Consider the following 61,036-nt stretch of genomic DNA (forward strand, 5'->3'; position numbering starts at 1 on the left):
AATTCAAAGCCAATAGGCATGTGCAAAAGCGAGCAGGTGGTTGAAACTAAGTATGGGATGCCCGCACAAAGGATCATACCTAGGAGAAGTCTGAGTATCTTGTGAGATGTTAATGCTTCGGCCTTTGGCCTACCAGGGAGTCTCTTTTACCCTCTTGTTATTCTCAGTGTGCATTGAGGACATTGTAGAATTTTAAGTGTGGGGTGAGGAGATTGTTTAGATAATTTTTCGTGCTATCCTAGGTTAGTTGTAGTATTCTTTCTTAGTGTAGTAGTTTTATGTGAAGAAAAAAAATATTTGAAAAAAAAAAGTGGAAAAAAATAGAAAATCTGGACTTTTCCCAACGATGGATCGCCTAAACAGTTTTCTTGAGGGATTGAAGTCTAAACAAAAAAAATTGAAAAATAGAAACACACAAAAACATGTCTTTTTTTGTAGCAATAATCCCCCGTGATTTTTCTTTGTGCATTGGTTCTTTTTCATGGGATGTAGTTTGAACCGGGTAGTAGTAGTTTTTTTCTTTTATTTTTTTTATTTTTAGAGTAGATTAGAACTTAGAAAAAATGGAGGAAGAAAGATGAGATTTCTAGGCGCCTTTGACTAATTTGATAGTAGCATATTAGGTTTTGGCATGTGTAGTATCTTCCCTATGATTTGAAATTATTGATGATGCCTTGCTTGATTGGATTTCATGTCTTGTGACGCCTACGTCTCATTTATTTGACCATTGTTCACTTTGTGCTTAATGCTTAATATCTTGCGGTTCTGTGAATACTTGCATTAGTTTGAGAGTCGGAATGAGACCGTCCTTAGTGAGTTATATGCCATGTGTGAAATGAGGTTTGTGTAGTCCATGTATTGTACTTGTGTCTAGAACTTGCCCGATATGTGAGTCGAAGCAAAATTTTAGGTGATGCTCAATTTGAAAAAATTATTTTAGGCTTTCTTTGATCTTTTTGAGCTTACTACTTATCACAAAATAAAAACTATCCCTAATGAACCATTTTAAGCCTATAGACCTTTAATTGACACCCACGTTACGAGCCTATACCCTTTTGTTCTTAATTGACATTTATTTTGATCTTTTTGCCTCTTAAAGCACTTTAACTGTAAATTCTAGATTGCATATAAGTTTGAGTAGAGCAAGATCTTACCTTGGGGGGGGGGATTTACAGTTAGGATAGGAATATACTTAATCACCTTGCTTGGTTACTATATAGGAATTATAAATGTGTTCTTGTTAATCCTAATTCAATAGGAGTATAGGCGGTAGGTTAGCTTGAATAGACGATTTGTACTTCGTGAGAAGGCTACGAGCAATATTAACCCTGTCAACCAATAAACCAGATAAATTAATTAGACAATTTAAGTGAAAAACTCAACGGGGTTGTTAGCTAACCATAGCTCTAGAATATTCACTCACATTGAATTCGTCTCTATAATTTGCCAACTTATTTTCTTTAATCTCTTAATTTGTTACTCTAGATTAATTTTAGTTAAATATTCATACTTTAGGATTCGTTTCAATAGATTAATTGTTTGGTTTAATTTAGTTGATAGTTAATCACAAATCCTTGTGAGTACGATATCTGGAATTACAATCCTATATTACTTGTCGACCATATATACTTGCGTGTGCGTTTGGGAACAACAATAATCTTTCACGTATGAATTTAAAATTTGAATTTTATGAATTTTTACAATGATCTCAAGTTAACATGGAACCTGTAGCTAACAATATAAATCTACCCGTGTCCACAATTAATTTCATCCTATCTTTTCTTTTCTTTTTAATGTTTCTTGGATTTCACTAGGTCAACAAAAACCTTAATTACAATTGATTTAGAAAGTGATTAGTGAGACACAAAGGTCAATAATCAGTCATATATAAACTCTACTCAAACCGTTATCCACGTAAGCGACCACATTGATAAGTTGTCTACATATATAAAATTCATTTTTATATAATTGGTCATCATATTATAGCCTATCCAATTATTTAGATGTCATTCAATTATTGTTGAACTCTTTTCAGATCGCTCTTATACTTTTATCTCATAACTGCTTCGCTTTAAATAAGTTTTTATATATCATTTTCTTTGGATCTATGCTTGATATTTAATATTTTTTTCCTTGAATCAGAAAAGCAAATATAAAAAACAAAATAGTAGGCCATATGCCACATGTGTCATATGAGTAGATAATCCACGTGGGTAACCTGCCATGTCAGAATATAGAAAAGAAACTATATGAGCCAATCATATCAAGATTGCACGAGAATATAAGGTACCACGAGAAATCCAGAATTTAAGTCAACAAATAGGAATCATAGTGTTTTCACTAATTTTAATGAAGAAGTATACATTTCTATGAAAGTTTATACTTTAAATTATATGTATATGTGTGTGTTTATGATCATAAGAAGTGAGTTATAATAAATTGATGACTAAAAAGGGCGACATTTTAATAAATTATCTGAATTTTAAAATATAGATGTCCAAAAATTGGTTCAAATCAAACCAAAAATTAGCTTATTTTTTATTTTTCTTCTTCCCATGTTCATAAAAAAGAGTGTATTTACGCTCTTTGCCCCATCAGCGTCTTGAGGGTCGAGGCTATCAAATTGCTAATTTTAGAAGGTGATTAGGAAAATTTAGGTTATACTTAATAAAAATCGTCAAGTTCAAGGGGTTGATCCATTCTATCAAAATAATATATTCTTTTATCGCTATCAAAAGGCTTACTAGCACGACTATCCAAATTCACGGAGAATAGGTTAAAGCGAGATTTAGAGCACAGAAAAACGTAAAATCATTAATCCATTCACCTTACAAACCCGGGAAAATAAAAAGGCAAAACCAATGGGAGAAAAAAGCACAACTAATCTAGAAATCGAAGGAGCTCAACTTCTTAGTTGTATAGCGTGACTAAAAATGAGACTCGACCCACAAGAAGAGCAGTAAACAGAGAGAGATTGTGAATGAAAAGAGTAAGAAAAATGTCATCTCATGACTGAAACTGGTACTTTCCGAAGGGCGGTTAAAAATCTATTATAGAATAGCTATTTTTTTTCATAAGCAAATGTACTTGGTACTTTGGTATGTAGAGAATACTTTTAGCTCTTTTTACGACTATGCTCCTATCCCATCCGCTACTCTAGCTAATTGCCCACTTTTTTCAAGTCTGATTTAATTTCTATGTTATTTATGGCCGAAAGAAAAAGGTATGATCACAAAAATTATGTGAATATTCAATAGATGTATTCTTAAATGATCGAGACTAACTGACTTCCTCAATATAACTTAACTTCGTCAAATACGAGTACTGAATAAGTATAAATAACCTTGGTTGTTTATTGACCAACGAAAAGCATGGGAGCTAAACGATCAATCCTTATAATTTTACCTGATTTGATAGGTTGATTATTAATTAGATGCTTGTTTGGTAAAATACCTTCAATTACCTCTAAGCAACCTAATGCGATAAAAGTTATCTATAAATATGTAAAAGTTAAACTTTTTTTAAAAAAAACAAAAGAATAAGGCAATTCTCTAATATCTTTTGTCACGATCCAATTCTATTATAGGTCGTGATGGCGCCCAACACCGTTGTTAGGCAACACTGAACAACTAGTGGTTTACCGTTTAAATAAATTTTTAAATTGTAACATTTCCTTATTTGTTAAAAAGATTTAGAAATTTGCGGGTGTAACATAAATAAGCGGAAGCCATAAGTACTAATCAAAATCATGTAAGCAAACCCAAAATCATAAGTCTACTAGTGAGTGTGCCAAGACCTGGTATCACAAGTGTGTGGTGTTACAAGTGTGTGGGCAATCTAATAGAATATACAAAAGAATACTGCTAGTCTATTGTCTGAGAGGAAATAGATAGAAAAGTAAAACATAAGAAAGACTCCAGCTGCTGTAGAACGGCTCGGAAGGTAGCTCACCGTGAAGTCTCGAAGTGGGGATCAACTACGCGTGTTGGACGGGTAACTAGATGCACCTGCCTGAGATCTCATACAATTAAGTACAGAAGTGTAGTATAAGTACATAAATAACATGTACCCAGTAAGTATCCAGTCTAACCTCGAAGAAGTAGTGACGAGGGATCGACATAGACACTTACTATGGGCTAACAATAATATAATTAAAGAGTTATGTTAAGCATAGATATCATGAATAATACTGGAAGCTCAATAACAGAAAGTGGTAGAAAGTGGTAAGTTCTTCTTTCACAATTATGATTTCAACTTCAGTCATATCATTTAACAGCTTATATTTCAAGGCATTTACGCAGTATAAATCATGGAGAGTTCCAAATAATTATCATGTGCAAATTATGTCGAGGTTGTATGACCCGATCCGACATAATATTTAAACTGTGCACTACCGAAGGGTCGAACGTCGCGAATCATAGATGTATCTATTTACTACCGAGGTGTTCGGCCCGATCCACAAATGACAATTATTTTTAAGGAAACACAAATTTCTCATTTACAATCAAGTATCTCATACAAACCTTCAAGTAAGTTAATTTAACCTTATACAATTCTTTTTATCAATTTCTAACATGATTTAAGAGATTATATTAGCAAGTAAGGACGCAAACATTTCAATATAGCATGATACATGTCCTAAACTACCCAGACAATAGCATAAGAGTAGCCACGTACGGACTCTCGTCACCTCGTACGTACGTAGCCCCCACAACTAGGTACAAACATTTATTTAATTCACCTATGGGTTAATTCACTCTTACAAGGTTAGAAAGAAGACCTACCTCGTCTCAAAGCCTACCTCCTAATTCAAGAATGCGCTCAAACCTCCAAATTCGATGCCAAATGACTTGAAACTAGTCAAACATTACATAAACTAATCAATTTATGCTCAAAAGTTCATATCTCCACTATTAAAGTGATTACCCACCCCAAACTGCAAGATTCCTAAAATTCACCCTCGGGCCCGCGTGCTCGGATTCCAGAAATTTTCGAAGAAAGTTGTTACCCATAGCCTTACGAACATAAATATATAATTTTTACTAAGTTCCATAACCAATTTCGTGATCAAATCTCATTTTTATCAAAAACCTAGGTTTTCATCTAAACCCTTGATTTTCATAAATTTTTACATGTTAATCTATCCATAATCTATGTAGTTAACTCATGTTGTGTAGAAATTACTTGCCTCAAAGTGCTAGGTGAAACCCTCTTCCAAAAGCTCCAAAAATCGCCTAAGAGATGAAGTGAAATGAAACAAATGGCCTAAGTCCCGCATTAAAAAAGCTGGACACAGCCCTCTGATGTCGCATTTGCGACACCAAGTTCGCAAATGCGAGGGTCGCAAATGCGAAGCCTGGGCTTTAACTGCTGTGGTCGCAAATGCAACTTCTGTCGGGATCGCAAATGCGGCGTAAGTGTCGCAAATGCGAACACTGCCTGGGTCGGGTTCCTTCGCAATTGCGAATCGCTCCTCGCATTTGCGAAAAATCTCTCACATTTGGGAACAATCTCTCGCATTTGCAAGACCTGCAATTATTGCCAAGAACACCAGAAATCTGGTGTGTTTTCAACCCCTTTCACGCGTCCGAAACTCACCCGAGCCCTTGGGGCTCCACACCAAATACTCACACAAGTCTAACAACATCATACAAACTTGCTCGCGCGATCGGAACACCGAAATAATATCAAAAACCACGAATTGGACGCCAAAACGCATGAATTTGCTCATGAAGTCTAAAAACTTCTAAAACACTTCCGCGCGTCTGATTCCTATCAAATCAATTAGGAATGACGCCAAACTTTGCGTGCAAGTCTTGAATGATATTACGAACCTACTCCAACTTCCAGAACTGAAATCCGAACCCGATATCAAAAAGTCCACCATCGGTCAAATTTTTTAAAAACTTCAAGTTCTAACTTTCGCCAAATGACTCTGAAACGACCTACGGACCTTCGAATCCACTTCTGGACGTGCTCCTAAGTCAAGAATCACCATACGGAGCTATTCCCAAGCTCGGAATCTCAAACGGACGCTTAGAATGTAAAAATCCATTTTAACCCAAACTTATGGAATTTGCTCAAATTGCCAACTTTCACTATTAGGCGGCGAAACGCCCCTGGGTCATCCAAAACCCAATACGAACATATACCTAAGTTCGAAATCATCATACGAACCTATTGAAATCGTCAAATCCCGATTTCGAGGTCGTTTACTCAAAATGTTGACCGAAGTCAAACTTGGTCTTTTAAGCCATCCTTAAGGAACTAAGTGTTCCGATTTCAATCCAAACTCTTCCAAATTCCGAACTACCCATCCCTGCAAGTCATAAATCAATAAAAATAAATACTGAAGGTTTTATTTAGGAGAACGGGGTTCTAAAAAGCAAAACGATTGAATGGGTCGTTACATCTTTAGTCCAACTCTCAAGCCCTCGTTACAGTTGAATATCAAACCTTACCTGGGCAATTACTAGAATCACAACTGATATTACATGTATGCGATTCCTCCTCCTTTCGACATCAATAATAATAAATTTATATTCTTGAAATCTTAGATAAGCTTTCGCATTTCCTTAAGAAGCTCATCAATCTCATATACGTATGATATATGAAACATGACGTTAGAAGAGTAATATGTGTCTTACCAAAAAAATTCTCTATTCTTAAAGTTGGAATTCAAAGTTTTCGATATAAAGGAGATAAATTCTAAGGATTCCACCAATTCCCTCGGAAAAATGTAAAAATATTCATGCAGCCAACTTAAATAATTGGTCACATAGTTCAACTTTCAAGCTGGAGAAAGTGGATTTAACCACATTACCGTCCTAATGAAAATTTATTCGCACCTCTGTCTGTATTAATTATATTAATTTTTATAATTGAGTATTTTAATAAAATAAAAATATCTATATATTATTAAAAGGAGAGGAAACAATCCTCTCCTTAAGTCAAGTGGCAGCCTTAAAATTAGCCACATGTAACGTATTAACTAATTAACTGTAACTAATAACTAATTCAGCCATATGGCATAACTAGGAAAAGCGACATACAATATTTTTCTTAAAATAATAAATACAAAATATTAGAAATTTTACTATATAATACTTAAAAATATTATTAATAAATTTAAATAATTTAATAATTTCGAGTATTGACTATATATTATTAAAAGGAGATGAAAAAACCCTCTCATTAAGCCAAGTTGCAGCCTTAAAACTAGCCACGTATAATATATTAACTAATTAACTGTAACTAATAACTAATTCATCCATATGACATAACTAGGAAAAGCCACATATAACTTTTTTCTTAATTAATTAATAATAAATAACTAAATTAAAATCTATATATTATTAAAAAAAGGAGGGAAAAACCCACTCCCTAAGCCAAGTAGCAGCCTTAAAATTAGTCACATATAACATATTAACTAATTAAATATAACTAATGAATGATTCAGCCATATGGCATAACTAGGAAAAGCCACTTATAACTTTTTTCTTAATTAATTAATAATAAATAATTAAATCAAAATATTAGAAATTTTACTACATAATACTTAAAAATATTATTAATAAATTTAAACAATTTTATAATTTTGAGTATTAACTATCTATATCTTTTATATATTATTAAAAGAAGAGAAAAATTCCCTCTCCTTAAGCCAAGTGGCAGTCTTAAAATTAGCCACATGTAACATATTAACTAATTAACTGTAACTAATAACTAATTCAGCTATATAGCATAACTAGTAAAAGTCAAATATAACTTTTTTTAAAATTAATGAATAATAAATAACTAAATCAAAATATTAGAAATTTTATTATATAATATTTAAAAATACTATTAATAAATAACAATTTAATAATTTTGAGTATTAACTATATATTATTAAATAACATGAAAAAATCATCTCCTTAAGCTAAGTGGCAGCGTTAAAATTAGCCACATGTAACATATTAAATAATTAATTGTAACTAATAACTAATTCAGTCATATGGCATAACTTGGAAAAGCCACATATAACTTTTTTTTACTTAATTAATAATAAATAACTAAATAAAAATATTAAATTTTTTATTATATAATATTAAAAAATATTATTAATAAATTTAAACAATTTAAGAATTTTGAGTATTCATTTAAAATAATATAAATACTTATATAAATGATAATAATATTAAAAGTTAATGAAGGCCACATGGAAACATGAAATACTATTTAGGTAACGTAATAGCAATAAATAAAAATTCAAAAATATTTAATATTAGAAATAGAACGGAAAGATGATTTGAACTTGAGATTAGATTAAATTATCGTAAAAACACTCAAACTATGGATAGGACCACAAAGTTAATGTTTTACTAGATAAATAAATGTCACGACCCGGAATCCTACCATCGGGACCGTGATAGCGCCTAACATCACACTTGCTAGGCAAGCCAACATCAAAGTTTTATTAGTCAATTCCTTTACATTTCAGTGATTTTACAAATAGCAAGCTAAACAAGTCGAAAAGAATGCGGAAGTAAATAAATAATCACTTTGATTATATATTATTACTACCCAGAATTCGATGTCACAATTTGATGCCAACAGGACTACCTTGGGTCTCCAAGCAAGTGAATCCTACAGCCAACCTCTCGATCAGCCCGAACCTGCTCCAAAATCTGCACAGAGAGTGCAGAATGCAGTATCAGTACAACCGATCCCATGTACTGGTTAGTGCCGAGCCTAACCTCGCGAAGTAGTGACGAGGCTACGGCGGGGCAATCATAATATAACCTACATACTGTATGTGAACACCTAATTTTCTGTATATAATAAAAGCACAAAGAAAGACACGATAAAATAGAACAGTAACTTGCAAGAAATGAATACAGTTCCCGAAGCATGACATCAGTGTTCAACTACTACCAATCCCTAAGCGCAATTTAAGACTACTGTACAGCTAACATAGTCAAGAAAAAGTATAAACATATAGGTTTTTGTGGCGTGCAACCTGATCCCACCGTACATCTCATATTTCTTCCTTATTTTCTCTTATTAACATGAACAACAGAATATAAGTAAAAGTGTTGCGGCATGTAACCCGATCCCACCATATCACAATAATCACAATCAGAGTTCACCCTTATTTCACCACAATCCACCCTTATTACACATGTTGCGTCGTGCAACCCGATCCCACCGTACATATTATTTCACCCTTGTCCCTCCTCAATATATCATCCTTATTCCACCTGTTGCGGCGCGCAACCCGATCCCACCATATCAGTATCAGTTATTCAGCAAGTACAGAAATTTCACAATTCAAGTCACATAACCCTTCACAAGGCTTAACTTCAAACAAAACAATTGGAAAACTTATACACTATGAGACTTTGCACAAGTAATACTAATCAGCGAGACTAATCTAGAATATGCCTTGAAAGTACCGATAACCAGCTTAAGCAAATAATAGGAGACAATGAAGTTGCTAAATAACTAATGCTTTCAACAAAGAGAAACAATATCTATCAAGTAACAACTAAGCATGGGAATACAAGTAAAGCATGTAACAGTTAGGCAGGGGAAAAAAGACAATATAAGAGGAACGAAAAAGAAATAGGCAAAAACAGATAAATTGGCGGCACATAAGTAATCGTCACTTCACATGTACGCCGCTCATATGGATTTCATATTGCAAATAAGTCAAGGGTTCCTAATCCCTCCTGTTAAAGTTAGACACAACACTTACCTCGCTCTGCGGGCCACTCAATGCTCAATTACCGCTTTTTCTCTAGTATCCACCTCCAAACCACTCGTATCTAGCCACAATTAACTCAATAACATCAATTATTGCTAAAGGAATCAACTACAATGCATAAATTTAGATTTCTCAAACTTTCCCCCAAAAAGTCAAAAACCGACCCCGGGCCGGCTTTGGTCAAAAGCCGGATTTTGGACCAAAATCCATTTACTCATTCACCCTCGAGCCCGGATACATAATTGGTTTTGAAATCCGACCTTAATTTGAGGTCTAAATTACGAATTGGCAAACCCCCCCCCCCCAATTGTTCCTAAATCCATAGTTTTCTACCATAAAAGAACAATGATTAGGGCTAGGAATTCAATGAGTGATGTTAGAAATGGAAGAAAATGAGTTAAAGAGTACAAACCTATGAATTGGTATTGAGTTTTCCCTTCAAAATCGTGCCTAGGCCGAGCTCTAATGGAGAGTTTATGAAAAATGGGTAAAATCCCGTTTTTGAAATGTCTTAAAATCTGGGCGTCAGGCCTTCTTCGCATTCGTGAAGGGCGTGCCACGGTCGCGAAGCAGCGGCTCAAATAGCTTATATGTTTGCGAGATACCCTCCGCGTTCGCGAAGGCTTATACCCACCAGCCTACACGTTCGCAAGACCTGTGTCACGTTCGTGAAGAGTATTTATCAGTTTCCCCTCCCCCAGGTCTCATACCTACGCGTTCGCGAGAGGCTGGACGCGTTCGCGAAGGGTAATACCCCCACTGCTCCGCGTTCGTAACCCAGCTTTCACGTTCACAAAGAAGAAACTCATCCTGCCCCCAGTTTACTCTTCACGTTCGCGAGAGCTCCTTCGCAAACGCGAAGAAGAAAACACTTGATGACAGTTGAAGCCAAAAACCAGATTTTTCCTAAGTCCAAAACATCCCGTAGCCTATCTGAAATTCACTCGAGCCCTTGGGGCTCCAAACCAAATATGCACACAAGTCTTAAAACTTCATACGAACTTGCTCGCGCAATCAAATCGCTAAAATAATAATACCTAGAACTACGAATTAAGCACCAAATCGAATGAAATTTTCAAGAAAGCTTTAAAACTCCTAACTTCACAATCTGTTGTCTGAATCACGTCAAACCAATCTCGTTTTTCACCAAATTTTACAGATAAGTTATAAATATTATATTGGACCTGTACCGGGTTATGAAACTAAAATACGGACCCGATATCAACAAGGTCTAACATCAATCAATTCTTTAAAACTATTAGATTTTCAAACTTTTAATTTTCAACAAAAATGCATAACTCGAGCTAGGGACCTAGGAATTCGATTCCAGGCATACGCCCAGGTCCCATATTTTATTACGGACCTATCAGGACCGTCAAAATATGGGTTCGGGTCCGTTTACTCAAAACGTTGACCAAAGTCAACAAAAATTAACTTTTAAGGCAAAAATTCTTATTTTCATCAACTGCAACATAAAAACTTTTCAGAAACATGCCCGGACTGCGCACGCAAATCGAAAAGGGTAAAAATAAGATTTTTAAGGCTTAAGAGCACAGAATCGAGTTCTAAAACATAAGATGGTCTTTTGGGTCATCACAATAAAAATAACAATGGGATAACATATTAAAAATTTAAAATACAAAATAAATGTCTCATGTAGGTAATTTAGTAATTAAAATAAAATTTAAATTTGTATCCTGAAACTAAAAGAGAAAGAAAATTTCATTGCACGTGATATAAAAATAACTATAAGAAAATACAATAGATTTAAAATATAATAATTAAAAAACTTATTTATTAATGTTCTAAACTAATTCAAAGTTATAACTCAAACTAAAATGTGATATTTTGATTATATAATAAAATATTGATATAAAAACTAATTAAAATTTCATAATAGGGGTGAAAATATATAAAGAGAAAAATGAGGTAGTGCGAGAATATTTATACTTTGAATTAATTTATGGATAAATATATTAAATAATACTGAAATTTTTTATTGATAGATTTAAATAATGAAAGAACTCTGAGTAAGAGGATAAAAGTATTAAATTACATTAAACTTTAGTAATAAAAAATTTATATTTATATATCATTATCAAAAGGGTAATAAGAAATATATTAAATAAATTGGTAAGCTAATAAAAGATCCCATAAAATTATAACAATATTAAGTCATGAATAATGCAGCAATTATAAGCAAATATTACATAGAGATTTTTTTTGGGTGGAAATGTAGAAGGATACGACTTACTCGACTTTGAGGTAAAACATAAAATGATAAATAAATTTTTTGTTAAAACATTATGTTCAAACATGATATATTACAACGTGATATGTTTAATATTCTTTAATATTGACCACAGAATAAAATGCAAGTACTAAGATCAGTAATTGCTACAGATATAAAAGGGAAAACATGTTATCTAGTACAAAATATGAGAAACGGTTTCATGCCCTTCTTCTTAATTGATATCTAATATTATATATAATTTTTATGTAGAAGGTTCGAACGTTTAAATTTTGACGTAATTTGCATATAATCCAAATTATAACTTAATATTTGTTCGTGGATCTCGCGGGTACACATATTAGTATAATTAACCATGATTAATTCAGATTCTTCCACACATATTAGTATAACTATTTATACCATGCATCTAGGATGTTGGTAAGTTTTTACAGCACTACCCTTGGCCAAGGGTGGTAGACATTGACGAGTCTGAAACCTAAATAATAGTATTTTGGACTCAAAATACCTTTATACAGTTAAAAAAAGTTATATTTCTAACTAAAATCCATTAATGTAAAATATAGTATAATACTGCATTTTAATTAATAATTCGTTTTTTATAGGAAAAAGCATTATAATACTACGTTTTAGGAAAATGTAGTATTATACTGCGTTTTCCTATTAAATTATAAACTTCTTCTTCTTCCCCACGACAGAACACCACTGATTCAAAATTAAACACCTCCCCCCTACTTCTAGCGGTCCCCTCCTCATTTTAAAAAAAATTCGATTAGGCCCCACCCGTCGCTGTGACGACCCGGCCAGTCATCTCATGAGTTACCACTCCGTTTTCTCCATTTCTGCTTCTTTATGCTTTGTTTATCCGTGTTATATGGTATCGGATCGGTCGAATCGAGTTCGGAAAGGATTTGGTAAGGTTTGAGACACTTAGTCTCATTAGAGTGAGTTTAAGTTAGAAAAGTCAACTGGATGATGACTTATATATTAGAGGGCTCGGATGTGAGTTCTAATGGTTCGGTTAGCTTCGAGAGGTGATTTGGGACTTAGGAGTGCGATCGGAATAAGTTTTGGAGGTTCGGAGTAGATTTAGGTTTGAATTGGCGAAATCGGATTTTGGGCGATTTCCGATTGATAGGTGAGATTTTGATATAGGAGTCGGAGTAGAATTCCGAGAGTTGCAGTAGTTCCGTTGTGTCATTTGGGATGTGTGTGCGAAATTTAAGGTCATTCGGAGGTGGTTTGGTTGGGTTTTTGATCAAAAGTGGAATTCGGAAGATTTTGGAAACTTAGGCTTGAATCCGATGTGTTTTGGTTGATTTGATGTTGTTTGAGGTATTTTAAAGATTGGTACAAGTTTAAGTGAGTTTTTGGGATATGTTGGTGCCTTTGGTTGAGGTCCCGAGGGCCTCGGGTGAGTTTCGAGTGGTTAAACGGATGAAATTGCATATTGAGGTGTTGCAATTTTGCTTCAGGTCTTTTGCAGACCTTTTTTTCTATGCGATCACGTATAAAGTATTGTGATCACGTAGGCTTAATTGAGGGCTGAGTCAGAGTTGCCTTACGCGATTGCGTGGAGTAGGTTGCGATCGCGTAGGTCTGTGTGGTGTATCTTCGCGTTCGCGTGAGCCTAGTTGTGATCACATAGGTTTGAGTGCTAAGGCTTCGCAATCACATGTTGTTTTGTGCGATATCATAAGGTTAAATGGGGGAGTCAGCATTTTGTGCTTCACGATCGCATGGCTTTATCCACGATCGCAGTGAAGGAAGTTTAATAGCTGAGCAGAGCGTTTTAAAAGCTCATTTCCGCGAATTTGAGGCTAAGTTCCTCCATTGTTGGTCAATTTTGAAGCTTTTTGAAGAGGACTGAAGGGGGATTCAATGGGAATAGCTTGGAGGTAAGAATTTTGGACTTAAAACTAGATTCTGATGTGAAATCTACCTAATAAATCATGGAATCTAAGCCTAAAATTGAGGAATTAGGGCTTGAGATTAAGAGACTTTAAAATGAGAATTTGAGGGGCCATTTGGACTCCGATTTCGATGTTCTTGGTATATATGGACTCGTGGGAGGATAAGGATTCCGTTGATGTGATTTTATCGAGTTTCGAGACGCGGGCCGGGGGGGTCAGGTTTGGCCAATTTCAGGATTTTTGATATTATTTGATTGTTTTCGCTTGGGTTTCGTTCCCTTGGCATATTTTGATGTCGTGATTCTGATTTTGGATAGATTCGATGCGAGTGGAGGCCGATTCGAGGGGCAAAGGCATCGCGGAGTAGTATTTTCACCGGTTTGAGGTAAATAACCATTGTAAATCTGGAATTGAGAGTAAAAACCCTGGTATTTGACTTGTTTTGATAAATGCGGTGACGCACATGCTAGGTGACGAGCGTGTGGGCGTGCACCGATAGGGATTGTGACTTGGTCCATCCCATAGCGACTATTGAGCCACGTATTTGCTTTGAAACCTTATGATATTCCGTACTTTATTCATTTATACTGTATTATGGGTTGTATGCCATGTTTGGGGCCTTGTGCCGACCTGTTGAGACCCTTAAGAGCATTTTTACTGTTTTCCCTCACTTTACTTGTTGAAAGCATATCTTCAGTCATGTTTTACCTGTTTAAATGTTTAAAACTGGTTTTATCACTCCACTTCTAATTGTGAGGACTGTTTGGGCTGAGTTCCCTAATTTCTATTGTTGTGCCCGAGAGGCTGTGAGGTTAATGACTGAGTGAGGTTGAGAACCTAATAGTGAGGATATTATATGTACATATTATATATCAAGTTGCATGCCGCAGCGATACTTATATAGATCGGGTTGCACGTCGCAACAATATATATACTGGATCGGGCTGCACGTCACAGCGATATATATATATTGGATCGGGCTGCGTGTCACAGCGATATGACGTTTGGGCTGTAGGAGCCCCTCCGGAGTCTGTACACCCCCAGTGAGCGTAGTCGACTATAAACTACGGATTGGGCTGCACGCCGCAGCGGTTACTATGATTCCTATTACTATGAGATATTAATGAGCCTTAGTGCTAAGAGTGAGTATTGAGTGATGAGAGTTGAGTCACGAGTGACTGAGAGGCTGCCCGAGAGGCCATATTCTGAGTGATATCTTGCCCGAGGGGCCCAGTTATGATATTTTTACTGATTTCACTCTTCTTTTAAAATAAGCCTCTATTGGAAAAATTGCTAAGTATATGATTTCAAGTGTTTAAACTGAAATTTGAGGATTCTACGACGAAACTGGTTTTAAACTATGAAGTTGACCTGTTATCCTGTTGTTTATTCAGTTATATGATTTTTAACTGCTCGTCACTGCTTTCAGACTTATTTACTTTAGTTACTTACTGAGTTGGCGTACTCACGTTACTCCCTGCACCTTATATGCAGATCCAGGTGCCCGAGCGGTAGAGTGAGGGTCCTCAGCATTGTCAGAGTTTGCCGGAGACTGCAAGGTAGCTGCATGGCATCCGTAGCCCCGCTTTCTTCCTTTTATCCTTGTTTTCTTGCATTTTAGACTTGTTATGTATTAGACAGTCAGATTTGTATATTTAGAGACTCTAGACTCGTGACACCAGATGTTTGGGTTGAGTTGGTTTAATATTTTATTGATTTTGCACATTTTTAGTTGTCTTAAACATTTCTTATGAAAAATTGGGATTTAAATCCGTGTTAAAAATGGTTTTATAAAAGAAATTTATTATGGTTAATGGTTTTGGGTTGGCTTGCCTAGTAATGTGATAGGCACCATCACGACCGGACATTTGGGGTCGTGACAAGTTGGTATCAGAATTCAGAGCCTAGGTTACATAGGTCTCGTGAGTCATGAGCCGGTTTAGTAGATTCTCGCGGATCGGTACAGAGACGTCTGTATTTATCCTCGATAGGCTGCAGAACCTTTAGGAAAAACTTCAAATTCTTGAAATTCTTGTCATGCGAATTTGTTGATCCGAGTACTAAATTTCTGATATTCCATTCTCTCACAAATGTTGAGGACACGTGCTACCGGGCAGGATGGACGACTGCTAGTACCACCAGTTGGGGCCACCAGAGGCTGAGGACTCGATCGAGGCTGTGGTAGGGTCAGAGCAACTAGGGCAGCACCTGCAGATCCACTAGCTGCCCCAGTTCAGGATCAGGTCCTAGTTGTGGATGCTAGAGCAGCACCGGCTCAGGCACCAGCTGTGGCCATTGTGATTACAGGCCTTCAGGAGGCTTTAGCTCAGATCTTATCAATGTGTACCAGTTTGGCTTAGGCAGTTTCAATTACTATGGCCGCAACTACTTCTTAGGACAGGGGAGGCACCCAGACTCCCGTTGCTCGCACACCTGAGCAGGTTGTGCAGGGACTCCAGACACCCGGGGCAATTCTAGCCAAACTGGTTGCACCAGCTCAGGAGTTTGTGGTACCAGTTATGCCGGACGACGAGCGACATCGACTAGAGAGGTTTGATAGACTCAAGCCTCTGACTTTTAGCGGTGCAGAGGGCGAGGATGCCCAGAGTTTCTTAGATAAGTGTCAGAGGATGCTTCATACAACGGGGATTCTAGAGACCAGTGGTGTAGCTTTTACCACTTTTCAGTTTTCTGGGGCTGCCTTCACTTGGTGGGAGGCGTATGAGAGACGTAGGCCTGTTGGTGCAGCGCCCCTTACTTGGCAGCAGTTGTCTATTCTCTTTTTGGAGAAGTATGTGCCACAGTCTCACCGAGAGGAGCTGCGCAGGCAGTTCGAGCAGTTGTGTCAAGGAGAGATGATTGTGATACAGTATGAGATGCGGTTCTCTGAGTTAGCTCATTATGCGATCTGGTTTGTTCCGATAGATAGAGAGAGGATTATGAGGTTTGTTGATGGTCTCACATATCAGCTTTGGATTATCAAGACTAGGGAGAGGGTGACAAGTGCTACTTTCGAGGAGGTTGTGGATATTGCCCGTGATATTGAGTTTGTTCGTCGCCAGGAGCGAGAGGAGAGGGAGTCCAAGAGGCCTCGGGGATCTGGTAGCTTTAGTAGTGCTCCTTCGAGGGGTCAGTTCCAGCAGGGCAGAGGCCACCCATTTACATAGGCTCATTCAGCTTGCCCAGGTTGTTGTGGGGCATCATCGGGTCATGGTTCTCACAGTTCTCATCAGGGCCACTCATCACTCAGTGCCTTACAGCCCAGAGTTCGTCCCGTGCTCCATTAGTATAGGGTTCTTCCATGCCAGGTCCTTCTACTGGTCATTCCGGTGCCAGGGGTTCCCTTCAATCCTCATCTCCAACATCGGGGAGTTGTTATGAGTGTGGAGAGTTTGGGCATATGAGGAGGCAGTGTCCTTGTCTTCATGATGGTCAGTTTCAGCAGAGGGGTTAGCTCTCGACTTCTGCTTCGGTTACTTCACCACCCACCCAACCAGTTAAGGGTGGAGATCAGTAAGCTAGGGGTGGCCCTAGAGGGGGAGGTCGATCAGGTGGTGGTCAGGCTCGTTTCTATGCCCTCCCAAGTAGACCCTATGCTATTGCTTCAAATACTGCTATTACAGGTATTGTTTCAGTCTGCCACAAAGATGCCTTTGTATTATTTGATCGCGGTTCCACCTTTTCTTATGTGTCATCATATTTTGCCCATTATCTGGATACGCCTCGTGAGTCTCTTATTTCACCTGTTCATATATCTACTCCAGTGGGCAATACTGTTGTTGTAGACCGTGTGTACCGGTCGTGTGTGGTGACTATTGGGGTCTGGGGACCCGAGTGGATCTTTTATTATTGTGTATGGTGGATTTCGATATCATTTTGGGTATGGACTGATTACCTCCGTGTCGTGCTATTCTGGACTATCATGCCAAGACAGTCACACTAGCTATACCGGGTGTGCCACAGATCTAGTGGCGAGGTGTGACTGATTATGTTTCCAGTAGAGTGATCTCATTCTTGAAAGGCCAGTGTATGGTTGGGAAGGGTTGTCTTTCGTATCTAGCCTTTGTGAGGGTTGTTAGTGCTGAGACTCCCAGTATTGATTTTGTTCCAGTTGTGAGGGATTTTCCCGATGTGTTTCTTGTAGACTTGTCGGGCATGCCACCGGACATGGATATTGATTTTGGTATTAACCTGGTGCCGAGCACTTAGTCCATTTCTATACCGTATCGTATGGAACCAGCGAGTTGAAGAAATTAAAAGAACAGCTTCAGGAACTCCTCGATAAGGGGGTCATTTAGCCTAGTGTGTCACATTGGGGTGCGTCGGTTTTATTTGTGAAAAAGAAGGATGGCACTATGAGGATGTGCATTGATTATAGGTAGTTGAACAAGGTAACAATTAAGAACAAGTATCCTTTGCCTCGCATTGATGATTTATTCAACCAGCTTCAGGGAGTGAGAGTGTTCTCCAAGATTGATCTCTGTTCAGGTTATCACCAGTTGAAGATCAGGGACTCGGATATTCTTAAGACAATTTCAGGACCCGATATGGTCATTATGAGTTCTTGGTGAAGTCTTTTGGGCTGACCAATGCCCCAGCAATGTTCATGCATTTGATGAACAGCGTGTTCCGGCCTTATCTTGATTCGTTTGTCATAGTCTTCATTGATGATATTCTAGTGTATTCACGAAGTTAGGATGAGCACGCGGAGCATTTGAGAGTTGTGTTGCAGAGATTGAGAGAGGAGAAGCTTTATGCAAAATTCTCCAAGTGTGAGTTTTGGCCCAGTTCAGTGGCTTTCTTAGGGCACATGGTGTCTAGCGAGGGTATTCAGGTTGATCCGAAGAAGATAGAGGCGGTTCAGAGCTAGCCCAGACCGTCCTCAGCCATAGAGATTCGCAGCTTTCTTGGTTTGGTAGGCTATTATCACCGGTTTGTTCAGTGATTCTCATCTATCGCATCACCCTTGACCAAGTTGACTTAGAAGGGTTCTTCATTTGTATGGTCGGACGAGTGTGAGGAGAGCTTTCAGAAGCTCAAGACAGCTTTGACCACAGCTCTAGTGTTAGTTTTTCCATCAGCTTCAGGTTCATATACCATGTATTGTGATGCTTCGAGAGTTGGTATTGGTTGTGTTTTGATGCAGGAGGGTAAAGTTATTGCTTATGCTTCTCATCAGTTGAAGCCCCAGAGAAGAACTACCCCGTTCATGATTTGGAGTTGGTTGCCATAGTTCACGCGTTGAAGATTTGGAGGCACTACTTATATGGTGTGTCTTGAGAGGTGTTTACTGATCATCGTAGCCTCCAGCACTTGTTCAAATAGAAGGATCTCAATTTGAGGCAGCGGAGATGGTTGGAGTTGCTTAAGGATTATGATATTACTATATTGTACCATTCAGAAAAGGCCACCGTGCTGACCGATGCTTTGAGCCTAAATACGGTGAGTATGGGGAGTTTGGCATATATTCCAGTAGGGGAGAGACCTCTTGCAGTTGATGTTCAGGACTTAGCCAATCGGTTCGTGAGATTAGATGTTTTGGAGCCCAGTCGGGTATTGGCTTGCATGGTTTCTCGGTCTTTCTTATATGATCGCATCAGAGAGCATTGGTATGATGATCTGCATTTTCTTGTCCTGAAGGACAGAGTTCAGTATGATGATTCCAGAGATGTGACCATTGGTGATGATGGGGTGTTGAGGATGTTGGGTCGGATATGTGTGCCCAATATGGATGGGCTTCGGGAGTTAATTTTGGAGGAGGCCCATAGCTCGCGGTATTCCATTCATCCGGGTGCTGTGAAGATGTATTAGGATCTGAGACAGCATAATTGGTGGAGAAGAATGAAGAAAGACATTGTAGGATTTGTAGCTCGGTGTCTCAATTGTCAGTAGGTTAAATTTGAGCATCAAAGACCGGGTGGCTTGCTTCAGCAGATGGATATTCCCGGGTGGAAGTGGGAGAGGATCACTATGGACTTTGTTGTTGGACTTCCACGAACTTTGAGGAAGTTTGATGCTATTTGGGTGATTGTGGATCGGCTGACCAAGTCTGCGTATTTCATTCCGGTGTGTACTACCTATTCTTCAGAGCGGTTGGCAGAGATCTATATCCGGGAGATTGTTCGTTTGCATGGTGTCCCAGTTTCCATCATATCAGATCAGGGCACTTAGTTTACTTCGCAGTTTTAGAGGTCTGTGCAGCGAGCGTTGGGTACTCAGGTTGAGTTGAGCACAACTTTTCACCCTTAGATGAACGGATAGTCCGAGTGCACTATTCAGATATTGGAGGACATGTTGCGTGCTTGTGTCATTGATTTCGGAGGGTCATGGGATCAGTTTTTACCGCTTGCAGAGTTTGCTTATAACAACAGCTACCAGTCGAGTATTCAAATGGCTCCATATGAGGCTTTGTATGGGAGGCGGTGTAGATCTCTAGTTGGTTAGTTCGAGCCCGGTGAGGCTAGGCTATTGGGAATAGACTTGGTGCAGGATGCTTTAGAAAAGGTGAAGGTAATTCAGGAGAGGCTTCGTACAGTGCAGTCAAGGCAGAAGAGCTATGCTGACAAGAAGGTTCGGGATGTGTCCTACATGGTTGGCGAGAAGGTTCTGTTGAAGGTTTCACCCATAAAGGGTGTTATGAGATTTGGGAAGAAAGAGAAATTGAGTCCTCGGTTCATTGGGCCTTTTAAGGTGCTTCAGAGGATTGGGAAGGTGGCTTATGAGCTTGCTCTGCCACCCAGCTTATCGAGTGTTCATCTGGTATTTTATGTTTCTATGCTCCGAAAGTATATTGGGGATCCGTCTCATGTTTTGGATTTCAGCACGGTTCAGTTGGATGATGATTTGACTTATGATGTGGAGTCAGTAGCTATTTTGGGTCGTCAGCTTCGAAAGTTGAGGTAGGATATAGCTTCAGTGAAAGTGTAGTGGGGAAGTCGGCCCGTGGAGGAAGCTACCTAGGAGACCGAGCGGGAAAGAGCAGATATCCTCACCTGTTTGAGGCTTCAGGTATGTTTCTTGACTCGTTCGAGGACAAACGTTTGTTTAAGTTGGGGAGGATGTGACGACCCGGCCAGTCGTCTCATGAGTTACCGCTCTGTTTCCCCCATTTGTGCTTCTTTATGCTTTGTTTATCCGTATTATGTGGTATCGGGTCGGTCGGATGGAGTTCAGAAAGTATTTGGTAAGGTTTGAGACACTTAGTCTCTTTAGAGTGAGTTTAAGTTGGAAAAGTCAACCGGATATTGACTTATATGTTAGAGGGCTCGAATGTGAGTTCCAATGGTTCGGTTAGCTTTGGGAGGTGATTTGGGACTTAGGAGCGCGATCGGAATGAGTTTTGGAGGTACAGAATAGATTTAGGCTTGAATTGGCGAAGTCGGATTTTTGGCGATTTCTGGTTAATAGGTGAGATTTTGATATATGGGCCGGAATGGAATTTCTAGAGTTGCAGTAGTTCCGTTGTGTCATTTGGGATGTGTGTGCAAAATTTCAGGTTATTCAGAGGTGGTTTGGTTGGGTTTTTGATTAAAAGCGGAATTCGGAAGATTTTGGAAACTTAGGATTGAATCCGATGTGTTTTGGTTGATTTAATGTTGTTTGAGGTATTTTAAAGATTGGTAAAAGTTTGAATAAGGTTTTGTAATATGTTGGTGCCTTTGGTTGAGGTCCCGAGGGCCTCGGGTGAGTTTCGGGTGGTTAAACGGATGAAATTGCATATTGAGGTGTTGCAGATTTTGCTTCAGGTCTGTTGCAGACCTTTTTTTCTATGCGATCACGTATAAAGGATTGTGATCATGTAGGCTTAATTGAGGGCTGAGGCAGAGTTGCCTTACGCGATCACGTGGTGTAGGTTGCGATCACATAGGTCTGTATGGTGTATCTTCGCGTTCGCGTAAGCCTAGTTGCGATCACATAGGTTTAAGTGCTAAGGCTTCGCGATCGCGTGTTGTTTTGTGCGATCGCATAAGGTTAAATGGGGGAGTCAGCATTTTGTGCTTCACGATCGCGTGGCTTTATCTACGATCGCAGTGAAGGAAGTTTAATAGCTGAGCAAAACGTTTTAAAAGCTCATTTCCGCGAATTTGAGGCTAAGTTCCTCCATTGTTGGTCAATTTTGAAACTTTTTGAAGAGGATTGAAGGGGGATTCAATGGGAATAACTTGGAGGTAAGAATTTTGAACTTAAAACTAGATTCTAATGTGAAATCTACCTAATTAATCATGGAATCTAAGCCTAAAATTGAGGAATTAGGGCTTGAGATTAAGAGACTTTAAAATGAGAATTTGAGGGGTCATTTGGACTCCGATTTCGATGTTCTTGTATATATGGACTCGTGGGAGGATAAGGATTCCGTTGATGTGATTTTATCGAGTTTCGAGACGCGGGCCGGGGGGGTCAGGTTTGGCCAATTTCAGGATTTTTGATATTATTTGATTGTTTTCGCTTGGGTTTCGTTCCCTTGGCATATTTTGATGTCGTGATTCTGATTTTGGATAGATTCGATGCGAGTGGAGGCCGATTCGAGGGGCAAAGGCATCGCGGAGTAGTATTTTCACCGGTTTGAGGTAAATAACCATTGTAAATCTGGAATTGAGAGTAAAAACCCCGGTATTTGACTTGTTTTGATAAATGCGGTGACGCACATGCTAGGTGACGAGCGTGTGGGCGTGCACCGATAGGGATTGTGACTTGGTCCATCCCATAGCGATTATTGAGCCATGTATTTGCTTTGAAACCTTATGATATTCCGTACTTTATTCATTTATACTGTATTATGGGTTGTATGCCATGTTTGGGGCCTTGTGCCGACCTGTTGAGACCCTTAAGAGCATTTTTACTGTTTTTCCTCACTTTACTTGTTGAAAGCATATCCTCATTCATGTTTTACCTGTTTAAATGTTTAAAATTGGTTTTATCACTCCACTTCTAATTGTGAGGACTATTTGGGCTAAGTTCCCTAATTTCTATTATTGTGCTCGAGAGGCTGTGAGGTTAATGACTGAGAGATGTTGAGAACCTAATAGTGAGGATATTATATGTACATATTATATATCGAGTTGCATGTCACAGCGATACTTATATGGATCGGGCTGCACGTCGCAACGATATATATACTGGATCGGGCTGCACGTCACAGCGATATATATATTGGATCGGGCTGCGTGTCACAACGATATGACGTTTGGGCTGTAGGAGCCCCTCCGGAGTCTGTACACCCCCAATAAGCGTAGTCGACTATAAACTACGGATCGGGGTGCACGCCGTAGCAGTTACTATGATTCCTATTACTATGACATATTAATGAGCCTGAGTGCTGAGAGTGAGTATTGAGTGACGAGAGTTGAGTTACGGGTGACTGAGAGGCTGCCCGAGAGGCCATATTCTGAGTGATATCTTGCCCGAGGGGCCCAGTTATGATATTTTTACGGATTTCACTCTTCTTTTAAAATAAGCCTCTGTTGGAAAAATTGCTAAGTATATTATTTCAAGTGTTTAAACTGAAATTGGAGGATTTTACGACGAAACTGGTTTTAAACTGTGAAGTTGACGGTTATCCTGTTGTTTAGTCAGTTATATGATTTTTAACTGCTCGTCACTGCTTTCAGACCTTATTTACTTTAGTTACTTAATGAGATGGTGTACTCATGTTACTCCTTGCACCTTGTGTGTAGATCCAGGTGCCCGAGCGGCAGAGTGAGGGTCCTCAGCATTGTCAGAGTTTGCCGGAGACTGCAAGAAAGCTGCATGGCGTCCGCAACCCCGCTTTTTTCCTTTTATCCTTGTTTTTCCGCATTTTAGACTTGTTATGTATTAGACAGTCAGATTTGTATATTTAGAGGCTCTAGACTCGTGACACCAGATGTTTGGGCTGTGTTGGTTTAATATTTTATTGATTCCGCACATTTTTAGTTGTCTTATACATTTCTTATAAAAAATTGGGATTTAAATTCATGTTAGAAAATGGTTTTATAAAAGAAATTTGTTATGGTTAATGGTTTTGGGTTGGCTTTCCTAATAATGTGATAGGCACCATCACGACCGGGCATTTGGGGTCATGACAGTCACACAAAAAGTAAAGAGTGTAGGTCCCGCATACATCCCAAGCCTTCGATTGTTGTGGATTCCTTGTTTCGGGCTCAAAATTTTAAATTTCCGACATTTCTAAAAACACAAATCGAGGTATTTCAATTTAGTTTATGTCGAAACTCGTATAATTATGCATATTTATTTTCTTGAATGTATTTCCTTGTTGATTTGTGTTATGTTTGCGATTAAATTTGTATGTTATTTTTACCCGGATTAAATTACTAATGTTTAAAAAAATAGTTAAAAGTTGAGAAATAATTTTTATTGTTAATAAAATTGTTCATAAATATCTTTTACTGTTTTATATATAATTTCGTGAATGTTATGTTTATATGTTTGTTGTTTTTATTTAGTTTAGATTATTTATTTGCTTAAAGAATAGTGGCCCTTTAGCGTAGTAAAATATAGAGCCTTATAGCGTAGTAAAATATAGAGCCTTATAGCGTAGTAAAAAATAGAGCATTTTAGCATTGTAAAATATAGAGCCTTTTAGCGTAGAGTTTCTGTAGTTTAAGTATCTACTAACTACAAACTCTATCCAATTACACTTTACAAAAATTAATTATTTAATTTATAAAACAAACTTACAGAACTAACAAATTAATATATGTTGTCAAATTAAATATCGAGCCTGGAACTCATAGTTATATACTCTGTCCTATTAAATAATTAAATATCAATTATTATAACACAAATACACAAAATTCTAAAAATATTAAAATTGTCACACATAAGAATTCAGGTTAGCTTGGTGCTATTGGGCCTCAAATATCGAGCCTGGAACCCAAAGTTATATACTCTGTCCTATAAAATAATAAATATTAATTATTATAACACAAACAAAATTCTAAAAATATTGAAATTGACTTACATAAGAAATCAGGATAGCTTGGTGCTACTGAGCCTCAAATATTGAGCCTGGAGCCCATAGTTATATACTCTGTCCTATTAAATAATTAAATATTAATTATTATAACACAAACACACAATTAATATTGTTTAATTTATAGTAGACGACATGGACTTGCTGCATGTGCATCCTAGACCAGCCTCGGATCAGATATTAGTGTTACAGGGCCACCATAAGTCCGCCTACGTATGGGAGGGACATCTATTGGATCAGACTCTCCGCGCCAGGAGACCGGGCGACTTGTGGGACTTTTTGAGGCATAGAGATTTCCATCCCCGCGTAGTCCATCGCCTGCGTGCTACGGGCTTCCTTAGGATTTTTGAGATATTGGGCGGCTACAGCTCGACTGGTCTCTCATCATGGTGTTTGATAGAGCGGTGGCAACCGGAGACGCACACTTTTCACCTGCCCACTGGAGAGGCCACCATCACGCTTCAGGATGTTCAGGTTTTATATGGGCTGCGTGTTGATGGACTGGTCGTTGCACTGACCTAGTATATGAGAGCTATGACGCCTGCCCAGTATTTGGATTTGCTAGGGCAGTATACTAGTTTCAGGCCACAGGGTGAGGCTGCAGTTAGAGGGGGCAGTCACATTTCTATAACAGCTATCAGATAACATATGGAGGTATTGCACCCCGACATCACCGGCGAGACAAAGGATCTCCATATTCACCGGTACACGAGGTTGGCATTATTCCTTCTTTTGGGGGGTGTCTTGTTCTCGAACACTTCGGGAAATCTAGTGAGTCTGCGCTTTCTACATCATCTTCAGCAGCTAGATGAGTTACCCTAGTACCGCTGGGGTGCTGCTGTTCTCGCCTACCTGTACAGGAGTATGTGTCGGGATAGCATGGGCACCCATGTCGACATATGTGGTTTTCTGCCGCTTCTACAGGTGACATCATATTCGAATACTCTATTCATTACTTCGAATTCTATATAGTCAAAATGACTCATAAATTTTACGTCAACCTTGTATGTTAGGTTTGGGCCTGGGAGCGGGTCCTGCCGTTGCAGCCACCTCTACCACCATTAGAGCCAGATGTAGCACCTCCGTTCCTCTAGCTAGGAGGTGGGTTCTCCGGTGTGGGAACTACCGAGGCAATGATGCTCATCATAATCTCCCCCCTTGTCAGGGATGTGTTGGATATGCTGGAGGCTGCACATGTAAATATGTACCTAAACTTACTTGTTATAAATTCACTTGTGTTGTGCATACTCACTTTTATGTTATTATTTGATAGTTCATCTGGACGCCATACAACGGCGAGTTGATAGCTGATATGCCCGATTATTGCTCGGTCGACCGACTACTTTGGAGCACTTCCGTCCCGCTGATGTGCCTCGATGTTGTGGAGCATCATTCCACAGAGTGGGTACTTCGCCAGTTTGACCGTCCCCAGACTATACCGAGGTAGCCTGCATGGGTGGCTACACATTATCAGCGGGATGATCGGTCGAGGGCGGACGACGCATTTGTAGGATGGCTAGAAGCTCAGGTCCTTATTTGGGAGCAGCGAGAGGACCTGATTCCGCCACTACCTTCACAGATCTAGGCGGCGACTATTGAGCTCTATACGTCATGGTACCACCGTCACACCCGACAAATGATTGGGAACCCCGTTCATGTACCTGGCGGTCGGTTCAGACCATACACCGGGAGACACGAGGCACTGGTATGTTTTTGTTGGAACCCATACTTATAACTGTGATATAGTGTTATGTAATTAATATTTTAAATATTGTGCAGGCTATTGGGCATCACATGGTCAACCAGTTGGGACAGGAGATTCAGCAGCATGCCGACAATGCTGCAGTTGTTGAGTATGGCCGGTGGGTGGTAGAGTTGGCTCTCCGGACCCTGCAGCGAGCCGGAGAGGACGAGAGGTTTGGATCACGAGGTTGAGTATGCTGTGCCAGAGCATCACCATCGGGGTAGGCCTATCCTATGAGGCAGGGGTCAGGCACCAGCCAGGGCTGTCCCACGAGGCAGGGGTGCCCCACGGGGCTGCAGGGGATGACGAGGAGTTGTTCCCCAGCAAGGGGGCGTTGAGGCACCTGTCGACCCACCTGTTGAGGTACCTGATGAGGATCTTGGAGCTGATTAGTCGGGTTATTTCCCTTAGCTAGACGAGCCTTTCAGCAGCATGCCATTGTACAGCCTTCAGCTGGATCTGCCAGCATCGCAGGTCACCCTGTCATATCCATTGTTGATCACGGGTACATTCGACAGAGATGTAGACCAAATCTTTTCAGGCCCATCTACCGGAGCTGAGGATCGGCCGACCCAAGATGTGGATGGCGGGCGCACGTTGAGTTTTGGCTCATCCCCGGTAGTTGATGCGGATCTATCACAGGCGCATGTATGTTTGTATTACTGTAAAATTTTAATTTGTTTTCTTTTCCTTAATGATTTGCCATAAATTAATTTTTAATTTTCATATTAAGGCTTCGTCCGAGCCCATCACGGAGGCCACTATATGCGATGATGATGGCACCACAGATGCTTATACTCAAAAGCCTAACGAGACCATGGTGAGAAAATATTTTTGACTTAACACATACATTACTAATATACATTTTCATATGCTAAACTTAGTAATTATTTTGTAGGTTGCTGACGGCCCAACAACCCCTTCTACCGATCCTGCCAGTTGTACTGGCGATCTTGTTGCGCATCCTCACATAAAAAGGCGACTTGATGAGGATGATCCTGATAGTGTACCCGGGCGACAGGGTATGCGCCTCAGGCCAGCGGCTGCACTAAAGCACCGAGGCTGTGGGATACTTTGATTTATTTTTGTTTGTATTTTGTGTAAATACTACATTATGTAAATAATGACAAAAAATGTATTTTAACAATAATTTTATTTTAATAGTACAACACAAACACAAACATAGCAAACCTAACATAATATAAATTCAGTACAACTAATGATCACACATGACAAGGGAAACATGAAGATACAATAGTACGATCAACACGTACATGTCATTGTTTAGTCACCACCCCCTAGTATTCTCTGCTCCAACCACTTGAGTTGGTCTTCCAGCTTTTTTTTTCTTCTTCCACCTCATTGAGTTTCGCCTTCAACTCCACAACTTCTTGTTTGGATTGTCACTCTCTTTCCCACTGCTTCAAACACAAATTATGAAGATCTTGGAGCTTGTATTTGTAGTATTCCTGCTGACAGAGTTCATCAATTCATACCTCAAAATTGCATGTAGGTTCATCGGGTTGCCTATAAAACTTGTCCATACACGCCTAGTAGCGGCGTCCAGCTTCTTCCCAACAATCGTGCATCATACATCTTTTGCCACACTCGCACCTTGGGACATAAAGGGGTTATTGAGACATTTGTTATAGCGTAAAGAGACTACTTGGTTTTATGGAAATATTTGCTATTGGTTATTGTTAAGCACAGAAAATAACTAGAATGTGCCCGTTATTTATAGGCAAGATTTTACACAAAACATAGTATTATACCGCGCTATACATATTGAACTTTTTTGAAACGAAATAGCTTTTGCACAATCGGTTCAGCCTTTTTCAGACCGCCAAAACAACACACAAAACATAGTATTATACCACGCTTTACATATTAAATTTTTCTGAGATGAAACAACTTTTGTATAGTCGGTTCAGCTTTTTTCATACCGATAAGACAACACACAAAATATAGTATTAAATTTTTCTGAGATGAAACAACTTTTGCACACTTTACATATTAAATTTTTCTGAGATGAAACAACTTTTGCACAGTCGGTTCAGCTTTTTTCAGACCGACAAGACAACACACAAAACTTAGTATTATACCACGCTTTACATATTAAATTTTTCTGAGACGAAACAACTTTTTGCACAGTCGATTCAGCTTTTTTCAGACCGACAAGACAACACACATAACGTAGTATTATACCATGCTATACATATTAAATTTTTTCTATTGGTTATTATCCTTTATTTTTTTGTACGTTGCTTTAGTTATTTTCTTCGATTACTTTTTTAAGACAGCGGCCATTTTAAGAAGCAAATTTTCAAGAAGGATAATAAAGGATGTCTTGATTTTATAGGTTTTTTTTTAATTTTAAGATTGGTCATCTTTACTAACAACAATAAGTTGAATATTTGAACTACCATATCAGCATCCCAATTCAAAAGGTCATGTTACAAAATAAGATGTAACAAGATTGTGGAACATAATTTTATTTGATAGATATTGCAACATACACAAGTACAGACACGTATTACAAAAAATAATACGAAAATAAAAGACTAGGTGTATCCTTGATAGTTGGGTACATTCGACGAACTTGCACCAAGAGCCGGATTACCACCGCCATGCACACCAGCTGAAGGACATTTATGACGGTCGTGTCCTGTTTGCGAGCATATGCCACATTTACGCGCATAAACGGTGTCACCAACATCCATTTGGTTTCGTATACGTGTTCTCTTTTGCACTTGCTGCTTGCGCAAATAGTCCTTATTACACACCATTTTAAAAGGTTCCGGCGGCCAATAATGCTCAGCACCCAATTGCTGCAACTGCCCACTATACGTGTCTACGTATGCAGCAATACTGTATTGCCTATCAATATAGTTGGTTGCCCCTAAACCAACTTGTTGAAAGCACTTCAAGGCATGTGCGCACGGCATGTGGTAGATGGTCTATTTCCTACATGAACACAACCTGCTGGCTTCATTCACCATTTGTAGATTATTCCCCCGGTGTTCACGGATAGCGGTGCGAACTTCAAAAATACCCCGGTCGTGATGGTACTGTAAAAATGAATGCCAATGTGCTCGCCTCCTGTACTTCTCAAATCTTCTCATTGGTATTCGCATAATTGAACACCCATGTCCATCAATACCGATACAGCTCTATGCCTTTCAACAAACCTCTCCACAATCTGTTTGAATGTCATTCGAACCATGGCAGTGACAGGCAATCCACGTGCAAACTTCAACAAGCCGTTGAATGACTCCGACATATTTGTAGTCAGGGCTCCCCATCGTTTGCCACCATCAGCATGCAATGTCCATATGTGAACCTCATGTCCCATCAGCCAAGTATAGGCTCGTGGATCTAACTATCGGATCGCTTCCATGCGCCTCGTGAATTTGCACTGCTGGTGCTCAGCTGCAGCCATCCACATTAAATCATGCAAGGCCTTGTCGTGATATTTCTTCTGGAAATTGGCCTTCAGGTGCCTCACACAATAACGGTGATATGCATAGGGTTCCTGCCATTCAGGCAAATGTCGTACAGAACTTAAAATACCACCATGTCGACCAGATATTAGACAAATACCTGAACGTTGTTTGACAACGTGTTGCTTCAAGTAGTTCAAAAAAAGCGTCCACGTCTCTTCGCTTTCGTTGGCACAAATGGCAAAAGCTAGTGGAAATATTTGTCTGTTGGCATCTACTGCAACTGCAATCAAAAGCTTAATATCATACTTTCCATAAACATAAGTACCGTCTATGAAAATTACAGGACGACAATGTACAAAACCATCAATTGCTAGTTTAAATGACCAGAACACATAGTTGAAAATATATTCGGGTATGTCCGGACTCCGCTCACGCCTCCATTCAACAACAGTCCCGGGGTTAAAGTGTTGCAGTGCGGCCATGTACCTGGGCAGAGATGAAAACGACTTATCCCAGTCACCATAAATAATTTCAAAGGCACGTTTGCGCTCGAGATATGCCTTTATTTTGGTTATAGTACAACCATACTCCTGGTGGACGGCTGTAATACTCTCTTTAATCTTGAACCTAATAGACACTTCCAAGTATGGAATCAAGATAAGAGAAATCAAGTCTACATCCAGGTTGAAGTGATTCTCATTGAATGTGTCCATTTCACATCTGTGGGTGCTAATATATTTACCCACTTTTCACAACCCTGATTTTTTCTTGCTGGCACGCAACATCCAGTGACAACCCATAAAGTCTCTACGGCATACAGCCTTGTATACCTCCGTAGTTGACTCCCTTACCATCATCTCACGGCACTCTCTTACGTTGTGGATTTTTACAGCCCTGATTAGGCGAGCTTTATCGGGGAAATACATGCCATTTGCCAGCACCGCCGGTCTAGACTCATCCCATATTGCCGACCAAAATTCGTCATCATCCCCTGTGAGGACATCCACGTCCGACATACTTGGTAAATTATCAAGGTAGGGAATATTCCGCTCATGAAACGGCACGTGGGACTCGTACACTCTTGGTCTAACGGGAGGTGGAGGAGCATGCTCCCTTGTCAGCTAAGGTTCGACATTCACTTCCTCCTCATCATCACCCTCATCAGGGAAGGGTGTGTCATCTCTTGACTAATCAGCATTGTTGTCATAATCACTATCATCTTCCTGACTCTGTGCATCTACCAAATCACAAGTCAATACGTCGTCTATGGGCAACTGTGTGAGGGACATCAAGTTGCTCATTTCTACTGCATAAAAAGAACAAAATGATAGGCTACTCAACTAGATAAATACTTTACATATAGCTATATCACTTTACTTGCAAGTCGTACTGTGTTGACGTTCCATGATGGACATTTTCTTGTTGGTGATGACTCTCGGATGGACCACCGTGGTCCAACACGCCAAAACTATGCATATTCCAACTAGGAGCGGGGTCATAACTTGTAAAATTCATATCCGAACAGTACCCCCTATAAAAAATATGAGTGTTAATGCAAATTCAATTCAAACATAAAATAAACATCGCTAAAACGTAGAAAAATTGAAGTTTATCAGTCGTCTTGTGGATTATATAAAGTCGAAAAATTATTTTGTAGCTGCTCATTCGCCGGTGGTGACAAGTTTAAATCAAGGCAAGCTCTTTCATCAGGAATCTGTCCAGCAAAAACTACTCCAGAATAACCACCCGATGACTGAGAGTTATCCCTACTATGCACACCCTCATTATTGGGAACATCTCCAACCTTGACGTACATTTCCAACAATTTTATTACAATAAATTTCCTGTATTCATCCGGAATCCGCAAAAAATCTCTAAGAGTTTCATCATCTTCGATGTTAAACTTGGAATAATAAGCAAACCCCTGTGGAGTCACAGAATACGAAAATCTACCGGTTACTTTAAGGTTCACCGAACATTTCCTCACACTCATTTTTTACTTAACAACGATACCAATTTGTCGTACTCCATTGTAAGCGGCAATTTAACATGATACTGTGAAGGTCAACTATACCTCAAAGAGTTATTCTCCATTACAACCTCACCCCCTCCCAATATAATGAAACCCTTATTTTTGGCTCTTCAGACATTATAAAAAAATGCTTGATAACAAGAAGAGAAGTATGAACGGAAGTTTGAAGGAAAATTTTGAATGGATTTTCATAAAATCCTAACGCCTTTAAATAAGGCAAGTCCTAGCTTGGGGTGCAAATTTTTTTTTTATATAAAACGCAGTATAATACCACACTTTATGTATTTGAATTATTGTTATTTGAGTTATCCGCATAACACTTATTGGTGGGCCCAAAAAGGAAGTCAAACGCATTACAATACTGCATTTTAGTAAAACGTAGTATTATATTGCGTTTTATTTTTTAAAAAAATTATTTATGTTAGTTATCCGCAGAACACTTAGGTGGGCCCAAAATTGAAGTAAACGCAGTATAATACTACGTTTTCCTAAAATGTAGTATTATAATGCGTTTTCCTATAAAAATGAACTATATATACACTTTATATATTAATTATACTGCATTTTTGTAATTTTTTTTAACTGCATAAAAGTATTTTGAGTCCAAAATATCATTATTCGGACTTAGACATCGAGGGGGGTGATGCATTTATTGACCGGCATGGTCTCCATCTCTTTCACCAAAGTGACCCCACATCAACCAAAAGTTTTAAAAAATAAAATTTTGAAAATGATTTTCAGACAAGAACAAAAACGAAAACAGTTGAGCAAAGAATTTAATGGAAATGAACGTACAAGGAAGCACAAAAACAAAGAAAAAAGAGCTACTACTACTAAGTTCATAGAAAATTGAGAAAATTAGAAAAAAACAGCAGCAACGCGTTTTCTCTCTCTCTGTCTATCTTAAGTCTTTTCTCTCTCCTCTTCTTGACTCTCTCTTTCTCTCTCTCTCTTTCTTCTCCTGTTCACAAAGAAGCAAGCAGCCCAAAAAATTAGGGTTAGGGCTAGGATTTTTTGTTAAAAAACCCCATTTTTGGTTCAAATAAAGAAAGGGAGTTAGGAATCTTTTTTTGCATTTTTGAGGACCCTTTTTGGTTTTTAGTAATGGGTCGTTGTTGTTTTGTTATCAAATGGTACAATTTTCACAAACCCTTGAAGTATTTTTTCATCTTTTGTGCTTTTTTCTTAGCTCATGTGTATGCAGACTCCTCAGATTCAGATAAATCAGCTCTCTTGGAGTTAAAGACTTCACTTTTAGACCCTTCTGGAGTGATTTCTATCTGGAGCTTGAACAATACTGATGATCACTGTTCATGGTTTGGTGTTTCATGTGATTCCAATTCACGTGTTGTAGCTTTGAACATCAGTGGAGGTAATTTGGGTTCTTTGTCTTGTGCTAAAATTGCTCAATTTCCTTTGTATGGCTTTGGTATTAGAAGGGTTTGTGCTAATAATAGTGTTAAGCTTGTTGGTAAAGTGCCTAAGGCTATATCAAGATTGACTGAACTGAAGGTTTTGTCTTTGCCTTTTAATGAATTGGGTGGTGAAATCCCCTTGGGAATTTGGGATATGGAGAATCTTGAAGTTTTGGATCTGGAAGGGAATTTAATTAAAGGCTCTTTGCCATTTAAGTTTAAGGGGTTGAGGAAATTGAGGGTTCTGAACTTGGGTTTTAATGAGATTGTGGGTGGCATTCCGGATTCCTTGTCAAATTGTGCTGCTCTGCAAATCCTGAATCTTGCTGGAAATAGAGTAAACGGTTCCATTCCAGCACTCATTGGTGGATTTGGAGATTTGAGGGGAGTGTACCTGTCGTTTAATCAGCTTAGCGGGTCCATTCCTGGTGAGATTGGACGTTCGTGTGAGAAGCTTGAGAATCTAGAGATGGCAGGTAATTTCTTAAGTGAGGGTATTCCTAAAAGTTTAGGGAACTGCAGAGGGTTACAGTCACTTCTCTTGTATTCAAATTTGTTGGAAGAGGGTATTCCAGCTGAACTTGGTCGACTAACTGAGCTCAAGGTTCTTGACGTGTCCAGGAACAGCCTAAGTGGACCAATACCGTCTGAGATAGGAAACTGCTCGAAATTATCCATTCTCGTGCTGTCAAATTTGTGGGATCCTCTTCCAAATGTGTCTGATTCAGCAATTGACGCTTCTGCAAAATTGGCATTCACTACTGATGAGTACAACTTCTTTGAAGGCACAATCCCGTCACAGATAACCGGGCTTCCTAGTTTGAGGATGATTTGGGCTCCTAGGTCAACTCTTTCTGGAAAAATTCCTGGTAGTTGGGGTGCTTGTGACAGTTTAGAGATGGTGAATTTGGCTCAAAATTTTTATACTGGAGAGATATCTGAGGAATTGGGTAGCTGCCAGAAGCTGCATTTTCTTGACTTGAGCTCAAATAGGTTGACTGGACAGCTTGTTGAGAAACTACCAGTTCCTTGTATGTCTGTGTTCGATGTGAGTGAGAATTATCTTTCTGGTTCACTTCCCAGGTTTTCCAATTACAGTTGTGCTCATGTTGCGTCCAGCGGTAGAGATCCATCATCTGCATATCTAGCGCACTTCACCAGTAGAAGTGTACTAGACACCACTTTGTTATTTGGAGATGATGCTGGCCGTGCAGTATTTCATAATTTCGGTGGTAACAACTTCACAGGAAATTTACCTCCTTCTGTGCTCATTGCGCCTGAAATGTTAGGCAAGCAAACTGTTTATGCATTTCTTGCTGGTGGTAACAGGTTTACTGGATCTTTTCCTGGTAACTTGTTCGAGAAATGTCATGAATTGAAAGGTATGATTTTTAATGTAAGCAATAATGCATTGTCTGGCCAAATTCCAGAGGATCTTGGTGCAATTTGTGGGTCTCTTAAGCTGTTGGATGGCTCCAAAAACCAGATTGGTGGGACAATTCCTCCGAGTATAGGGAGTCTGGTTTCTTTGGTCGCTCTCAATTTAAGTTGGAACCTCTTGCAAGGCCAGATTCCAAGCAGTCTTGGCCAGATAAAGGATCTCAGTTACCTCTCTTTGGCTGGCAATAATTTGGTTGGCTCCATCCCCTCAAGTTTTGGGCAATTGCACTCTTTACAAGAGCTTGAACTTTCTTCTAATTCATTGTCTGGTGAAATTCCAAACAATCTTGTGAATTTGAGGAATTTGACTGCGCTTCTTCTTAACAATAATAATTTATCAGGGAAAATACCTTCAGGCTTGGCCAATGTGACAACACTGGCAGCGTTTAATGTGTCTTTCAATAATCTGTCTGGGCCACTACCTCTTAATAGAGATTTGATGAAATGCAATAGTGTTCAGGGCAACCCGTTTCTGCAATCTTGCCATGTATTTTCTCTATCAACACCTTCTACAGATCAGCAGGGCAGAATAGGGGACTCACAAGATTTTGCTGCGTCTCCTCCGTCAACTCCAGCCCAAAAAGGAGGAAATGGTGGTGGTTTCAACTCAATTGAGATAGCATCCATAACATCTGCTGCAGCTATTGTGTCAGTTCTTCTTGCTTTGATAGTCCTCTTCTTTTACACCAGAAAATGGAATCCAAGATCTAGAGTTGCAGGATCTACCAGGAAAGAGGTAACAGTTTTTACAGAAGTTCCGGTTCCTTTGACGTTTGAGAATGTTGTGCGGGCCACAGGGAGCTTCAATGCGAGCAATTGCATAGGCAGTGGAGGTTTCGGAGCAACATACAAAGCTGAGATTGCACCAGGGTTCCTAGTGGCAGTAAAGCGACTTGCTGTAGGACGTTTTCAAGGGATCCAACAGTTTGATGCAGAAATCAGAACTTTGGGGAGGCTTCGACATCCAAACCTCGTAACTCTGATTGGATATCATAATAGTGAAACAGAAATGTTTCTAATCTATAACTACTTGCCAGGGGGTAATTTGGAAAAGTTTATTCAGGACAGGTCAACGAGGGCTGTGGATTGGAGGGTACTTCACAAGATTGCTTTGGACATTGCCCGTGCACTTGCTTACCTGCATGATCAGTGTGTACCGCGTGTGCTTCATCGTGATGTAAAACCAAGCAACATCCTATTGGATGAGGACTATACTGCATATTTATCTGATTTTGGTTTGGCTAGATTACTGGGAACTTCAGAGACCCATGCCACTACTGGTGTGGCTGGAACTTTCGGGTATGTTGCTCCTGAATATGCCATGACTTGTCGTGTCTCGGACAAGGCTGATGTCTACAGTTATGGGGTTGTGTTACTTGAGTTAATTTCAGACAAGAAAGCACTTGATCCATCTTTCTCTTCTTATGGAAATGGATTCAATATTGTTGCTTGGGCGTGCATGCTTTTACGCCAGGGGCGTGCAAAGGAGTTCTTTACTGCTGGTCTATGGGATTCAGGTCCACATGATGATTTGGTTGAGGTACTACATTTGGCCGTGGTCTGCACAGTTGACTCTCTTTCAACTAGACCTACAATGAAGCAAGTAGTAAGACGGTTGAAGCAACTTCAACCCCCATCTTGTTAGCTAGCTGCATGTGAATAGGATGTTTAGCCCAATTGTAATTTAACTCTTGCACTTGATAGATACTAAAGTGTATTTGGGTGTCTCCTATTAGGTTCAGATTTGAAATTTGTAGCCTGCTTGTGAATTTGTAGTATATAGCCTTTGCCCCCAATTTTCCATGTCATGTCCCTAATTTAGGGGGTGTGCAGATTCATCTGCAGAAGAGTGCAGATACTTGTCTTCAACACTGTATGCGTGTATCACATTTTTATATGTTTGTTAAATAAGAGCAACAAAATAGGGAGGATTCTGCTAGCCTCTTCTTTAGTTTTTTTTTTTGTTAGAGCAAATGAAAAGCTTTAGTGGGGTAAACCTGCTACTGTACATGTAAAACTTATAAAAAGCTGAATTTTGTTTGAATTTTTCTGGTCATGAAATTTGAGTCTGCCTTTTATAAATAATCAGTGTCTTTTAACAGCATTGTGGTGAATTTCTTCTCTTAGCTCCAATTCCCAGAATATAGCAAGAGGCAAAATTTGAATAAAATATAATTTGGATAAAACTACTACTCTTAAAGAAAGAAAATTATCTTTTCTTTTGGTTACTGAGGTTAGAAAATAAACGGTATAAAATTCAGTATTATTTTATATCACGTTTGGTTGGCGCATGTTGTTTGTGTACCTTTACTAATCTAACATGTGTGAGATAAACATATCAATCAGGGTCAAAGCAGACTGGTCTGCATTGAGTTGTGATTAACAATAACAAATATATAAAAATTATAAGGCTCCTAATGTAATATAACAAATCAAAGAAAATAATAGAACTGATGACCAGATGCATGGAAGGGAAAAATGCTACCCTGTGACACAAATTAATTTAATTTGAAAAGTGACAAAATAAGTACACTGAGATAAATAGAAAAAAAATATTGACTGCAAGACAGCCTCAAAATGATAACATCTTTATATATCGAGTTCCCACAATGTACAAAAAGCTATAATTAACCAAGTGTAAAGTGTTATAAATATATTATATTATGGATGTTCATTTAGTACTCCGTTGTAAATAAGCTTCCGGAAGAAGCTTATCCATATGGGACTCCACCGTAAATATGTTTATCTATTTAGTACTCTATTGGAAATAAGCTTCCTGAAGAAGCTTACCACTTCGGTACCCGGTTATGGATAAACATTACCCCCGGTAGAAGATTATCCATACCGGGTATAATAAACTTATCCTTTCAGTACCCAGTTATGGATAAACATTACCCCGGGTAGAAGATTATCCATATCGGGTATAATAAGTTTATCCTTTCAGTACTCCGTTATGGATAAACATTGCCCCCGGTAGAAGATTATCCATATCGGGTATAATAAGTTTATCCTTTCAGTACTCCGTTATGGATAAACATTGCTCTCAGTAGAAGATTATCCATATCTGGTATAGTAGCAGCTTACACAGCAGCTTCCTTTCTTCTATAAATAGAAAAATTTCAGTTCATTATGTACATCAGTTTAAATTCTAATAATATAACAGTTTCTCTCTATACTTGTCTTTACTTTACGGTCTTTATTTTATAACATAAAGCACATATTCTATAGTTTGTTCTACAAAAGAAAAATGGTTCTATATTTTGCACCTCTGGAGTCAGACGAGAACTTTTGTACAACTCAGGATCCTTAAAAATGAGATTCTCCAAAATTTGCCCGAGGCGGATGCACTATATATTTGATGGGTTCAACTGAACCGATCATTTGTTACGCAAGAGTAGAGATGTGCTTGTGAAAATTATTACATTGCCAACAAGTATTAAACTCTGAACCCATAAATTTAAAAGTGCAACGGGTTCATCGGTAAGAACTTTAAAATGTTGAACCCATCAAATTCAAATCCTGGATCTGCCTCTATATTTTGCCCCCACACTGCACTATAGTGATGACAAGAACCATGTCTTATATGCAGCACACTTTTTATCTTGGTAGCCTTTTGATGTCTAAACTCAATCAACCATTGCCAGAATCAAGTTATCCGATGCTGCAAAACCTTTCTTGGGCATTTGCACAGTGGAAGAGTACAGTCATAGGAAGAAATGGATGTCAAGCTCCTAGTTGCTATTGGACAGATCATATCAACTTCCTGAAACACATATCAAGCACCAGCGCTGTTACTTAGTGTAAGGGTCATCTTGATGTTCATGGCTTCCAGTTTAACCACTAGATATCTGAACATGTAAGACATTTCAACAGCCTCCAATTTCCTAACTTATCTGGCAAGCACGACAAGTTACCTCTTTGGGTTCTCTAGCAGGTGGCAGACCAACAATTTACTGCACAGCTTATTTTGGTAGTCGGATGAGTGATGCTCCACATTCAGAAAACACATCTGCAATGCGATGACCAGAGCTCATATGGAGTCTATCAATGCAATAAATATGCTGCTCCATGAGCAAGGAGTGAGTCTCGTTTCATTTCTCCAAAATTCAGCTACCTCCTCCACGCTTTCTCCCCTTGATGGGACCGGACCTGTAACAAGAGACACGTCAATTTCAGTTTCCAAATCTATATCTGAAGAGATTAATATGGATTGAGGATATGTAAAAAAGAGAAAAAATCTAGAGCTGGCTAACTTTTACTTCCATCAGTTCTAAATGGTTTGCCCCATATGTTCTCCTGATTCTCATAATTGATATCCAGCTGACATCCAGTAAAATATTGCAAAGCAAGATTGAGAAGGCATAAATTTGAGGGGTGGGGTCGGAGCGGAAGCAGGGGAAGAAATGAAGTCAATGAACCACCTAAAAGTCAAAAGTAGGTTCTCAATCAAATTTAGGGATATTTCGACCCTGAGGTTATCACAGAGTTGAGGAAGATAGTTTAATCAGTCACTCTCCTTAACAGTTGTTAGCTAAGTTGTCTACCAACAACTAAGAGATGTTGTTCAGACATCCACTTGATTCCGACTAATAACTCCCAAATCCATTCTCAAGCATAGGTATTAAAAACTTGCCATTTTGAATTACAGCAAAGGAACTAGGAAAGTAACTTAAGTACCCTTCCCATGCTTCTCCTTCCCTCTACTAACCAGGTGAAAATCTATATAATACACTTGAAGATACTGGATTTTAGCCCCAATTACAATTATAAAGATGGAAAATGCAGAAAAGTTAAGAGCACATAAACAAAGCAAAGTGGATTAGAAACCCTGAGAAGTAACAACACACATGTATCTTCTCAAAGTCGAATATATCCTGGAATCAATCACCTTCTGTAGAAGTGTTTTGATTTTCACGACAACGACAACGACATAATCAACAGCAGGAGGTTCTGAACCTTTCAACTTCGTATTAGTTGTCTGACTGGTTATTTCATTGTAAATGCTACAATATGGCTCATTTGGATTTATCCTCTTGTAATCAAATGATCATGTTAGTTCAGGTGCAACTTAACCCACCAAAAAGTGGAAAAGGAAAAGAAAGACATCCTGTTACCTGCGCCACAAATGGAAGTCCATCAGAATCAATCAGCTGATGTCATGACTTATCCAAATTGCTTCTTCTAAACAATCTCGGAGCATGATCAGATTCATTGCTTTGCTCAGTCAAGTCAAACAAGTTCAATCATGCTAAACTGTAGTTCCTCACCGGAATCCACGTCTTGCACTTCCATTATATAGATAACACATTTTGCCTGTGACAGCAGATTGATCTTCTCTCACACATCTGAAGTCCAAAGAAATGGATTAATATTGTGCCGAAATATCTGTGTCGCTCAACGAATAAAGAAGAACCAAGTCAGTATCATATAAAAGATGGAAAAAACAATTTGACATTTCTTGGGTCCCAATTTATTTCTGCTAAGTAAAGAAGCCAAAGATTCTTATCTTTAAGGTAGCTCGCAAAGGAGTGAAATTTTAAACATGATTGAGCCTTATCATGAACCTAACATGCTTGGTTGCTATTTGGACATTGCTGGTGATAAATGGTACATTAACCTTCGCCTTTTTCAACACCAACCAGTATCTATCCATCAACCCCTCGGATTCACGGGTCATATTATAGAGGGTGAGATATACTCTTGAAACCTGACAGGATACGTATATGGGGAGAAAAATTTAAGTGGGTTGAGTTATACTCTAAGCAGTGTGACTACGAGTATTGTGCCGATGACACAATCTGCCAGTTCCTCAAGCTGTATCAGCCACATACCAGATAAATTGCTTTCAAGATGAAGGAGCAGTAATTCAACTTTTGTATAAAGAATTTCTAAAAATGGAAAAGTCACTTGTTGTGTTTCATGCATTGGAAGACATAGAGTTTCGGAAAGGAGATGAAGATCGTGTTGAACTATCCTGGAGAACGAAAAATTGCATCATGACCCTTTTTCTTATAATCGTGGTATTCGGGTCAGCTTGCTTGCACCTCGACTAATTCCATGGGATATCTGCTACCTCCCACCAGCAATAAGTACCAGGTATCTCTGTCCACCAAGTGCATCATGACCCTTCTTGTCCATTATATCCAACTATCCAAGAGTCACAAGGACTTCTAAAGCATTTGCCAGAAACATTAGATTATTATCCAACTATTGGGGAGCCATAATGTTGTCGGAATAACCAACTATTTAGTGCATTTATCTTTGATAGGTTTTTGATAAGTAAAACACTAACAAAACGTCTTCAGTAGATTCGTTTTTTTTAGAAACTTAAATTCAGTTTTGTGAAACACTTTATGCTCTCAGTACACCTAACCATGCGTTTTATCTGGAAAAGTGACTGTTATACTTAGGTTTCAGAAGATTCACGACATTTCAACAACTATGTACTACTAAAAGTATCCTCGTTCCTTTGTGTTTCTGAGCAAAAACTCAAAACCATAAAATCTGAAACATAATGCGAACTCGACACCACTAATTTACACCACAAAGCAGTAAATATTACTACACAAAAGCAACAGCATGCAATTCAGATTTTGAGAAGAACAAAAGGGGAAAACTTTCAGATTAAACTGAGGAAAAGAAAGCAATACAAGAAAATATGGAGTCCGGGAATCCGCAATATTCAAAATGCAGATATATTCCTCAAAAAAATTAAAAAAGAGGTAGAAATCAGCGGGAATCCAAAATACCAACATATTAGTTAAAGACTTACCTTTTAAAAAAAAAATTGGAAGGGCGGTTAGGCGTTGTTAGGGTTTTTTCCTTGGACGAACCTGAAGTCTCGAAATGGAGTTTGAGGTTGAATACAGGTAGGTACTTTAGCTGCGGAAGAAGAAGAAAAAAAAACGTTTGGTTTCAAGTCTCTCGCCATCTCGAACCCTTACCCCATTTTTGGGAATTTACAACTAGTGGTGACAAATGGGCGGGTTGGGCTGAATTTGGGCGGGTCAAGATGGGTTAGGTTAATAAATGGGTCATTGACCAACTCAGTCGAAAGTGTATTTGGGCTAAGATAGGCTGGGTCAAGATGGGTTAAACAATGGGTCATAATCCAACCCACCTAACTTGACACATGTTTTAAAATCATACTTATCTTGCATAAAAAAAAAAATTTACCCTAAAATATGTAAGTCGAAAAAATTTTGGGGGTGAGGTGGGGAACTAGGGGATGAGTGATGCAGAAAAACAAAAAAATAGAAAATAGAAAATAATAAAATAAAAAAAAACGTAAATTTTTTTTTGAAATACAAAAAAGCAAAGAATTTTTTTTTTTTTTAGGGGAGGGTGTTTTTGCGATGGGAGGGGTTGTGGTGCAGAAAAAAAACAGAAAATTGAAAATAAAAATAAAAAGTAAATTTTTTTTTAAAAAAGAATTTTTTTTGGAGGGGGTTGGGAGGGGGTTGGTGTAGAAAAACAAAACAAAAAACAGAAAATTGAAAATACAAAAAAAGTAAAAAAAAAATTGAGGGTATTCGCCGGGGGGGTAGGGGTAGGATAGGTGAGTGGTGCAGAAAAAAAAAAAAAAAAAAGTAAAAAATTTCTTTTTGGGGGGAGGGTAGTTTTGCGGGAAAGGGGGCATGATGGGTGGATGGTGCAGAAAAACAAAAGAACATAAAATTAAAAATACAAAAAAAAAAAGTAAAATTGGGGCAACTAAATAAATTTCTATATAAGTTGGGTTGAGATAGGGGGATTTGCAGTCGTACACTATTTTTATGTCACCTTTTAACCTATACCCTGTTTTTAAAAACTATTGATTTCCTAACCAACTAACAAAAAATCTGTAATAATATGATAATTATACCCCTTCCAAAACATATAAGAGTCCGTCTCTCCTCCGTATTCCCAGATTCAAATTTCAGATCTCCTCCGTATCTCCTCCGTCAGTCCGCCTCTCTTGAGAACGCGTCTCGCATTCAAATTCAAATTCCGAATTCGAATTCAAATTCAAATTCAAATACATTGTAAGTATTCAAGTTCATCTCCATAATTCAAAATAGTTTTTGAAATATATGTTTTCTGATTGATTGATTGAAGTTGTTTGACAATCTTCACTGATATGCTGAATTTGCAATTCTAAATCTATTTGACGATGAATTCTAACATTCTAAGCTGAAGTTATTTAGTTAACGAGCTGGCAAATAATACAACGAAGAGATATTATATTAAATTTTATACGATTGTTTTGTTGCTGAATTTTTTTTGTCAATAATTAAAAGCTGAAGTTTTCCTCGTACAGTGGGTAAAAAACCATAAAACATAAGTTAAAATTTCATATTGCACCAAAAAAACTTCGGCCTAGGTGTTGAATTTTTTTAGTTATTACTTAAAAACTTAAGCAGGAGGGCTGAAGTTTTCCTCCTACACTGGCTAAATTAAAAAATCATATTGCACCAAAAATACTTCGGCCTAGGTGCTGAAGTTTTTAGTTATTACTTAAAAACATAAGCAGGAGGGCTGAAGTTTTCCTCCCACACTGGCTAAATTTAAAAATCATATTGCACTAAAAGAACTTCGGCCTAGGTGCTGAAGTATTTTAGTTATTACTTAAAAACTTAAGCAGGAGGGCTGAAGTTTTTCTCCTACACTGGCCAAATTAAAAAATCATATTGCACCAAAAAAACTTCGGCCTAGGTGCTGAAGTATTTTAGTTATTACTTAAAAACTTAAGCAGGAGGACTGAAGTTTTCCTCCTACACTGGCTAAATTAAAAAATCGTATTGCACCAAAAAAACATCGGCCTAGGTGCTGAAGTTTTTTCCCCCTGCATTGATGAATCACCATTATAAAAAAACTTCAGCTAATATGTTGAAGTTATTAAGCTTATCTCTAAAAACTTTAGCACTTATAAGTTAAAGTTTTCTTTGCAGGATTCATTAATTATATCATACATCTTTTTCCAAAAAAAATTTCAGCAGAAGATGCCTAAGTGACTTAGTTTATTTGTAAAAACTTCAGCACAAACAACCTAAAAAATTCTTCTGTTCACTTTCCTAATACTTGCCACTAAACATGAATTTTCAGGATGAGTTCGATTTGCATTGTTATAACTTTCAATGGGAGTTGGACTCCTGATTTCAAATACTTGGATCATGATACAAAATTTGTTCTACTTAATAAGGACATATCATTCAATACTTTCCTGAAGAAAATTAGTGAAGTTGCAAATATTGATTCAACCAGATATGCATTAAAAGTATGGTTTGATATCAAACTAAATACAAGCAAAGGAATACTTGTAACTTCAGATGAAGAACTCAGTACATGTATACATTTGCTTACAACTGGTTCAGCCTACAAGAATTATCATTTCGTCATCGAAAAATACAACCTTCAGAATTAACAGCATTCAACCAATCTCTTGCATATGCGATAGATTCAGAACCTTTTGCTGACTATCAACATGAAGTACGAGTGCCAATAATGGAAGTAGACAACGGGCAACAACCTTCTAACATTACAGCTGCTTCAGAATATATAGTGCTGCAACAATTACCCCCTACTCCAATAAATTCATACCAGTTTGTCGATGACCAAGAAGAAGAAGGACAGCTAATAATGCAAATTGACAACCAACACACAATCCAACAAAGCTTTTTTCACCTTCTGCAATGATAAACAACAATAAGATGAAGTAAACATGAAGCTTATACCGATAACATTACATAAAATTGAAGAAATTGCTGAAAGTTCTTGTGCTTCTCAGAAATTAAGAAAAAGAGTGAAGTGAAAGGTGAAAGAATCTCCACCATATAAAATACTTAGGCACGATGCGTTGCCTGAGGAAGTAAGAGTTGGATCAATCTTTGAGAACAAACAAAGCATGACTAAATTTTTCTGCAGCTTGGAGATAAATCAAAAAGTTGAATTCACTACTGTTAGATCATGTTCCAAGAGATACGAGCTGAAATGCATCGTGGACAAATGTGGTTGGAATGTACGTGCTACCAGAATAAAAAATTCCACACTGTTTTCTGCCGCTTCTACAGGTGACATCATATTCGAATACTCTGTTCATTACTTCAAATTCTATATAGTCAAAATGACTCTTAAATTTTACGTCAACCTTGTATGTTAGATTTGGGCCTTGGAGCGGGTTCTGCCGTTGCAGCCACCTCTACCACCATTAGAGCCAGATGTAGCACCTCCGTTCCTTTAGCTAGGAGGTGGGTTCTCCGGCGTGGGAACTACCGAGGCAATGATGCTCATCATAATCTCCCTCCTTGTCAGGGATGTGTTGGATATGCTGGAGGTTGCACATGTAAATATGTACCTAAACTTACTTGTTATAAATTCACTTGTGTTGCGCATACTCACTTTTATGTTATTATTTGATAGTTCATCTGGACGCCATACATCGGCGAGTTGATAGTTGATCTGCCCGATTATTGCTCGGTCAACCGACAACTTTGGAGCACTTCCGTCCCGCTGATGTGCCTCGATATTGTGGAGCATCATTCCACAGAGCGGGTACTTTGCCAGTTTGACCGTCCCCAGACTATACCGAGGGAGACTGCATGGGTGGCTACACATTATCAGCGGGATGATCGGTCGAGGGTTGACGACGTATTTGTAGGATAGCTAGAAGCGCAGGTCCTTATTTGGGAGCAGCGAGAGGACCTGATTCTGCCACCACCTTCACAGATCTAGGCAACGACTATTGAGCTTTATACGTCATGGTACCGCCGTCACACCCGACAAATGATCGGGAACCCCGTTCATGTACCTGGCGGTCGGTTCAGACCATACGCCGGGAGGCACGAGGCACTGGTATGTTTTTGTTGGAACCCATACTTATAACTATGATATAGTGTTATGTAATTAATATTTTAAATATTGTGCAGGCTATTGGGCATCACATGGTCTACCAGTTGGGACAGGAGATGCAGCAGCATGCCGACAATGTTGTAGTCGTTGAGTATGGCCGGTGGGTGGTAGAGCTGGCTCTCCGGACCCTGCAGCGAGCCGGAGAGGACGAGAGGTTTGGATCACGAGGCTGAGTATGTTGTGCCAGAGCAGCACCATCAGGGTAGGCCTATCCTACGAGGCAGGGGTCGGGCACCAACCAGGGCTATCCCACGAGGCAGGGGTCGGGCACCAGCCAGGGCTATCCCACGAGGCAGGGGTGCCCCACGGGGCTGCAGGGGATGACGAGGAGTTGGTCCCCAGCAATGGGGCGTTGAGGCACCTGTCGACCCACCTATTGAGGCACCCGATGAGGATCTTGGAGATGATCAGTCAGGTTATTTCCCTCAGCTAGACGAGCCTTTCAGCAGCATGCCGTTGTACAGCCTTCAGCTGGATCTACAAGCATCGCAGGTCACCCCGTCATATCCATTATTGATCACGGGTACATTCGACAGAGATGTAGACCAGTTCTTTTCAGGCCCATCTACCGGAGCTGAGGATCGGCCGACCCAAGATGTGGATGACGGGCGCAGGTTGAGTTTTGGCTCATCCCCGGCGGTTGATGCGGATCTATCACAGGCGCAGGTATGTTTGTATTACTGTAAAATTTTAATTTGTTTTCTTTTCCTTAATGATTTGCCATAAATTAATTTTTAATTTTCTTATTAAGGCTTCGTCCGAGCCCATCACGGAGGCCACTGTATGCGATGATGAGGACACCACAGATGCTTATACTCAAGAGCCTAACGAGACCATGGTGAGAAAATATTTTTGACTTAACACATACATTACTAATGTACATTTTCATATGCTAAACTTAGTAATTATTTTGTAGGTTGCTGACGGCCCAACAACCCCTTCTACCGATCCTGCCAGTTGTACTGGCGATGTTGTTGCGCATCCTCACATAAAGAGGCGACTTGATGAGGATGATCCTGATAGTGTACCCGGGCGACATGGTATGTGCCTCAGGCCAGCGGCTTCACTAAAGCACCGAGGCTGTGGGACTCTTTGATTTATTTTTGTTTGTATTTTGTGTAAATACTACATTATGTAAATAATGGCAAAAATTGTATTTTAACAACAATTTTATTTTAATAGTACAACACAAACACAAACATAGCAAACCTAACATAACGTAAATTCAGTACAACTAATGATCACACATGATAAGGGAAACATGAAGATACAATAGTACGTTCAACACGTACATGTCATTGTTTAGTCACCACCCCCTAGTATTCTCCGCTCCAACCACTTGAGTTGGTCTTCCAGCTTTTTTTTTCTTCTTCCACCTCCTTGAGTTTCGCCTTCAACTCCACAACTTCTTGTTTGGATTGTCACTCTATTTCCCACTGCTTCAAACACAAATTATGAAGATCTTGGAGCTTGTCTTTGTAGTATTCCTGCTGACAGAGTTCATCAATTCATACCTCAAAATTGCATGTAGATTCATCGGGTTGCCTATAAAACTTGTTCATACACGCATAGTAACGGCGTCCAGCTTCTTCCCAACAATCGTGCATCATGCATCTTTTGCCGCACTCGCACCTTGGGACATAAAGGGGTTGTTGAGACATTTGTTATAGCGTAAAGAGACTACTTGGTTTTATGGAAATATTTGCTATTGGTTATTGTTAAGCACAGAAAATAACTAGAATGCGCCCGTTATTTATAGGCAAGATTTCACACAAAATATAGTATTATACCGCGCTATACATATTAAACTTTTTTGAAACGAAACAACTTTTGCACAGTCGGTTCAGCCTTTTTCAGACCGCCAAAACAACACACAAAACGTAGTATTATATCACGCTTTATATATTAAATTTTTTTGAGATGAAACAATTTTTGCATAGTCGGTTCAGCTTTTTTCAGACCGACAAGACAACACACAAAATATAGTATTATACCACGCTTTACATATTAAATTTTTCTGAGACGAAACAACTTTTGCCCAGTCGGTTCAACTTTTTTCAGACCGACAAGACAACACACAAAACTTAGTATTATACCATGCTTTACATATTAAATTTTTCTGAGACGAAACAACTTTTTGCACAGTCGATTCAGCTTTTTTCAGACCGACAAGACAACACAGATAACGTAGTATTATACCACGCTATACATATTAAATTTTTTCTATTGGTTATTATCCTTTATTTTCTTATACGTTGCTTTAGTTATTTTCTTCGATTACTTTTTTAAGACAACGACCATTTTAAGAAGCAAATTTTCAAGAAGGATAATAAAGGATGTCTTGATTTTATAGGGTTTTTTTTAATTTTAAGATTGGTCTTCTTTACTAACAACAATAAGTTGAATATTTGAACTACCATATCAGCATCCCAATTAAAAAGATCATGTTACAAAATAAGATGTAACAAGATTGTGGAACATAATTTTATTTGATAGATATTGCAACATACACAAGTACAGACACGTATTACAAAAAACAATACGAAAATAAAAGACTAGGTGTATCCTTGATAGTTGGGTACATTCGACGAACTTGCACCAGGAGCTGGATTACCACCGCCATGCACACCAACTGAAGGACATTTACAACGGTCGTGTCCTGTTTGCGAGCATATGCCACATTTACGCGCATAAACGGTGTCACCAACATCCATTTGGTTCCGTATACGCGTTCTCTTTTGCACTTGCTGCTTGCGCAAATAGTCCTTATTACACACCATTTTAAAAGGTTCCGGCGGCCAATAATGCTCAGCACCCAATGGCTGCAACTGCCCACTATACGTGTCTACGTATGCAGCAACACTGTATTGCCTATCAATATAGTTGGTTGCCCCTAAACCAACTTGTTGAAAGCACTTCAAGGCATGTGTGCACGGCATGTGGTACATGGTCTATTTCCCACATGAACACAACTTGTTGGCTTCATTCACCGTTTGTAGATTATTCCCCCGGTGTTCACAGATAGTGGTGCGAACTTCAAAAATACCTCGGTCGTGATTGTACTGTAAAAATGAATGCCAATGTGCTCGCCTCATGTACTTCTCAAACCTTCTCATTGGTATTCGCATAATTGAACACCCATGTCCATCAATACCGATGCAGCTCTATGCCTTTCAACAAACCTCTCCACAATCTGTTTGAATGTCATCCGAACCATGGCAGTGACTGGCAATCCACGTGCAAACTTCAACAAGCCGTTGAATGACTCTGACATATTTGTAGTCAGGGCTCCTCATCGTTTGCCACCATCAGCATGCAATGTCCATATGTGAACCTCATGTCCCATCAGCCAAGTATAGGCTCGTGGATCTAACTATCGGATCGCTTCCATTCGCCTCGTGAATTTGCACTGCTGGTGCTCAGCTGCAGCCATCCACATTAAATCATGCAAGGCCTTGTCGTGATATTTATTCTGGAAATTGGCCTTCAGGTGCCTCACACAGTAACGGTGATATGCATAGGGTTCCTGCCAACAGAACTTAAAATACCACCATGTCGATAAGATATTAGACAAATACCTGAACGTTGTTTGACAACGTGTTGCTTCAAGTAGTTCAAAAAAAGCGTCCACGTCTCTTCGCTTTCATTGGCACAAATGGCAAAAGCTAGTAGAAATATTTGTCTGTTGGCATCTACTGCAACTGCAATCGGTATTTCATCATCGAAGAAATACGACCTTTAGAATCAGCAGCATTCACCCAATCTCTTGCATACGGGATAGGTTCAGAAACTTTTGCTGACTATCAACATGAAGTACGAGTGCCAATAATGGAAGTAGACAACGGGCAACAACCTTCTAACATTACAGCTGCTTCAGAATACATAGTGCTGCAACAATTACCCCCTACTCCAATAAATTCATACCAGTTTGTCGATGACTAAGAAGAAGAAGGACAGCTAATAATGCAAATTGACAACCAACACACAATCCAACAAAGCTTTTTTCACCTTCTGCAATGATAAACAACAATAAGATGAAGTAAACATGGTGCTTATACCGATAACATCACATAAAATTGAAGAAATTGCTGAAAGTTCTTGTGCTTCTCAGAAATCAAGAAAAAGAGTGAGGAGAAAGGTGAAAGAATCTCCACCATGTAAAATACTTAGGCATGATGCGTTGCTTGAGGAAGTAAGAGTTGGATCAATCTTTGAGAACAAACAAAACATGACTAAATTTTTCTGCAGCTTGGAGATAAATCAAAAAGTTGAATTCACTGCTGTTAGATCATGTTCCAAGAGGTACAAGCTGAAATGCATCATGGACAAATGTGGTTGGAATGCACGTGCTACCAGAATAAGAAATTCCACACTGTTCAGGGTGATAAAATATCATAACATCCATGAATGCTCGGTTGATGCAAGAAAATCAGATCAGAAGCATGCTACATCAAATTTTATAAGTGAACAAATTATAGAACATGTTCGAGACAAAAAGATAGAGGTTACACCAGCCTTTGTAGAAAATGAAATGAAAAAAAAATTTGGAATTGACATTGGTTATCACAAGACATGGCGTGCTATTCAAAAAGCTGTTGCTTGCATAAGGGGAACACCTGAAGAGAACTACCAGATTCTTCCTCCATACCTACACATGATGGTGGCCAAAAACCCAGGAACATACACAAGCATAAAAAGAGATGCGCAGAATAGGTAAGCAAAACAATACTAACCATCAGCCTGAAGTTTCAAATGTTACTATTTGAAAAACTTCACACCTTATGATTTGTTTTTTTGTGTTTCAATGTACAGATTTGCTTACTTGTTCTTCGCTCTTGTGACATCAGTAGCTGGTTGGTCCTACTGTTGACCCGTTATTGCAGTAGATGCAACGTTTTTGAAGTTAAAATATCGTGGTGTTCTATTTGTTGTTGTATCAAAGGATGCAAACAATCAAATCTTTCCTCTATGTTTTGGTGTAGCAGATTCAGAAAACAATGAGGCATACATTTGGTTCTTCGGGGAAATAAGAAAAGCAATTCAAGTCCGTCGTGAACTGGTTTTCTTGTCAGATAGAAACCAATCGATCGCAAATGGTATTAGAAAAGTTTTTCCTGAAGCTCACCATGGTATCTGCCTCTATCACTGTGAGAAAATGTTTAAGTGAATACATGCAAAGGCCACGGTAATAAATATTTTTCAAAGTGCTGCAAGGTCATACAAATGTGAAGATTTTAATCAGTTAATGTCTCAACTCAAAAGTATTGACAAGAAAATATACAATTACATAATGGAAGAGCCTCCCGAGAGATGGGCTCGATCGTGGTTCCCACGACGACGTTATGATATGCTAACAACAAACATGGTAGAATCAATGAATTCCGTTTTACTAAAAGGGAGAGACATGCCTATTTTAAAAATGTTAGATTTTATCCAAGAAAAGCTGGGAGAGTGATTTTATGAACGGAGAAAAAAGGCAAATGAAACTTTTCACAGAGTATCAATATGGGAAGAAGAAGAGATGACTAAGAAGATGGATTTGGCTTGCAAAATGTTTGTGAGTATATTTATTAACTTCAGCTTTTTATATCTGTTGCAGTGATTTACTGCTTACATTTAAAAAAATTCATACTTTTTTCTTTTTGAAGCAAAAATACACTAATATAATTTGTCTTAATTTTTTATTCCTTGTTAGGTGTCCAACCTTGACTCAATGTTGTTTAGAATAAATAGTGAAGGAATTGAATTCATTGTGGACTTAAAGAAGAGAACTTGTGACTGCCTGAAATTCCAACTTGATGAATTGCCCTGTCCACATGCAATTGCTGCTATTAATAAGAGATATTTGCAGAAATCTGATTACTGCTCAAATTGGCATTCAAGGGAAACATGGTTGAAAACATATGAAGGACTTGTGAATACCGTGGGAGATCAAAAATTATGGAAAATACCACAAAATGTACAATCTGATATCACAAAACCTCTCGATGTAGAGATTTTACAAGGAAGAAGACAAAAGAAGAGGCATATACCTGCGACTGAATCATCAGTACCATTCAAGTCTACCAAATGCAGTCGATGTAAACAAGTTGGGCATAACAGAACAACTTGCTTGTCTTCTCCAGCACCTCATCCATATTCCAAGAAACACACTGAAAAATACTCCAAGCTTCAATAATCCTTGGTCTGAATTTAGACTTTCTTTATTGTATGACATAATTCAAATGTGATTTTTTTCATAGGAATAAAAAAATAAGCTCTTGGACAATTTTATATACTGCTAAAGTACAAATCACTCATTTTTGTTGCGCAGGCTTACAGGTTTTGTTGCATTTTAAAAAGGTACGCAATGACTTCTGCGAGAAAAAACTTCAGGTTACAGTATGTGAAATACATATCCTTAAACAAACACACACACACACACATACAAACACTCACACACACATATGCGTACAACACACAAAAAGAAACACATGTACAAACAAAAGTTGTAGCATCTCTAAGAAACTAAGAAGTATAAAGCAAATACCAACAAATAACAAGGATAATGCAATAGAAAGCTAAGAACAAAGAGGGTGACAATTGCATTGATATAAAAAGAGGTCAGAACAACACACATTTACAAACAAAACTTCAGCTCTCCGGGCTGAAGTTATACAAAATTAACCTAAAAAACTTCAGCTCTATGGGCTGAAGTAAACAAAAAGCATAGCATTGAAAATATAAAAAAAGGATTACAAACACTAACAATCATCACCATCATCATCGTCATCATCACAGTACTCCTCAATTTCTCTAAATATCTCATCATCATCACTATCTGAGATAACTATAGGGTAGTCAGGCAAAAGACCACTGAATCCAAGAAGATCAATCTTTAACTTGTTGGATTGATCACGAAGCTGACTTTGTTCGACGATTACTCTGTCCATAAGAGAAAGAAGAGTCTTCAGATTGTTTTGCAGCTTGGAATAGTCATTCCAGTTGGGAAACTAAAAATTATCAAACTGATGCACAACCTTGTCGAACGAGGTTGAATAACTTCCACAACTACGTTCCATGTTAAGCCTGCTCTGGAATGATTGATTGGCAAAAAACGGTGGTCTGATTCTCTCCCAATCAGCCTTTATTTGATCCCACAAAAGCATAAGCTTAGACATCGGTTTGTTATTGTACCACTCACACTTCAAACTCTCCCACTTCTGCATAATTTTATCCATATTAGGCTTCCCACTTCCGCTTGCACCAGACATTTTTTCTTTAACAAAAGCTGAAAGACTAAGGATGAATACAAATTTAAAGAAATATGATAGAACTCTATGAATGACTATGAAATTTTCAAGTGAAGAGATTGTTAATATAGACAAAGAGTTCAACTAATCAATTTAATATCTATAAATGTAAAAGTAACTTTTCAGTTGTTTTTACTATTTTACGTTCAGAGAAATTGAATGAAACAAGATAAGTAGGTGGTAAAACAAGTATGCTGTAAATGCAAAAAGAAATGTAACTTCAGCCCTAGTAAAACCTACAGTTTTTCTATAGTAAAAAAATAACTTCAGCCTGAAAAATAACTTTTAGGATCATTTACTATATGGTCAAACAAATTTAAATGAAAGATGAAGTAGTTGACAAAAGACAAAAAGTAGATAGTAAATGGAAAAAAGATAAGTATCAACTTAAAAAAAATACCAAAACATGCTAAAGTTTTTGTCCTTAAGCTATTTCGAAAAACTTCGGCCCAATGTGCCGAAGTTTTTTAGTATATTTCCAAAAACTTCAGCACTTGATCAGCCTAAGTTTTTTGTTGGATTCATTAGTTTTTGTCCTAAAAGCTTTTTCAAGAAACTTCGGCCCTATAAGCTGAAGTTTTTTAGTATATTTTCAAAAACTTCAGCACTTGGTCAGCTAAAGTTTTTTGTTGGATTCAATAGTTTTTGTCCTAAAGCTTTTTCAAGAAACTTCGGCCCTATAAGCTGAAGTTTTTTAGTATATTTCCAAAAACTTCAGCACTTTATCAGCCTAAGTTTTTGGTTGGATTCATTAGTTTTTGTCCTAAAACTTTTTCAAGAAACTTCGGCCCTATGGGCTGAAGTTTTTTAGTATATTTCCAAAAACTTCGGCACCTCTTAAGCTGACGTTTTTCTAGTGGATTCAATTGTTCTTGCTTTAAGCTTTTTCAAGAAACTTCGGCCCTATAAGCTGAATTTTTAGGATATTTCCAAAAACTTCAGCACTTTATCAGCCTAAGTTTTTGTTGGATTCATTAGTTTTTGTCCTAAAGCTTTTTCAAGAAACTTCGGCCCTATGGGCTGAAGTTTTTTAGTATATTTCCAAAAACTTCGTCACTTGTTAAGCTGACATTTTTCTAGTGGATTCAATTGTTCTTGCTTTAAGCTTTTTCAAGAAACTTCGGCCCTGTAAGCTAAAGTTTTTTAGTATATTTCCAAAAACTTCGGTACTTGGTCAGATGAAGTTTTTTGTTGGATTCAATAGTTTTTCTCCTAAAGCTTTTTTCGAAAAACTTCGGCCCAATGTGCTGAAGTTTTTTAGTATATTTCCAAAAACTTCAGCACCTGATAAACAGAAGTTTTTGTGTCGGATTCAATAGTTTTCTTATGACTTTTAAACAAAATTTCAGCTTAAAAAGCAGAAGTCATGCTTAAGTTTTTTCAAACAAAAAATGTACTTAAAATTCATGATAAAAGACACAAACATATTTGTATGACAAAAAAGTGAACTAAAAAAATAATTAATGTATATTCACAAAATCCAAATTATGTACAACCAATCCTCTAATCAAAAAATTCACACAGAGTCTCTTCAAAATCTCCATAATCATGTCCTTCTCGTTCTGCTGGAGTTTTATAGCCGCTATCTTTTTTTCACTTTCCATGAGCCCAAAGATTGGCAGCCAATTCTCTCCTGAATGCCAATGTTTGGCTTTGATCAAATTGAAGAAATCTTCTCTCTTCAACCGGATATCAATAAACTTAAGAGCAAATATACCACAATCAACACTGCAAAAGACACATAAAAAAGAAATTAAAGAATAGTTAACACAAGGGCAAAAAATAATAAACATAAGATGAATGGTAAAACATATGTGAAACACATACTTGGTAGTCTGTTTCGGTGTGTTCATCCACTTAATTTGAAATTTTTCCACAGGACTGTCCCCATAAAATTTATTATGTTCCCCAAAATTCAAGCATTTGAGACAGTGTGGAATCAACCAGGCATAAATTTTGACATGTTCAAGTGCATGCTCGTATGTTGTATTGCCCATGGAATCATACACATATATAAATTTGTCTTCAAAGTCCAGAATTCCAAAAAAGTAGTGCGTAGATATCTGGCCCTCCCTTGGCTTAAATCGAAATGGAAAGAATACTTTTTTGGTAGATGCCCATGAGATACCACAGGAAAGGTCGAGGCCTTTTACGTAGTTGGCCACCTTTTCATTCGTTGATTCTTCCTCATACCAAGAAAAGTCCGTAAGTGGCTTAATAACCGCTTCTTCTTCTTCTTCTTTTTCAATCTGTTCTTCGGATATCTTCTTTCTCTTTGATTTGCTCCTAAGAACCGTCATTCTCTTTTGCTTCCTTTTCTCAATTATCTTCAACTTTTCTTCTGAAGGATGAATACTATCCAGGATAGTCATATATTGATCGAAAAGTAAATCTGTTACTGCACATCTTGATTTTGTATAACGTGGAAGGTGATAGCAATATTTTTTGCGCAAGTAATATACGCCCACATCAATATGCTGTAAATGGACAATGACAAATAAGCTAAAAAACTTCAGCAGTTTACTATGAATAAAGTTATACTACAAAAAATAAGCTGAACTTTTGGGAAATACAGTTGAAAACCAATTCAAAAAACAAACTTAATAACTTACTTCATCCGCAAGATCAGAGTCAGGATCCATAAGCTCGGTAAAGAATGATTTTTGAATATCAAGTCCAGCTAATCTGAATGGATTGGAATCATATTCACTGGCATCCATCTCCAACCACTCTTTAAATCTTTTCATCAATCCACTATCTTGATTAACATAATGGAAGGGACACCTTCTTCTATTCTTTCTTACTATCCAAGCTTGCCCCCTTTACTTTTTCTTATAAACTACATAAGGAGATCTCAACCAAATACACTCCATACGCATCATTTTCCCTTTTTTATATTGTCTTCCTTTTGCTTGCTCTTCCTGCTGTTCCGTCACAACTAAATGTTGTTGTTCAGCAGCAGAGGGGAAACTACAGCCATCGTGGCAGATGCTTGACCAATTCCCTACTGTTCACGACGTTCTTTAGTCTCTTCACGAAGAAGAACAGCAGCAGAATTACCTTCTGAATCAGCCCCTTGTGTACTACCAAGTGAAAATGAACATAAATTGAAGTTGGGGATATCACTGGTGTCACACATAGGAGAACTACAAATCTTCCTTCTTTTAGGTTTTGGAAATAGTTCTGATGCATCAGATGAGATCTGCAAAAGCAAGGAAAATATAAACATAAATAAAACTAATAGAGAACACACATTAGGCAATAAAACAGCCAGTAATCGAATTGCAAAAAATAATTACCTGGTCTAAGTGTTGCGACACAGATGGTGTTTGCATTCCAATAGATCCTGTATCTTCATGCAAAAAAATAAAATAAAATAAATAATACTGACTAAATTTTATAAAATAATACCAACACACTTCACACCTGTCTGTGAGTCAACATGTGTGAATATATGTATTTCTCCTTTTTCATATTGCTGCAGAATCTCACCCAATTCTTTTCGAGCTGCCTCTAGTCTTTCTGAAAAATCATTCAAAAACATAAAAAATAAAATAAAATATGTAAAATTTCAAAATGTAAAAAATATACTTCGATCAAATATAATAAATTCATGATCTATAGAATACCTTTACGTTTGCCATCCGCTGTGGTTTCCCCAGGCTGCATGCCTTTCTCAATATCAGCATTTCCAGCATCATTCAATTGTGAACCAACGTTGACGACCATTGCAGTATTCTCTGGAAGGTTTTTCTCAACTCTACCTTCATTCAATTGTGCATCATCAGAGAGTTTTTGAGTTGTGGCAATGAACCACGTCTAGTTTCAACTTTCACTGCATATTCATAAAAGAGGGGTAATAGATCAACTAGTTTTTCTATATATAAAACATAGAAAAAATTTATACCTGTAGTGAAAATTTCACTACAGGATATTATAAAAAAATAGTTAAAACTTCAACTCTAAGAAGACAAACTTCATCTCTAGAGCTGAAGTTCGACAGTTATAAAAAAAGAACTTCAGCTCTATAGCTGAAAGTTCACCAGTTACAAACCAAAACATTCACCAAAAAATATGATGTAGTTTTTACAAAAAACACAAACACATGAAAACAAAACTTCAGCTCATATCTAAGGTATAATTGAAATATTATAAACTTCACACTTTGTACCTGTAGTAACAACTTCCTGTGTATCACCACCTAGAAGTTCATTGCAAATCGCTATTACTCCTGCATAACGATCGTCTTTCAGATTTAAAGTACCAACAGGTGCTTGATTTCCAATATCACTTTCCAAAGCAAAACTCGGTGCATGTTTTTCAGTGCCAACAACTTGATCATCTACACCTTTCTCTCCACCTTTACTCTGTCTACAGACATTGGATTGTTCATCTCCACCTTGTTGTTGAACATGTTCAACGCCTTCAACAGCCGCTTCATTATGTGTAGCATTATCATCTTTACGCAATGCATCATGAGCAGTATGTTCTTCAGTCTCAACAACTTGATTATGTGCATCTTGCTTGCTTCCAATATTCTCAGTTGATAAATGTGCTTCATCATTTACATCTCTGCTCAATCTATCTGCACTGGAATTGTGCTCTTCAACTTGTTCTTGAGCATTTTGATCGCCTTCAAAAGTCGATGGATCTTTGTAACAGTCATTCCTCCTGTCATATTCTCGATGCTTACTCAAATCAAAATTGCCATCGTCCATTCCATTTGATTTGTTGACAATCATAAACAACTGTTCAAACTTCTCATCGAAATATTCCTAGAAAAAAATTACTAACAATGATTAATCTGAAATAAAATCAACACAAATAAAAAGACTTCTCTATAAATTAGCTTACCTTCACTTTTACAAAAAATGCATCCACAATAGCAGTTCGCTCCTCCTTTTTAAACTTATCAAAAACTTTATTCATGATCGTGCTTCTTTCTTTTTCTGCATGCCTTTGAACCTCCATCGTTAACCTCTAAAATAAATACACAACAAAAATTCAGATATAAAAGAAAACTTCAGCTCAAAAAACATGTTGTACTTTTACAAAAACGAACCCAAAAAACTTCAGATCAAAACTTACAGAGCATATTGTATCAAGTAATTCATCGTCATCAAAGTCAGATGTAGACGAGGTAGAACGACTCTTGGTACGAGATGCTTCACCAATAAAAAGAGTTCGATTCGGTTCTTTTGGTTGATTCCGACTACGTGGTGATTCACCAATGTCATGAGTTTGATTCGTTTCTTTTGATCGACTCTTTGTAGGTGGTGATTTACCAATGACAAGAGTTCGATTCAATTCTTTTGATCGACTCAAAGTACGTGGTGATTTACCAGTTGAAGGAACTGCATTAACTACATTTGAACGAATCCGGCTGCACGGTAAATTCCCAATTAAAGGCATTGAATTCAATTCCTCTTCTGTAGGAATTATATCCAATACCCTAAAGTCGCGATATCTCTGTTTAATACAAAAAAGTATATTATGAGGAGAAAAAAACTAATACATTAGCATATTAATACAAATACAAAAATAAAAAAAAAAGTAACTTACTTCATGAGTTTTGAACATATAATAAAGTTCGGGATATTTAGGCTCTCCCATTTTCACGACCCTGGTTCACCAATTGTGAGCCTGTCATGACGGCACCCAGTCTTCGTGACTAGGTAAGCCTAACACATTACGGAATTTAACAGTTCGAAATAAAAACATTAAACAAACACTAAATAGAAAAGGAAGTGTATAATAATGTCGCTTGGCACATACACTGAATACACAACTCCTGAAAGTAACATCCCAAAACCCGGAATCCCACGGGCAACACAGGTTACAAGAAGTCTAACACTGCTCTAGTCACCAGAATTTGTCTAATACAAAGAGAGGAATCGAAATAACAGCTAACAACTAGGGATGGAATGAGAAGGAGACTTTGCGGATCTGCGGACGTAGCAGATGTATACCTCAAGTCTCCAATAATGCTCCCTGACAGCTACTGGCGGTATGCCTGCTCAGGTGTACCTAGATCTGCACAACAAAAGTATGCAGAAGAGTAGCATGAGTACACCACAGCGGTACTCAGTAAGTGCCAAGCCTAACCTCGGTTGGGTAGTGACGAGGAAGGTCAGGGCCCTACTGAGGTTATATAAAATATAAAGATGTCAGGATAAGATAAGCAGTTCAATTGAGAACCTATAGTAAGAATCTATGCAGGATAATAAGAGTACAATAACAGAAACAATGATGAAAGCAAACCATAAGGAAAGTAATCGGGGATCTCTAAGTATCCTGAGGATCTCTTAGTATCCTCGACATGTACTAGGGATCTCTTGGTATCCCGAGGATCTCTTGGTATCCTCAATATGTACTAGAGATCTCTTGGTATCCCGAGGATCTCTCGGTATCCTCAATATGTACTAGGGATCTCTTGGTATCCCGAGGATCTCTCGGTATCCTCAATATAAGCCAGGGATCTCTTGGTATCCCGAGGATTTATTGGTATCCTCAATATGTACTAGGGATCTCTTGGTATCCCGAGGATCTCTCAGTATCCTCAATATAAGTCAGCGATCTCTTAGTATCCCGAGGATCTCTTGGTATCCTGAATATATGTGCGGGGGATCTCCCGGGAATCTAACACGTAGTCCCAAAGTAAATGTGCAGATGGAATCTCCCGGGAATCTAACCCGTAGTCCCAAAGTAAATGTGCAAAGGGAATCTCCCGGGAATCTAACCCGTAGTCCCAATTTAAATCTGCTGGGGGAATCTCCCGGGAATCTAACCCGTAGTCCCAATTTAAATGTGCAGGGGGAATCTCCCGGGAATCTAACCCGTAGTACCAATTTAAAACACAGAGCAGCAACACAAGAATATTAAATTAAACGCTAATTTCGTACCAAGTAAACATTTACTTCTAGCCTAACATGCTTCCCGTAATGCAATTTAGGCAATTTAAGCAAATAGGAAATTTAGTCAACTAAACATGCCTTTCTAGACTAGCAACATGCTAAATTCACAAGTAGAATAAAACAAGAAAAGAACTCAATTGAAATACTTAAGGAAAAATCGGATTTTCAACAATTAGCTCAAGTATGCGCTCGTCACCTCACGTACAGAGCATTTCAATTATCAAATACAGCACATCCTAAGGGGAAAGGTCCCCCACACAAGGTTAGACAAGCCACTTACCTCGAATGCTCCAACTCAAGTCTCGATTATAGCTTTACCTCTCGAATTCACCACCCAACCGCTCGAATCTAGTCACAAATTACTTGAATGAATTAATAATTACTATTGGAACTAACCCCAATGCACAAAAATAGTTTTTACAAGGTTTTTCCCAAAAAGGTCAAAAATACCCCTAGACCCACGTGGTCAAAACTCGAGGTTCGGACCAAAACCCTGTTACCCATTCTCCCACGAATCCAAATATATGTTTTGTTTTGAAATCGGACCCCAAATTGAGGTCCAACTTCTCAATTTGTAGAAAACCTAGGTTCTACCCAAAACACCCAATTTCCCCATGAAAATCTTTGATTTGAAGTTGAAATCATGTTAAAAGATGTTAAGAAGTGAAGAAATTAAGTTAGAAATCACTTACCAATGGTTTTGGAGAAGAAAAGTTGTTTGGAAAATCGCCTCTTAGGTTTTGGGTTTTTGAAAAGTGAAAAATGACTGAGATTTTCTGAACTTGTATACCTTTCTGAGGACCTGGCGCGGACCGCACAAAAATGTGTTGCGGTCGCGCCCAGTGGGAGAAAAATTGGGGTTTCTCTGAACCCTTCCAGCGCGGACCGCACTGTTTTGGTGCGCGGCCGCGCTGGTTAACCTGAAACCCTAGCCCTCATACTCAGCCACGCGGACCGCACAGAAAGGCATCGCGGCCGCGCGGCT

General features: G+C 38.4%; 1 protein-coding gene and 1 long non-coding RNA gene across 2 annotated transcripts; one reads left to right on the top strand and one right to left on the bottom strand.

The window, feature by feature from the left end:
- The first annotated feature begins 32,918 nt into the window (after window positions 1-32,918).
- Window positions 32,919-37,019, top strand: LOC104222798 (LRR receptor-like serine/threonine-protein kinase RPK2). Its single transcript, XM_009774094.2, has one exon. It carries the CDS (start codon window positions 33,208-33,210, stop codon window positions 36,601-36,603), a length of 3,396 nt encoding a protein of 1,131 aa, XP_009772396.1. The 5' UTR covers window positions 32,919-33,207; the 3' UTR covers window positions 36,604-37,019.
- Window positions 37,020-38,276: 1,257 nt separating this feature from the next.
- On the bottom strand, window positions 38,277-41,838 carry LOC104222797 (uncharacterized). The gene is made up of 4 exons (XR_709997.2): window positions 41,731-41,838; window positions 40,073-40,303; window positions 38,873-39,107; window positions 38,277-38,721 (listed from the first exon to the last, which is right to left on the bottom strand). It is a non-coding gene; the product is annotated as an uncharacterized lncRNA (long non-coding RNA).
- Between the last annotated feature and the right edge of the window lie 19,198 nt (window positions 41,839-61,036).

The sequence above is a fragment of the Nicotiana sylvestris genome, chromosome 9 (genome assembly GCF_000393655.2).
Source record: "Nicotiana sylvestris chromosome 9, ASM39365v2, whole genome shotgun sequence".
Lineage (NCBI taxonomy): Eukaryota > Viridiplantae > Streptophyta > Magnoliopsida > Solanales > Solanaceae > Nicotiana > Nicotiana sylvestris.

Coding starts and splice junctions, on each gene's coding strand:
- LOC104222798 (XM_009774094.2), top strand. CDS start 33,208: ATGGGTCGTTGTTGTTTTGTTATCAAATGGTACAATTTTCACAAACCC.